General features: G+C 50.6%; 1 protein-coding gene, 1 long non-coding RNA gene and 1 pseudogene across 5 annotated transcripts; 2 read left to right on the top strand and 1 right to left on the bottom strand.

Annotated features, from left to right (window-relative positions):
• Positions 1-34055: 34055 nt before the first annotated feature.
• On the top strand, positions 34056-47510 carry LOC130707093 (uncharacterized). 4 transcript variants are annotated; one of them, XR_009007081.1, is made up of 3 exons: positions 34056-38756; positions 38901-41531; positions 47161-47510. It is a non-coding gene; the product is annotated as an uncharacterized LOC130707093 (long non-coding RNA). The 4 variants fall into 4 exon arrangements; XR_009007083.1 differs by lacking the exon at positions 47161-47510 and having other exon boundaries at positions 38901-39020; positions 39099-42458; XR_009007082.1 differs by lacking the exon at positions 47161-47510 and adding an exon at positions 42198-42458.
• A 4241-nt stretch (positions 47511-51751) lies between these two features.
• On the bottom strand, positions 51752-64180 carry LOC130707092 (myosin-13-like). Its single transcript, XM_057539983.1, has 9 exons — positions 63977-64180; positions 59375-59518; positions 59133-59289; positions 57280-57307; positions 56373-56484; positions 53757-53820; positions 53567-53665; positions 53359-53462; positions 51752-52130 (listed from the first exon to the last, which is right to left on the bottom strand). Exons 1-9 carry the CDS (start codon positions 64178-64180, stop codon positions 52011-52013), a joined length of 1032 nt encoding a protein of 343 aa, XP_057395966.1. The 3' UTR covers positions 51752-52010.
• LOC130707091 (UBX domain-containing protein 4-like) lies at positions 60781-62805 on the top strand (annotated as a pseudogene).
• Positions 64181-70266: the final 6086 nt, after the last annotated feature.

Here is a 70266-nt window from a genome sequence, read left to right as displayed (position 1 = left end):
GCTGGAGGAGAAAGTCAGCATCCTCCCATGCTGTGGCGCTAACGGGACCCTCAGCGAGAGCACTTGCCTCGCGGTAAGGCCCTGAATTGCCATGCAGAAGCGGAGGCGTGCAGCAGTTTCCATGAGGCCGTAGCCACTGCTCTGCATCATTTTAACGTCAGTACGCTCTGCAGGACATCTAGGAGCCTGGCGTGGGCACCCTATTCCCTGCAAGGACACTGAGTACCCTCAGGCCCCCATGGGCCTGCTAAGCCACATCCAGGCCCGTAGCCCTTCGGAGCCACTCTGTGTATGCCGAGTGTAGGGCAACAGACTGCACTCTTTCTTGGGACAGCTTGACTTCCCCAGCATTCCCACAGGTCCACGAACACCGTTCTAGCAGGGCCAACGTGCCGTGCAAGTCTGACTCATTGCCCTAGTCTGCGCTGCACTGAGAAAACACTCGGCTTCGTATTCCATCTGGGACCCCCTGTCTGAAGTCACCCTGCCTCCAGGAGAATGTGGGCTTGCGTTCCGACTGCAACTAAAGCCCAGTTCCTCGGATAACACTGCAGGCTTTTGAAGAGCCACGGGCCCGGAGGCCTAGCTGGGGCTTTCCTTGGATGAGGCAGTTCGCTAGATGCAGAACACCCTGCTTCGAGGAGTTGATTCAACGAAGTAACCACTGGGTAACCTGTGTCTCTTTGGACTTGTTAGAAAGCACAGGGATGTATGCTGCGTGTGCAAGCGGAAATGGGGGCCTGATGGAACTAGCCTTGCTTTCCCATTCTGAAAGCTCCATTCATGCTGCCTTGAAGCTACTTGAAATTGACTGCTGTTGACAGGCCACTGGCCACTGTATACATGGCTCTGGGAAGACAATGAGTTTTGTCTAGCTAGCCGGATGCTTCGATGGCCGGGGTGGAGCTCATCGTGCCAAGCTCTGGAGCTAAAGGGAAACTCAACGTGAGTACTGACCTCGAGGTAAGTCCCTGAGTAACCGCGCAGAAAGGGCGGCATGCAGCTGTTTCCATGAGGTATTAGTCGCTGTTCTGCTGTATTTTATTTTAGTTTTTATATTTTTTATTGTTGTTTTAAGATTGATTGATGGATTGATTGATTGATTGCTATATTGGGTCTTCGTTTCTGTGCTAGGGCTCTCTCCAGTTACGGTAAGTGGGGGCCACTCTTCATCGCGGTGCGTAGGCCTCTCAGTATCTCAGCCTCTCTTGTTGCGGAGCACAGGCTCCAGAGGCGCAGGCTCAGTTGTTGTGGCTCACGGGCCCAGTTGCCCCGTGGCATGTGGATTCCTCCCAGACCAGAGCTCGAACCCGTGTCCCCTGCATTGGCAGGCAGATTGTCAACCAGTGCACCACCAGGGAAGCCTCTGTTCTGCTCTATTTTAAAGGAAGTACCCTTTCCAGGACTCTTAGGCCCCTCGGGTGTGCATCATTTTCCCTCCAGGATCCCTGAGTGCCTCCAGACCCCTGTGGGCCTGTGAGCAACATGGAGGCCCAAAGGTAGGTCCCTCAGAGGCCCTCTGTGCATGCCGAGTGATGGGCAACACCCTACACGTTCCTTAAGGAGAGCTACATTTCCAGAGCCCTGGAGCAGCCTCAGGACCACATTGCTAGGCAGTGCGACCTGCCATGGAAGTGTTCGTCACGGCCCCCGTCTGAGCTGCCGTGAGAAAACACTCTGCTTAGAATTCTTCGAGGACCTCGTACCTGAAGTCACTCTGCTGGAGGAGAAAGTCAGCATCCTCCCATGCTGTGGCGCTAACGGGACCCTCAGCGAGAGCACTTGCCTCGCGGTAAGGCCCTGAATTGCCATGCAGAAGTGGAGGCGTGCAGCAGTTTCCATGAGGCCGTAGCCACTGCTCTGCATTATTTTAACGTCAGTACGCTCTGCAGGACATCTAGGAGCCTGGCGTGGGCACCCTATTCCCTGCAAGGACACTGAGTACCCTCAGGCCCCCATGGGCCTGCTAAGCCACATCCAGGCCCGTAGCCCTTCGGAGCCACTCTGTGTATGCCGAGTGTAGGGCAACAGACTGCACTCTTTCTTGGGACAGCTTGACTTCCCCAGCATTCCCACAGGTCCACGAACACCGTTCTAGCAGGGCCAACATGCCGTGCAAGTCTGACTCATTGCCCTAGTCTGCGCTGCACTGAGAAAACACTCGGCTTCGTATTCCATCTGGGACCCCCTGTCTGAAGTCACCCTGCCTCCAGGAGAATGTGGGCTTGCGTTCCGACTGCAACTAAAGCCCAGTTCCTCGGATAACACTGCAGGCTTTTGAAGAGCCACGGGCCCGGAGGCCTAGCTGGGGCTTTCCTTGGATGAGGCAGTTCGCTAGATGCAGAACACCCTGCTTCGAGGAGTTGATTCAACGAAGTAACCACTGGGTAACCTGTGTCTCTTTGGACTTGTTAGAAAGCACAGGGATGTATGCTGCGTGTGCAAGCGGAAATGGGGGCCTGATGGAACTAGCCTTGCTTTCCCATTCTGAAAGCTCCATTCATGCTGCCTTGAAGCTACTTGAAATTGACTGCTGTTGACAGGCCACTGGCCACTGTATACATGGCTCTGGGAAGACAATGAGTTTTGTCTAGCTAGCCGGATGCTTCGATGGCCGGGGTGGAGCTCATCGTGCCACGCTCTGGAGCTAAAGGGAAACTCAACGTGAGTACTGACCTCGAGGTAAGTCCCTGAGTAACCGCGCAGAAAGGGCGGCATGCAGCTGTTTCCATGAGGTATTAGTCGCTGTTCTGCTGTATTTTATTTTAGTTTTTATATTTTTTATTGTTGTTTTAAGATTGATTGATGGATTGATTGATTGATTGCTATATTGGGTCTTCGTTTCTGTGCTAGGGCTCTCTCCAGTTACGGTAAGTGGGGGCCACTCTTCATCGCGGTGCGTAGGCCTCTCAGTATCTCAGCCTCTCTTGTTGCGGAGCACAGGCTCCAGAGGCGCAGGCTCAGTAGTTGTGGCTCACGGGCCCAGTTGCCCCGTGGCATGTGGATTCCTCCCAGACCAGAGCTCGAACCCGTGTCCCCTGCATTGGCAGGCAGATTGTCAACCAGTGCACCACCAGGGAAGCCTCTGTTCTGCTCTATTTTAAAGGAAGTACCCTTTCCAGGACTCTTAGGCCCCTCGGGTGTGCATCATTTTCCCTCCAGGATCCCTGAGTGCCTCCAGACCCCTGTGGGCCTGTGAGCAACATGGAGGCCCAAAGGTAGGTCCCTCAGAGGCCCTCTGTGCATGCCGAGTGATGGGCAACACCCTGCACGTTCCTTAAGGAGAGCTACATTTCCAGAGCCCTGGAGCAGCCTCAGGACCACATTTCTAGGCAGTGCGACCTGCCATGGAAGTGTTCGTCACGGCCCCCGTCTGAGCTGCCGTGAGAAAACACTCTGCTTAGAATTCTTCGAGGACCTCGTACCTGAAGTCACTCTGCTGGAGGAGAAAGTCAGCATCCTCCCATGCTGTGGCGCTAACGGGACCCTCAGCGAGAGCACTTGCCTCGCGGTAAGGCCCTGAATTGCCATGCAGAAGCGGAGGCGTGCAGCAGTTTCCAGGAGGCCGTAGCCACTGCTCTGCATCATTTTAACGTCAGTACGCTCTGCAGGACATCTAGGAGCCTGGCGTGGGCACCCTATTCCCTGCAAGGACACTGAGTACCCTCAGGCCCCCATGGGCCTGCTAAGCCACATCCAGGCCCGTAGCCCTTCGGAGCCACTCTGTGTATGCCGAGTGTAGGGCAACAGACTGCACTCTTTCTTGGGACAGCTTGATTTCCCCAGCATTCCCACAGGTCCACGAACACCGTTCTAGCAGGGCCAACATGCCGTGCAAGTCTGACTCATTGCCCTAGTCTGCGCTGCACTGAGAAAACACTCGGCTTCGTATTCCATCTGGGACCCCCTGTCTGAAGTCACCCTGCCTCCAGAAGAATGTGGGCTTGCGTTCCGACTGCAACTAAAGCCCAGTTCCTCGGATAACACTGCAGGCTTTTGAAGAGCCACGGGCCCGGAGGCCTAGCTGGGGCTTTCCTTGGTTGAGGCAGTTCGCTAGATGCAGAACACCCTGCTTCGAGGAGTTGATTCAACGAAGTAACCACTGGGTAACCTGTGTCTCTTTGGACTTGTTAGAAAGCACAGGGATGTATGCTGCGTGTGCAAGTGGAAATGGGGGCCTGATGGAACTAGCCTTGCTTTCCCATTCTGAAAGCTCCATTCATGCTGCCTTGAAGCTACTTGAAATTGACTGCTGTTGACAGGCCACTGGCCACTGTATACATGGCTCTGGGAAGACAATGAGTTTTGTCTAGCTAGCCGGATGCTTCGATGGCCGGGGTGGAGCTCATCGTGCCACGCTCTGGAGCTAAAGGGAAACTCAACGTGAGTACTGACCTCGAGGTAAGTCCCTGAGTAACCGCGCAGAAAGGGCGGCATGCAGCTGTTTCCATGAGGTATTAGTCGCTGTTCTGCTGTATTTTATTTTAGTTTTTATATTTTTTATTGTTGTTTTAAGATTGATTGATGGATTGATTGATTGATTGCTATATTGGGTCTTCGTTTCTGTGCTAGGGCTCTCTCCAGTTACGGTAAGTGGGGGCCACTCTTCATCGCGGTGCGTAGGCCTCTCAGTATCTCAGCCTCTCTTGTTGCGGAGCACAGGCTCCAGAGGCGCAGGCTCAGTAGTTGTGGCTCACGGGCCCAGTTGCCCCGTGGCATGTGGATTCCTCCCAGACCAGAGCTCGAACCCGTGTCCCCTGCATTGGCAGGCAGATCGTCAACCAGTGCACCACCAGGGAAGCCTCTGTTCTGCTCTATTTTAAAGGAAGTACCCTTTCCAGGACTCTTAGGCCCCTCGGGTGTGCATCATTTTCCCTCCAGGATCCCTGAGTGCCTCCAGACCCCTGTGGGCCTGTGAGCAACATGGAGGCCCAAAGGTAGGTCCCTCAGAGGTCCTCTGTGCATGCCGAGTGATGGGCAACACCTTGCACGTAACATAAGGAGAGCTACATTTCCAGAGCCCTGGAGCAGCCTCAGGACCACATTTCTAGGCAGTGCGACCTGCCATGGAAGTGTTCGTCACGGCCCCCGTCTGAGCTGCCATGAGAAAACACTCTGCTTAGAATTCTTCGAGGACCTCGTACCTGAAGTCACTCTGCTGGAGGAGAAAGTCAGCATCCTCCCATGCTGTGGCGCTAACGGGACCCTCAGCGAGAGCACTTGCCTCGCGGTAAGGCCCTGAATTGCCATGCAGAAGCGGAGGCGTGCAGCAGTTTCCATGAGGCCGTAGCCACTGCCCTGCATTATTTTAACGTCAGTACGCTCTGCAGGACATCTAGGAGCCTGGCGTGGGCACCCTATTCCCTGCAAGGACACTGAGTACCCTCAGGCCCCCATGGGCCTGCTAAGCCACATCCAGGCCCGTAGCCCTTCGGAGCCACTCTGTGTATGCCGAGTGTAGGGCAACAGACTGCACTCTTTCTTGGGACAGCTTGACTTCTCCAGCATTCCCAGAGGTCCACGAACACCGTTCTAGCAGGGCCAACATGCCGTGCAAGTCTGACTCATTGCCCTAGTCTGCGCTGCACTGAGAAAACACTCGGCTTCGTATTCCATCTGGGACCCCCTGTCTGAAGTCACCCTGCCTCCAGGAGAATGTGGGCTTGCTTTCCGACTGCAACTAAAGCCCAGTTCCTCGGATAACACTGCAGGCTTTTGAAGAGCCACGGGCCCGGAGGCCTAGCTGGGGCTTTCCTTGGTTGAGGCAGTTCGCTAGATGCAGAACACCCTGCTTCGAGGAGTTGATTCAACGAAGTAACCACTGGGTAACCTGTGTCTCTTTGGACTTGTTAGAAAGCACAGGGATGTATGCTGCGTGTGCAAGTGGAAATGGGGGCCTGATGGAACTAGCCTTGCTTTCCCATTCTGAAAGCTCCATTCATGCTGCCTTGAAGCTACTTGAAATTGACTGCTGTTGACAGGCCACTGGCCACTGTATACATGGCTCTGGGAAGACAATGAGTTTTGTCTAGCTAGCCGGATGCTTCGATGGCCGGGGTGGAGCTCATCGTGCCACGCTCTGGAGCTAAAGGGAAACTCAACGTGAGTACTGACCTCGAGGTAAGTCCCTGAGTAACCGCGCAGAAAGGGCGGCATGCAGCTGTTTCCATGAGGTATTAGTCGCTGTTCTGCTGTATTTTATTTTATTTTTTATATTTTTTATTGTTGTTTTAAGATTGATTGATGGATTGATTGATTGATTGCTATATTGGGTCTTTGTTTCTGTGCTAGGGCTCTCTCCAGTTACGGTAAGTGGGGGCCACTCTTCATCGCGGTGCGTAGGCCTCTCAGTATCTCAGCCTCTCTTGTTGCGGAGCACAGGCTCCAGAGGCGCAGGCTCAGTAGTTGTGGCTCACGGGCCCAGTTGCCCCGTGGCATGTGGATTCCTCCCAGACCAGAGCTCGAACCCGTGTCCCCTGCATTGGCAGGCAGATCGTCAACCAGTGCACCACCAGGGAAGCCTCTGTTCTGCTCTATTTTAAAGGAAGTACCCTTTCCAGGACTCTTAGGCCCCTCGGGTGTGCATCATTTTCCCTCCAGGATCCCTGAGTGCCTCCAGACCCCTGTGGGCCTGTGAGCAACATGGAGGCCCAAAGGTAGGTCCCTCAGAGGTCCTCTGTGCATGCCGAGTGATGGGCAACACCTTGCACGTAACATAAGGAGAGCTACATTTCCAGAGCCCTGGAGCAGCCTCAGGACCACATTTCTAGGCAGTGCGACCTGCCATGGAAGTGTTCGTCACGGCCCCCGTCTGAGCTGCCATGAGAAAACACTCTGCTTAGAATTCTTCGAGGACCTCGTACCTGAAGTCACTCTGCTGGAGGAGAAAGTCAGCATCCTCCCATGCTGTGGCGCTAACGGGACCCTCAGCGAGAGCACTTGCCTCGCGGTAAGGCCCTGAATTGCCATGCAGAAGCGGAGGCGTGCAGCAGTTTCCATGAGGCCGTAGCCACTGCCCTGCATTATTTTAACGTCAGTACGCTCTGCAGGACATCTAGGAGCCTGGCGTGGGCACCCTATTCCCTGCAAGGACACTGAGTACCCTCAGGCCCCCATGGGCCTGCTAAGCCACATCCAGGCCCGTAGCCCTTCGGAGCCACTCTGTGTATGCCGAGTGTAGGGCAACAGACTGCACTCTTTCTTGGGACAGCTTGACTTCTCCAGCATTCCCAGAGGTCCACGAACACCGTTCTAGCAGGGCCAACATGCCGTGCAAGTCTGACTCATTGCCCTAGTCTGCGCTGCACTGAGAAAACACTCGGCTTCGTATTCCATCTGGGACCCCCTGTCTGAAGTCACCCTGCCTCCAGGAGAATGTGGGCTTGCTTTCCGACTGCAACTAAAGCCCAGTTCCTCGGATAACACTGCAGGCTTTTGAAGAGCCACGGGCCCGGAGGCCTAGCTGGGGCTTTCCTTGGTTGAGGCAGTTCGCTAGATGCAGAACACCCTGCTTCGAGGAGTTGATTCAACGAAGTAACCACTGGGTAACCTGTGTCTCTTTGGACTTGTTAGAAAGCACAGGGATGTATGCTGCGTGTGCAAGTGGAAATGGGGGCCTGATGGAACTAGCCTTGCTTTCCCATTCTGAAAGCTCCATTCATGCTGCCTTGAAGCTACTTGAAATTGACTGCTGTTGACAGGCCACTGGCCACTGTATACATGGCTCTGGGAAGACAATGAGTTTTGTCTAGCTAGCCGGATGCTTCGATGGCCGGGGTGGAGCTCATCGTGCCACGCTCTGGAGCTAAAGGGAAACTCAACGTGAGTACTGATCTCGAGGTAAGTCCCTGAGTAACCGCGCAGAAAGGGCGGCATGCAGCTGTTTCCATGAGGTATTAGTCGCTGTTCTGCTGTATTTTATTTTATTTTTTATATTTTTTATTGTTGTTTTAAGATTGATTGATGGATTGATTGATTGATTGCTATATTGGGTCTTTGTTTCTGTGCTAGGGCTCTCTCCAGTTACGGTAAGTGGGGGCCACTCTTCATCGCGGTGCGTAGGCCTCTCAGTATCTCAGCCTCTCTTGTTGTGGAGCACAGGCTCCAGAGGCGCAGGCTCAGTAGTTGTGGCTCACGGGCCCAGTTGCCCCGTGGCATGTGGATTCCTCCCAGACCAGAGCTCGAACCCGTGTCCCCTGCATTGGCAGGCAGATTGTCAACCAGTGCACCACCAGGGAAGCCTCTGTTCTGCTCTATTTTAAAGGAAGTACCCTTTCCAGGACTCTTAGGCCCCTCGGGTGTGCATCATTTTCCCTCCAGGATCCCTGAGTGCCTCCAGACCCCTGTGGGCCTGTGAGCAACATGGAGGCCCAAAGGTAGGTCCCTCAGAGGCCCTCTGTGCATGCCGAGTGATGGGCAACACCCTGCACGTTCCTTAAGGAGAGCTACATTTCCAGAGCCCTGGAGCAGCCTCAGGACCACATTTCTAGGCAGTGCGACCTGCCATGGAAGTGTTCGTCACGGCCCCCGTCTGAGCTGCCGTGAGAAAACACTCTGCTTAGAATTCTTCGAGGACCTCGTACCTGAAGTCACTCTGCTGGAGGAGAAAGTCAGCATCCTCCCATGCTGTGGCGCTAACGGGACCCTCAGCGAGAGCACTTGCCTCGCGGTAAGGCCCTGAATTGCCATGCAGAAGCGGAGGCGTGCAGCAGTTTCCATGAGGCCGTAGCCACTGCCCTGCATTATTTTAACGTCAGTACGCTCTGCAGGACATCTAGGAGCCTGGCATGGGCACCCTATTCCCTGCAAGGACACTGAGTACCCTCAGTCCCCCATGGGCCTGCTAAGCCACATCCAGGCCCGTAGCCCTTCGGAGCCACTCTGTGTATGCCGAGTGTAGGGCAACAGACTGCACTCTTTCTTGGGACAGCTTGACTTCTCCAGCATTCCCACAGGTCCACGAACACCGTTCTAGCAGGGCCAACGTGCCGTGCAAGTCTGACTCATTGCCCTAGTCTGCGCTGCACTGAGAAAACACTCGGCTTCGTATTCCATCTGGGACCCCCTGTCTGAAGTCACCCTGCCTCCAGGAGAATGTGGGCTTGCGTTCCGACTGCAACTAAAGCCCAGTTCCTCGGATAACACTGCAGGCTTTTGAAGAGCCACGGGCCCGGAGGCCTAGCTGGGGCTTTCCTTGGTTGAGGCAGTTCGCTAGATGCAGAACACCCTGCTTCGAGGAGTTGATTCAACGAAGTAACCACTGGGTAACCTGTGTCTCTTTGGACTTGTTAGAAAGCACAGGGATGTATGCTGCGTGTGCAAGCGGAAATGGGGGCCTGATGGAACTAGCCTTGCTTTCCCATTCTGAAAGCTCCATTCATGCTGCCTTGAAGCTACTTGAAATTGACTGCTGTTGACAGGCCACTGGCCACTGTATACATGGCTCTGGGAAGACAATGAGTTTTGTCTAGCTAGCCGGATGCTTCGATGGCCGGGGTGGAGCTCATCGTGCCACGCTCTGGAGCTAAAGGGAAACTCAACGTGAGTACTGACCTCGAGGTAAGTCCCTGAGTAACCGCGCAGAAAGGGCGGCATGCAGCTGTTTCCATGAGGTATTAGTCGCTGTTCTGCTGTATTTTATTTTAGTTTTTATATTTTTTATTGTTGTTTTAAGATTGATTGATGGATTGATTGATTGATTGCTATATTGGGTCTTTGTTTCTGTGCTAGGGCTCTCTCCAGTTACGGTAAGTGGGGGCCACTCTTCATCGCGGTGCGTAGGCCTCTCAGTATCTCAGCCTCTCTTGTTGCGGAGCACAGGCTCCAGAGGCGCAGGCTCAGTAGTTGTGGCTCACGGGCCCAGTTGCCCCGTGGCATGTGGATTCCTCCCAGACCAGAGCTCGAACCCGTGTCCCCTGCATTGGCAGGCAGATTGTCAACCAGTGCACCACCAGGGAAGCCTCTGTTCTGCTCTATTTTAAAGGAAGTACCCTTTCCAGGACTCTTAGGCCCCTCGGGTGTGCATCATTTTCCCTCCAGGATCCCTGAGTGCCTCCAGACCCCTGTGGGCCTGTGAGCAACATGGAGGCCCAAAGGTAGGTCCCTCAGAGGCCCTCTGTGCATGCCGAGTGATGGGCAACACCCTGCACGTTCCTTAAGGAGAGCTACATTTCCAGAGCCCTGGAGCAGCCTCAGGACCACATTTGTAGGCAGTGCGACCTGCCATGGAAGTGTTCGTCACGGCCCCCGTCTGAGCTGCCGTGAGAAAACACTCTGCTTAGAATTCTTCGAGGACCTCGTACCTGAAGTCACTCTGCTGGAGGAGAAAGTCAGCATCCTCCCATGCTGTGGCGCTAACGGGACCCTCAGCGAGAGCACTTGCCTCGCGGTAAGGCCCTGAATTGCCATGCAGAAGCGGAGGCGTGCAGCAGTTTCCATGAGGCCGTAGCCACTGCCCTGCATTATTTTAACGTCAGTACGCTCTGCAGGACATCTAGGAGCCTGGCGTGGGCACCCTATTCCCTTCAAGGACACTGAGTACCCTCAGGCCCCCATGGGCCTGCTAAGCCACATCCAGGCCCGTAGCCCTTCGGAGCCACTCTGTGTATGCCGAGTGTAGGGCAACAGACTGCACTCTTTCTTGGGACAGCTTGACTTCTCCAGCATTCCCACAGGTCCACGAACACCGTTCTAGCAGGGCCAACATGCCGTGCAAGTCTGACTCATTGCCCTAGTCTGCGCTGCACTGAGAAAACACTCGGCTTCGTATTCCATCTGGGACCCCCTGTCTGAAGTCACCCTGCCTCCAGGAGAATGTGGGCTTGCGTTCCGACTGCAACTAAAGCCCAGTTCCTCGGATAACACTGCAGGCTTTTGAAGAGCCACGGGCCCGGAGGCCTAGCTGGGGCTTTCCTTGGTTGAGGCAGTTCGCTAGATGCAGAACACCCTGCTTCGAGGAGTTGATTCAACGAAGTAACCACTGGGTAACCTGTGTCTCTTTGGACTTGTTAGAAAGCACAGGGATGTATGCTGCGTGTGCAAGCGGAAATGGGGGCCTGATGGAACTAGCCTTGCTTTCCCATTCTGAAAGCTCCATTCATGCTGCCTTGAAGCTACTTGAAATTGACTGCTGTTGACAGGCCACTAGCCACTGTATGCATGGCTCTGGGAAGAGAGTGAGTTTTGTCTAGCTAGCCGGATGCTTCGATGGCCGGGGTGGAGCTCATCCTGCCACGCTCTGGAGCTAAAGGGAAACTCAACGTGAGTACTGACCTCGAGGTAAGTCCCTGAGTAACCGCGCAGAAAGGGCGGCATGCAGCTGTTTCCATGAGGTATTAGTCGCTGTTCTGCTGTATTTTATTTTATTTTTTATATTTTTTATTGTTGTTTTAAGATTGATTGATGGATTGATTGATTGATTGCTATATTGGGTCTTTGTTTCTGTGCTAGGGCTCTCTCCAGTTACGGTAAGTGGGGGCCACTCTTCATCGCGGTGCGTAGGCCTCTCCGTATCTCAGCCTCTCTTGTTGTGGAGCACAGGCTCCAGAGGCGCAGGCTCAGTAGTTGTGGCTCACGAGCCCAGTTGCCCCGTGGCATGTGGATTCCTCCCAGACCAGAGCTCGAACCCGTGTCCCCTGCATTGGCAGGCAGATTGTCAACCAGTGCACCACCAGGGAAGCCTCTGTTCTGCTCTATTTTAAAGGAAGTACCCTTTCCAGGACTCTTAGGCCCCTCGGGTGTGCATCATTTTCCCTCCAGGATCCCTGAGTGCCTCCAGACCCCTGTGGGCCTGTGAGCAACATGGAGGCCCAAAGGTAGGTCCCTCAGAGGCCCTCTGTGCATGCCGAGTGATGGGCAACACCCTGCACGTTCCTTAAGGAGAGCTACATTTCCAGAGCCCTGGAGCAGCCTCAGGACCACATTTCTAGGCAGTGCGACCTGCCATGGAAGTGTTCGTCACGGCCCCCGTCTGAGCTGCCGTGAGAAAACACTCTGCTTAGAATTCTTCGAGGACCTCGTACCTGAAGTCACTCTGCTGGAGGAGAAAGTCAGCATCCTCCCATGCTGTGGCGCTAACGGGACCCTCAGCGAGAGCACTTGCCTCGCGGTAAGGCCCTGAATTGCCATGCAGAAGCGGAGGCGTGCAGCAGTTTCCATGAGGCCGTAGCCACTGCTCTGCATTATTTTAACGTCAGTACGCTCTGCAGGACATCTAGGAGCCTGGCGTGGGCACCCTATTCCCTGCAAGGACACTGAGTACCCTCAGGCCCCCATGGGCCTGCTAAGCCACATCCAGGCCCGTAGCCCTTCGGAGCCACTCTGTGTATGCCGAGTGTAGGGCAACAGACTGCACTCTTTCTTGGGACAGCTTGACTTCTCCAGCATTCCCACAGGTCCACGAACACCGTTCTAGCAGGGCCAACGTGCCGTGCAAGTCTGACTCATTGCCCTAGTCTGCGCTGCACTGAGAAAACACTCGGCTTCGTATTCCATCTGGGACCCCCTGTCTGAAGTCACCCTGCCTCCAGGAGAATGTGGGCTTGCGTTCCGACTGCAACTAAAGCCCAGTTCCTCGGATAACACTGCAGGCTTTTGAAGAGCCACGGGCCCGGAGGCCTAGCTGGGGCTTTCCTTGGTTGAGGCAGTTCGCTAGATGCAGAACACCCTGCTTCGAGGAGTTGATTCAACGAAGTAACCACTGGGTAACCTGTGTCTCTTTGGACTTGTTAGAAAGCACAGGGATGTATGCTGCGTGTGCAAGCGGAAATGGGGGCCTGATGGAACTAGCCTTGCTTTCCCATTCTGAAAGCTCCATTCATGCTGCCTTGAAGCTACTTGAAATTGACTGCTGTTGACAGGCCACTAGCCACTGTATGCATGGCTCTGGGAAGAGAGTGAGTTTTGTCTAGCTAGCCGGATGCTTCGATGGCCGGGGTGGAGCTCATCCTGCCACGCTCTGGAGCTAAAGGGAAACTCAACGTGAGTACTGACCTCGAGGTAAGTCCCTGAGTAACCGCGCAGAAAGGGCGGCATGCAGCTGTTTCCATGAGGTATTAGTCGCTGTTCTGCTGTATTTTATTTTATTTTTTATATTTTTTATTGTTGTTTTAAGATTGATTGATGGATTGATTGATTGATTGCTATATTGGGTCTTTGTTTCTGTGCTAGGGCTCTCTCCAGTTACGGTAAGTGGGGGCCACTCTTCATCGCGGTGCGTAGGCCTCTCAGTATCTCAGCCTCTCTTGTTGTGGAGCACAGGCTCCAGAGGCGCAGGCTCAGTAGTTGTGGCTCACGGGCCCAGTTGCCCCGTGGCATGTGGATTCCTCCCAGACCAGAGCTCGAACCCGTGTCCCCTGCATTGGCAGGCAGATTGTCAACCAGTGCACCACCAGGGAAGCCTCTGTTCTGCTCTATTTTAAAGGAAGTACCCTTTCCAGGACTCTTAGGCCCCTCGGGTGTGCATCATTTTCCCTCCAGGATCCCTGAGTGCCTCCAGACCCCTGTGGGCCTGTGAGCAACATGGAGGCCCAAAGGTAGGTCCCTCAGAGGCCCTCTGTGCATGCCGAGTGATGGGCAACACCCTGCACGTTCCTTAAGGAGAGCTACATTTCCAGAGCCCTGGAGCAGCCTCAGGACCACATTTCTAGGCAGTGCGACCTGCCATGGAAGTGTTCGTCACGGCCCCCGTCTGAGCTGCCGTGAGAAAACACTCTGCTTAGAATTCTTCGAGGACCTCGTACCTGAAGTCACTCTGCTGGAGGAGAAAGTCAGCATCCTCCCATGCTGTGGCGCTAACGGGACCCTCAGCGAGAGCACTTGCCTCGCGGTAAGGCCCTGAATTGCCATGCAGAAGCGGAGGCGTGCAGCAGTTTCCATGAGGCCGTAGCCACTGCTCTGCATTATTTTAACGTCAGTACGCTCTGCAGGACATCTAGGAGCCTGGCGTGGGCACCCTATTCCCTGCAAGGACACTGAGTACCCTCAGGCCCCCATGGGCCTGCTAAGCCACATCCAGGCCCGTAGCCCTTCGGAGCCACTCTGTGTATGCCGAGTGTAGGGCAACAGACTGCACTCTTTCTTGGGACAGCTTGACTTCTCCAGCATTCCCACAGGTCCACGAACACCGTTCTAGCAGGGCCAACGTGCCGTGCAAGTCTGACTCATTGCCCTAGTCTGCGCTGCACTGAGAAAACACTCGGCTTCGTATTCCATCTGGGACCCCCTGTCTGAAGTCACCCTGCCTCCAGGAGAATGTGGGCTTGCGTTCCGACTGCAACTAAAGCCCAGTTCCTCGGATAACACTGCAGGCTTTTGAAGAGCCACGGGCCCGGAGGCCTAGCTGGGGCTTTCCTTGGTTGAGGCAGTTCGCTAGATGCAGAACACCCTGCTTCGAGGAGTTGATTCAACGAAGTAACCACTGGGTAACCTGTGTCTCTTTGGACTTGTTAGAAAGCACAGGGATGTATGCTGCGTGTGCAAGCGGAAATGGGGGCCTGATGGAACTAGCCTTGCTTTCCCATTCTGAAAGCTCCATTCATGCTGCCTTGAAGCTACTTGAAATTGACTGCTGTTGACAGGCCACTAGCCACTGTATGCATGGCTCTGGGAAGAGAGTGAGTTTTGTCTAGCTAGCCGGATGCTTCGATGGCCGGGGTGGAGCTCATCCTGCCACGCTCTGGAGCTAAAGGGAAACTCAACGTGAGTACTGACCTCGAGGTAAGTCCCTGAGTAACCGCGCAGAAAGGGCGGCATGCAGCTGTTTCCATGAGGTATTAGTCGCTGTTCTGCTGTATTTTATTTTAGTTTTTATATTTTTTATTGTTGTTTTAAGATTGATTGATGGATTGATTGATTGATTGCTATATTGGGTCTTCGTTTCTGTGCTAGGGCTCTCTCCAGTTACGGTAAGTGGGGGCCACTCTTCATCGCGGTGCGTAGGCCTCTCAGTATCTCAGCCTCTCTTGTTGCGGAGCACAGGCTCCAGAGGCGCAGGCTCAGTAGTTGTGGCTCACGGGCCCAGTTGCCCCGTGGCATGTGGATTCCTCCCAGACCAGAGCTCGAACCCGTGTCCCCTGCATTGGCAGGCAGATTGTCAACCAGTGCACCACCAGGGAAGCCTCTGTTCTGCTCTATTTTAAAGGAAGTACCCTTTCCAGGACTCTTAGGCCCCTCGGGTGTGCATCATTTTCCCTCCAGGATCCCTGAGTGCCTCCAGACCCCTGTGGGCCTGTGAGCAACATGGAGGCCCAAAGGTAGGTCCCTCAGAGGCCCTCTGTGCATGCCGAGTGATGGGCAACACCCTGCACGTTCCTTAAGGAGAGCTACATTTCCAGAGCCCTGGAGCAGCCTCAGGACCACATTTCTAGGCAGTGCGACCTGCCATGGAAGTGTTCGTCACGGCCCCCGTCTGAGCTGCCGTGAGAAGACACTCTGCTTAGAATTCTTCGAGGACCTCGTACCTGAAGTCACTCTGCTGGAGGAGAAAGTCAGCATCCTCCCATGCTGTGGCGCTAACGGGACCCTCAGCGAGAGCACTTGCCTCGCGGTAAGGCCCTGAATTGCCATGCAGAAGCGGAGGCGTGCAGCAGTTTCCATGAGGCCGTAGCCACTGCTCTGCATTATTTTAACGTCAGTACGCTCTGCAGGACCTCTAGGAGCCTGGCGTGGGCACCCTATTCCCTGCAAGGACACTGAGTACCCTCAGGCCCCCATGGGCCTGCTAAGCCACATCCAGGCCCGTAGCCCTTCGGAGCCACTCTGTGTATGCCGAGTGTAGGGCAACAGACTGCACTCTTTCTTGGGACAGCTTGACTTCTCCAGCATTCCCACAGGTCCACGAACACCGTTCTAGCAGGGCCAACGTGCCGTGCAAGTCTGACTCATTGCCCTAGTCTGCGCTGCACTGAGAAAACACTCGGCTTCGTATTCCATCTGGGACCCCCTGTCTGAAGTCACCCTGCCTCCAGGAGAATGTGGGCTTGCGTTCCGACTGCAACTAAAGCCCAGTTCCTCGGATAACACTGCAGGCTTTTGAAGAGCCACGGGCCCGGAGGCCTAGCTGGGGCTTTCCTTGGTTGAGGCAGTTCGCTAGATGCAGAACACCCTGCTTCGAGGAGTTGATTCAACGAAGTAACCACTGGGTAACCTGTGTCTCTTTGGACTTGTTAGAAAGCACAGGGATGTATGCTGCGTGTGCAAGCGGAAATGGGGGCCTGATGGAACTAGCCTTGCTTTCCCATTCTGAAAGCTCCATTCATGCTGCCTTGAAGCTACTTGAAATTGACTGCTGTTGACAGGCCACTGGCCACTGTATACATGGCTCTGGGAAGACAATGAGTTTTGTCTAGCTAGCCGGATGCTTCGATGGCCGGGGTGGAGCTCATCGTGCCACGCTCTGGAGCTAAAGGGAAACTCAACGTGAGTACTGACCTCGAGGTAAGTCCCTGAGTAACCGCGCAGAAAGGGCGGCATGCAGCTGTTTCCATGAGGTATTAGTCGCTGTTCTGCTGTATTTTATTTTAGTTTTTATATTTTTTATTGTTGTTTTAAGATTGATTGATGGATTGATTGATTGATTGCTATATTGGGTCTTTGTTTCTGTGCTAGGGCTCTCTCCAGTTACGGTAAGTGGGGGCCACTCTTCATCGCGGTGCGTAGGCCTCTCAGTATCTCAGCCTCTCTTGTTGCGGAGCACAGGCTCCAGAGGCGCAGGCTCAGTAGTTGTGGCTCACGGGCCCAGTTGCCCCGTGGCATGTGGATTCCTCCCAGACCAGAGCTCGAACCCGTGTCCCCTGCATTGGCAGGCAGATTGTCAACCAGTGCACCACCAGGGAAGCCTCTGTTCTGCTCTATTTTAAAGGAAGTACCCTTTCCAGGACTCTTAGGCCCCTCGGGTGTGCATCATTTTCCCTCCAGGATCCCTGAGTGCCTCCAGACCCCTGTGGGCCTGTGAGCAACATGGAGGCCCAAAGGTAGGTCCCTCAGAGGCCCTCTGTGCATGCCGAGTGATGGGCAACACCCTGCACGTTCCTTAAGGAGAGCTACATTTCCAGAGCCCTGGAGCAGCCTCAGGACCACATTTGTAGGCAGTGCGACCTGCCATGGAAGTGTTCGTCACGGCCCCCGTCTGAGCTGCCGTGAGAAAACACTCTGCTTAGAATTCTTCGAGGACCTCGTACCTGAAGTCACTCTGCTGGAGGAGAAAGTCAGCATCCTCCCATGCTGTGGCGCTAACGGGACCCTCAGCGAGAGCACTTGCCTCGCGGTAAGGCCCTGAATTGCCATGCAGAAGCGGAGGCGTGCAGCAGTTTCCATGAGGCCGTAGCCACTGCCCTGCATTATTTTAACGTCAGTACGCTCTGCAGGACATCTAGGAGCCTGGCGTGGGCACCCTATTCCCTTCAAGGACACTGAGTACCCTCAGGCCCCCATGGGCCTGCTAAGCCACATCCAGGCCCGTAGCCCTTCGGAGCCACTCTGTGTATGCCGAGTGTAGGGCAACAGACTGCACTCTTTCTTGGGACAGCTTGACTTCTCCAGCATTCCCACAGGTCCACGAACACCGTTCTAGCAGGGCCAACATGCCGTGCAAGTCTGACTCATTGCCCTAGTCTGCGCTGCACTGAGAAAACACTCGGCTTCGTATTCCATCTGGGACCCCCTGTCTGAAGTCACCCTGCCTCCAGGAGAATGTGGGCTTGCGTTCCGACTGCAACTAAAGCCCAGTTCCTCGGATAACACTGCAGGCTTTTGAAGAGCCACGGGCCCGGAGGCCTAGCTGGGGCTTTCCTTGGTTGAGGCAGTTCGCTAGATGCAGAACACCCTGCTTCGAGGAGTTGATTCAACGAAGTAACCACTGGGTAACCTGTGTCTCTTTGGACTTGTTAGAAAGCACAGGGATGTATGCTGCGTGTGCAAGCGGAAATGGGGGCCTGATGGAACTAGCCTTGCTTTCCCATTCTGAAAGCTCCATTCATGCTGCCTTGAAGCTACTTGAAATTGACTGCTGTTGACAGGCCACTAGCCACTGTATGCATGGCTCTGGGAAGAGAGTGAGTTTTGTCTAGCTAGCCGGATGCTTCGATGGCCGGGGTGGAGCTCATCCTGCCACGCTCTGGAGCTAAAGGGAAACTCAACGTGAGTACTGACCTCGAGGTAAGTCCCTGAGTAACCGCGCAGAAAGGGCGGCATGCAGCTGTTTCCATGAGGTATTAGTCGCTGTTCTGCTGTATTTTATTTTATTTTTTATATTTTTTATTGTTGTTTTAAGATTGATTGATGGATTGATTGATTGATTGCTATATTGGGTCTTTGTTTCTGTGCTAGGGCTCTCTCCAGTTACGGTAAGTGGGGGCCACTCTTCATCGCGGTGCGTAGGCCTCTCCGTATCTCAGCCTCTCTTGTTGTGGAGCACAGGCTCCAGAGGCGCAGGCTCAGTAGTTGTGGCTCACGAGCCCAGTTGCCCCGTGGCATGTGGATTCCTCCCAGACCAGAGCTCGAACCCGTGTCCCCTGCATTGGCAGGCAGATTGTCAACCAGTGCACCACCAGGGAAGCCTCTGTTCTGCTCTATTTTAAAGGAAGTACCCTTTCCAGGACTCTTAGGCCCCTCGGGTGTGCATCATTTTCCCTCCAGGATCCCTGAGTGCCTCCAGACCCCTGTGGGCCTGTGAGCAACATGGAGGCCCAAAGGTAGGTCCCTCAGAGGCCCTCTGTGCATGCCGAGTGATGGGCAACACCCTGCACGTTCCTTAAGGAGAGCTACATTTCCAGAGCCCTGGAGCAGCCTCAGGACCACATTTCTAGGCAGTGCGACCTGCCATGGAAGTGTTCGTCACGGCCCCCGTCTGAGCTGCCGTGAGAAAACACTCTGCTTAGAATTCTTCGAGGACCTCGTACCTGAAGTCACTCTGCTGGAGGAGAAAGTCAGCATCCTCCCATGCTGTGGCGCTAACGGGACCCTCAGCGAGAGCACTTGCCTCGCGGTAAGGCCCTGAATTGCCATGCAGAAGCGGAGGCGTGCAGCAGTTTCCATGAGGCCGTAGCCACTGCTCTGCATTATTTTAACGTCAGTACGCTCTGCAGGACATCTAGGAGCCTGGCGTGGGCACCCTATTCCCTGCAAGGACACTGAGTACCCTCAGGCCCCCATGGGCCTGCTAAGCCACATCCAGGCCCGTAGCCCTTCGGAGCCACTCTGTGTATGCCGAGTGTAGGGCAACAGACTGCACTCTTTCTTGGGACAGCTTGACTTCTCCAGCATTCCCACAGGTCCACGAACACCGTTCTAGCAGGGCCAACGTGCCGTGCAAGTCTGACTCATTGCCCTAGTCTGCGCTGCACTGAGAAAACACTCGGCTTCGTATTCCATCTGGGACCCCCTGTCTGAAGTCACCCTGCCTCCAGGAGAATGTGGGCTTGCGTTCCGACTGCAACTAAAGCCCAGTTCCTCGGATAACACTGCAGGCTTTTGAAGAGCCACGGGCCCGGAGGCCTAGCTGGGGCTTTCCTTGGTTGAGGCAGTTCGCTAGATGCAGAACACCCTGCTTCGAGGAGTTGATTCAACGAAGTAACCACTGGGTAACCTGTGTCTCTTTGGACTTGTTAGAAAGCACAGGGATGTATGCTGCGTGTGCAAGCGGAAATGGGGGCCTGATGGAACTAGCCTTGCTTTCCCATTCTGAAAGCTCCATTCATGCTGCCTTGAAGCTACTTGAAATTGACTGCTGTTGACAGGCCACTAGCCACTGTATGCATGGCTCTGGGAAGAGAGTGAGTTTTGTCTAGCTAGCCGGATGCTTCGATGGCCGGGGTGGAGCTCATCCTGCCACGCTCTGGAGCTAAAGGGAAACTCAACGTGAGTACTGACCTCGAGGTAAGTCCCTGAGTAACCGCGCAGAAAGGGCGGCATGCAGCTGTTTCCATGAGGTATTAGTCGCTGTTCTGCTGTATTTTATTTTATTTTTTATATTTTTTATTGTTGTTTTAAGATTGATTGATGGATTGATTGATTGATTGCTATATTGGGTCTTTGTTTCTGTGCTAGGGCTCTCTCCAGTTACGGTAAGTGGGGGCCACTCTTCATCGCGGTGCGTAGGCCTCTCAGTATCTCAGCCTCTCTTGTTGTGGAGCACAGGCTCCAGAGGCGCAGGCTCAGTAGTTGTGGCTCACGGGCCCAGTTGCCCCGTGGCATGTGGATTCCTCCCAGACCAGAGCTCGAACCCGTGTCCCCTGCATTGGCAGGCAGATTGTCAACCAGTGCACCACCAGGGAAGCCTCTGTTCTGCTCTATTTTAAAGGAAGTACCCTTTCCAGGACTCTTAGGCCCCTCGGGTGTGCATCATTTTCCCTCCAGGATCCCTGAGTGCCTCCAGACCCCTGTGGGCCTGTGAGCAACATGGAGGCCCAAAGGTAGGTCCCTCAGAGGCCCTCTGTGCATGCCGAGTGATGGGCAACACCCTGCACGTTCCTTAAGGAGAGCTACATTTCCAGAGCCCTGGAGCAGCCTCAGGACCACATTTCTAGGCAGTGCGACCTGCCATGGAAGTGTTCGTCACGGCCCCCGTCTGAGCTGCCGTGAGAAAACACTCTGCTTAGAATTCTTCGAGGACCTCGTACCTGAAGTCACTCTGCTGGAGGAGAAAGTCAGCATCCTCCCATGCTGTGGCGCTAACGGGACCCTCAGCGAGAGCACTTGCCTCGCGGTAAGGCCCTGAATTGCCATGCAGAAGCGGAGGCGTGCAGCAGTTTCCATGAGGCCGTAGCCACTGCTCTGCATTATTTTAACGTCAGTACGCTCTGCAGGACATCTAGGAGCCTGGCGTGGGCACCCTATTCCCTGCAAGGACACTGAGTACCCTCAGGCCCCCATGGGCCTGCTAAGCCACATCCAGGCCCGTAGCCCTTCGGAGCCACTCTGTGTATGCCGAGTGTAGGGCAACAGACTGCACTCTTTCTTGGGACAGCTTGACTTCTCCAGCATTCCCACAGGTCCACGAACACCGTTCTAGCAGGGCCAACGTGCCGTGCAAGTCTGACTCATTGCCCTAGTCTGCGCTGCACTGAGAAAACACTCGGCTTCGTATTCCATCTGGGACCCCCTGTCTGAAGTCACCCTGCCTCCAGGAGAATGTGGGCTTGCGTTCCGACTGCAACTAAAGCCCAGTTCCTCGGATAACACTGCAGGCTTTTGAAGAGCCACGGGCCCGGAGGCCTAGCTGGGGCTTTCCTTGGTTGAGGCAGTTCGCTAGATGCAGAACACCCTGCTTCGAGGAGTTGATTCAACGAAGTAACCACTGGGTAACCTGTGTCTCTTTGGACTTGTTAGAAAGCACAGGGATGTATGCTGCGTGTGCAAGCGGAAATGGGGGCCTGATGGAACTAGCCTTGCTTTCCCATTCTGAAAGCTCCATTCATGCTGCCTTGAAGCTACTTGAAATTGACTGCTGTTGACAGGCCACTAGCCACTGTATGCATGGCTCTGGGAAGAGAGTGAGTTTTGTCTAGCTAGCCGGATGCTTCGATGGCCGGGGTGGAGCTCATCCTGCCACGCTCTGGAGCTAAAGGGAAACTCAACGTGAGTACTGACCTCGAGGTAAGTCCCTGAGTAACCGCGCAGAAAGGGCGGCATGCAGCTGTTTCCATGAGGTATTAGTCGCTGTTCTGCTGTATTTTATTTTAGTTTTTATATTTTTTATTGTTGTTTTAAGATTGATTGATGGATTGATTGATTGATTGCTATATTGGGTCTTCGTTTCTGTGCTAGGGCTCTCTCCAGTTACGGTAAGTGGGGGCCACTCTTCATCGCGGTGCGTAGGCCTCTCAGTATCTCAGCCTCTCTTGTTGCGGAGCACAGGCTCCAGAGGCGCAGGCTCAGTAGTTGTGGCTCACGGGCCCAGTTGCCCCGTGGCATGTGGATTCCTCCCAGACCAGAGCTCGAACCCGTGTCCCCTGCATTGGCAGGCAGATTGTCAACCAGTGCACCACCAGGGAAGCCTCTGTTCTGCTCTATTTTAAAGGAAGTACCCTTTCCAGGACTCTTAGGCCCCTCGGGTGTGCATCATTTTCCCTCCAGGATCCCTGAGTGCCTCCAGACCCCTGTGGGCCTGTGAGCAACATGGAGGCCCAAAGGTAGGTCCCTCAGAGGCCCTCTGTGCATGCCGAGTGATGGGCAACACCCTGCACGTTCCTTAAGGAGAGCTACATTTCCAGAGCCCTGGAGCAGCCTCAGGACCACATTTCTAGGCAGTGCGACCTGCCATGGAAGTGTTCGTCACGGCCCCCGTCTGAGCTGCCGTGAGAAGACACTCTGCTTAGAATTCTTCGAGGACCTCGTACCTGAAGTCACTCTGCTGGAGGAGAAAGTCAGCATCCTCCCATGCTGTGGCGCTAACGGGACCCTCAGCGAGAGCACTTGCCTCGCGGTAAGGCCCTGAATTGCCATGCAGAAGCGGAGGCGTGCAGCAGTTTCCATGAGGCCGTAGCCACTGCTCTGCATTATTTTAACGTCAGTACGCTCTGCAGGACCTCTAGGAGCCTGGCGTGGGCACCCTATTCCCTGCAAGGACACTGAGTACCCTCAGGCCCCCATGGGCCTGCTAAGCCACATCCAGGCCCGTAGCCCTTCGGAGCCACTCTGTGTATGCCGAGTGTAGGGCAACAGACTGCACTCTTTCTTGGGACAGCTTGACTTCTCCAGCATTCCCACAGGTCCACGAACACCGTTCTAGCAGGGCCAACGTGCCGTGCAAGTCTGACTCATTGCCCTAGTCTGCGCTGCACTGAGAAAACACTCGGCTTCGTATTCCATCTGGGACCCCCTGTCTGAAGTCACCCTGCCTCCAGGAGAATGTGGGCTTGCGTTCCGACTGCAACTAAAGCCCAGTTCCTCGGATAACACTGCAGGCTTTTGAAGAGCCACGGGCCCGGAGGCCTAGCTGGGGCTTTCCTTGGTTGAGGCAGTTCGCTAGATGCAGAACACCCTGCTTCGAGGAGTTGATTCAACGAAGTAACCACTGGGTAACCTGTGTCTCTTTGGACTTGTTAGAAAGCACAGGGATGTATGCTGCGTGTGCAAGCGGAAATGGGGGCCTGATGGAACTAGCCTTCCTTTCCCATTCTGAAAGCTCCATTCATGCTGCCTTGAAGCTACTTGAAATTGACTGCTGTTGACAGGCCACTGGCCACTGTATACATGGCTCTGGGAAGACAATGAGTTTTGTCTAGCTAGCCGGATGCTTCGATGGCCGGGGTGGAGCTCATCGTGCCACGCTCTGGAGCTAAAGGGAAACTCAACGTGAGTACTGACCTCGAGGTAAGTCCCTGAGTAACCGCGCAGAAAGGGCGGCATGCAGCTGTTTCCATGAGGTATTAGTCGCTGTTCTGCTGTATTTTATTTTAGTTTTTATATTTTTTATTGTTGTTTTAAGATTGATTGATGGATTGATTGATTGATTGCTATATTGGGTCTTCGTTTCTGTGCTAGAGCTCTCTCCAGTTACGGTAAGTGGGGGCCACTCTTCATCGCGGTGCGTAGGCCTCTCAGTATCTCAGCCTCTCTTGTTGCGGAGCACAGGCTCCAGAGGCGCAGGCTCAGTAGTTGTGGCTCACGGGCCCAGTTGCCCCGTGGCATGTGGATTCCTCCCAGACCAGAGCTCGAACCCGTGTCCCCTGCATTGGCAGGCAGATCGTCAACCAGTGCACCACCAGGGAAACCTCTGTTCTGCTCTATTTTAAAGGAAGTACCCTTTCCAGGACTCTTAGGCCCCTCGGGTGTGCATCATTTCCCCTCCAGGATCCCTGAGTGCCTCCAGACCCCTGTGGGCCTGTGAGCAACATGGAGGCCCAAAGGTAGGTCCCTCAGAGGCCCTCTGTGCATGCCGAGTGATGGGCAACACCTTGCACGTTACATAAGGAGAGCTACATTTCCAGAGCCCTGGAGCAGCCTCAGGACCACATTTCTAGGCAGTGCGACCTGCCATGGAAGTGTTCGTCACGGCCCCCGTCTGAGCTGCCATGAGAAAACACTCTGCTTAGGATACTTCGAGGACCTCGTACCTGAAGTCACTCTGCTGGAGGAGAAAGTCAGCATCCTCCCATGCTGTGGCGCTAACGGGACCCTCAGCGAGAGCACTTGCCTCGCGGTAAGGCCCTGAATTGCCATGCAGAAGCGGAGGCGTGCAGCAGTTTCCATGAGGCCGTAGCCACTGCCCTGCGTTATTTTAACGTCAGTACGCTCTGCAGGACATCTAGGAGCCTGGCGTGGGCACCCTATTCCCTGCAAGGACACTGAGTACCCTCAGGCCCCCATGGGCCTGCTAAGCCACATCCAGGCCCGTAGCCCTTCGGAGCCACTCTGTGTATGCCGAGTGTAGGGCAACAGACTGCACTCTTTCTTGGGACAGCTTGACTTCCCCAGCATTCCCACAGGTCCACGAACACCGTTCTAGCAGGGCCAACATGCCGTGCAAGTCTGACTCATTGCCCTAGTCTGCGCTGCACTGAGAAAACACTCGGCTTCGTATTCCATCTGGGACCCCCTGTCTGAAGTCACCCTGCCTCCAGGAGAATGTGGGCTTGCGTTCCGACTGCAACTAAAGCCCAGTTCCTCAGATAACACTGCAGGCTTTTGAAGAGCCACGGGCCCGGAGGCCTAGCTGGGGCTTTCCTTGGTTGAGGCAGTTCGCTAGATGCAGAACACCCTGCTTCGAGGAGTTGATTCAACGAAGTAACCACTGGGTAACCTGTGTCTCTTTGGACTTGTTAGAAAGCACAGGGATGTATGCTGCGTGTGCAAGCGGAAATGGGGGCCTGATCGAACTAGCCTTGCTTGCCCATTCTGAAAGCTCCATTCATGCTGCCTTGAAGCTACTTGAAATTGACTGCTGTTGACAGGCCACTGGCCACTGTATGCATGGCTCTGGGAAGACAATGAGTTTTGTCTAGCTAGCCGGATGCTTCGATGGCCGGGGTGGAGCTCATCGTGTCTCGCTCTGGAGCTAAAGGGAAACTCAACGTGAGTACTGACCTCGAGGTAAGTCCCTGAGTAACCGCGCAGAAAGGGCGGCATGCAGCTGATTCCATGAGGTATTAGTCGCTGTACTGCTGTATTTTATTTTATTTTTTATATTTTTTATTGTTGTTTTAAGATTGATTGATGGATTGATTGATTGCTATGTTGGGTCTTCGTTTCTGTGCTAGGGCTCTCTCCAGTTACGGTAAGTGGGGGCCACTCTTCATCGCGGTGCGTAGGCCTCTCAGTATCTCAGCCTCTCTTGTTGCGGAGCACAGGCTCCAGAGGCGCAGGCTCAGTAGTTGTGGCTCACGGGCCCAGTTGCCCCGTGGCATGTGGATTCCTCCCAGACCAGGGCTCGAACCCGTGTCCCCTGCATTGGCAGGCAGATTGTCAACCAGTGCACCACCAGGGAAGCCTCTGTTCTGCTCTATTTTAAAGGAAGTACCCTTTCCAGGACTCTTAGGCCCCTCGGGTGTGCAACATTTTCCCTCCAGGATCCCTGAGTGCCTCCAGACCCCTGTGGGCCTGTGAGCAACATGGAGGCCCAAAGGTAGGTCCCTCAGAGGCCCTCTGTGCATGCCGAGTGATGGGCAACCCCCTGCACGTTCCTTAAGGAGAGCTACATTTCCAGAGCCCTGGAGCAGCCTCAGGACCACATTTCTAGGCAGTGCGACCTGCCATGGAAGTGTTCGTCACGGCCCCCGTCTGAGCTGCCATGAGAAAACACTCTGCTTAGGATTCTTCGAGGACCTCGTACCTGAAGTCACTCTGCTGGAGGAGAAAGTCAGCATCCTCCCATGCTGTGGCACTAACGGGACCCTCAGCGAGAGCACTTGCCTCGAGGTAAGGCCCTGAATTGCCATGCAGAAGCGGAGGCCTGCAGCAGTTTCCATCAGGCCGTAGCCGCTGTTCTGCGTTATTTTAACGTCAGTACGCTCTGCAGGACATCTAGGAGCCTGGCGTGGGCACCCTATTCCCTGCAAGGACACTGAGTACCCTCAGGCCCCCATGGGCCTGCTAAGCCACATCCAGGCTCGTAGGCCTTCGGAGCCAGTCTGTGTATGCCGAGTGTAGGGCAACACACTGCACTTTCTCTTGGGATAACTTGGTTTCCTCAATACTCCCACAGGTCGACGAACACCATTTTAGCCGATCCAACGTGCCGTGCAAGTCTGACACATTGCCGTAGTCTGCGCTGCACTGAGAAAAACCCTCGGCTTTGCATTCCATCTGGGACCCCCTGTCTGAAGTCACCCTGCCTCCAGGAGAATGTGGGCTTGCGTTCCGACTGCAACTAAAGCCCAGTTCCTCGGATAACACTGCAGGCTTTTGAAGAGCCACGGGCCCGGAGGCCTAGCTGGGGCTTTCCTTGGTTGAGGCAGTTCGCTAGATGCAGAACACCCTGCTTCGAGGAGTTGATTCAACGAAGTAACCACTGGGTAACCTGTGTCTCTTTGGACTTGTTAGAAAGCACAGGGATGTATGCTGCGTGTGCAAGCGGAAATGGGGGCCTGATGGAACTAGCCTTGCTTTCCCATTCTGAAAGCTCCATTCATGCTGCCTTGAAGCTACTTGAAATTGACTGCTGTTGACAGGCCACTGGCCACTGTATACATGGCTCTGGGAAGACAATGAGTTTTGTCTAGCTAGCCGGATGCTTCGATGGCCGGGGTGGAGCTCATCGTGCCACGCTCTGGAGCTAAAGGGAAACTCAACGTGAGTACTGACCTCGAGGTAAGTCCCTGAGTAACCGCGCAGAAAGGGCGGCATGCAGCTGTTTCCATGAGGTATTAGTCGCTGTTCTGCTGTATTTTATTTTAGTTTTTATATTTTTTATTGTTGTTTTAAGATTGATTGATGGATTGATTGATTGATTGCTATATTGGGTCTTCGTTTCTGTGCTAGGGCTCTCTCCAGTTACGGTAAGTGGGGGCCACTCTTCATCGCAGTGCGTAGGCCTCTCAGTATCTCAGCCTCTCTTGTTGCGGAGCACAGGCTCCAGAGGCGCAGGCTCAGTAGTTGTGGCTCACGGGCCCAGTTGCCCCGTGGCATGTGGATTCCTCCCAGACCAGAGCTCGAACCCGTGTCCCCTGCATTGGCAGGCAGATTGTCAACCAGTGCACCACCAGGGAAGCCTCTGTTCTGCTCTATTTTAAAGGAAGTACCCTTTCCAGGACTCTTAGGCCCCTCGGGTGTGCATCATTTTCCCTCCAGGATCCCTGAGTGCCTCCAGACCCCTGTGGGCCTGTGAGCAACATGGAGGCCCAAAGGTAGGTCCCTCAGAGGCCCTCTGTGCATGCCGAGTGATGGGCAACACCCTGCACGTTCCTTAAGGAGAGCTACATTTCCAGAGCCCTGGAGCAGCCTCAGGACCACATTGCTAGGCAGTGCGACCTGCCATGGAAGTGTTCGTCACGGCCCCCGTCTGAGCTGCCGTGAGAAAACACTCTGCTTAGAATTCTTCGAGGACCTCGTACCTGAAGTCACTCTGCTGGAGGAGAAAGTCAGCATCCTCCCATGCTGTGGCGCTAACGGGACCCTCAGCGAGAGCACTTGCCTCGCGGTAAGGCCCTGAATTGCCATGCAGAAGCGGAGGCGTGCAGCAGTTTCCATGAGGCCGTAGCCACTGCCCTGCATTATTTTAACGTCAGTACGCTCTGCAGGACATCTAGGAGCCTGGCGTGGGCACCCTATTCCCTGCAAGGACACTGAGTACCCTCAGGCCCCCATGGGCCTGCTAAGCCACATCCAGGCCCGTAGCCCTTCGGAGCCACTCTGTGTATGCCGAGTGTAGGGCAACAGACTGCACTCTTTCTTGGGACAGCTTGACTTCTCCAGCATTCCCACAGGTCCACGAACACCATTCTAGCAGGGCCAACATGCCGTGCAAGTCTGACTCATTGCCCTAGTCTGCGCTGCACTGAGAAAACACTCGGCTTCGTATTCCATCTGGGACCCCCTGTCTGAAGTCACCCTGCCTCCAGGAGAATGTGGGCTTGCGTTCCGACTGCAACTAAAGCCCAGTTCCTCGGATAACACTGCAGGCTTTTGAAGAGCCACGGGCCCGGAGGCCTAGCTGGGGCTTTCCTTGGTTGAGGCAGTTCGCTAGATGCAGAACACCCTGCTTCGAGGAGTTGATTCAACGAAGTAACCACTGGGTAACCTGTGTCTCTTTGGACTTGTTAGAAAGCACAGGGATGTATGCTGCGTGTGCAAGCGGAAATGGGGGCCTGATGGAACTAGCCTTGCTTTCCCATTCTGAAAGCTCCATTCATGCTGCCTTGAAGCTACTTGAAATTGACTGCTGTTGACAGGCCACTACCCACTGTATGCATGGCTCTGGGAAGACAGTGAGTTTTGTCTAGCTAGCCGGATGCTTCGATGGCCGGGGTGGAGCTCATCCTGCCACGCTCTGGAGCTAAAGGGAAACTCAACGTGAGTACTGACCTCGAGGTAAGTCCCTGAGTAACCGCGCAGAAAGGGCGGCATGCAGCTGTTTCCATGAGGTATTAGTCGCTGTTCTGCTTTATTTTAGTTTTTATATTTTTTATTGTTGTTTTAAGATTGATTGATGGATTGATTGATTGCTATATTGGGACTTCGTTTCTGTGCTAGGGCTCTCTCCAGTTACGGTAAGTGGGGGCCACTCTTCATCGCGGTGCGTAGGCCTCTCAGTATCTCAGCCTCTCTTGTTGCGGAGCACAGGCTCCAGAGGCGCAGGCTCAGTAGTTGTGGCTCACGGACCCAGTTGCCCCGTGGCATGTGGATTCCTCCCAGACCAGAGCTCGAACCCGTGTCCCCTGCATTGGCAGGCAGATTGTCAACCAGTGCACCACCAGGGAAGCCTCTGTTCTGCTCTATTTTAAAGGAAGTACCCTTTCCAGGACTCTTAGGCCCCTCGGGTGTGCATCATTTTCCCTCCAGGATCCCTGAGTGCCTCCAGACCCCTGTGGGCCTGTGAGCAACATGGAGGCCCAAAGGTAGGTCCCTCAGAGGCCCTCTGTGCATGCCGAGTGATGGGCAACACCCTGCACGTTCCTTAAGGAGAGCTACATTTCCAGAGCCCTGGAGCAGCCTCAGGACCACATTTCTAGGCAGTGCGACCTGCCATGGAAGTGTTCGTCACGGCCCCCGTCTGAGCTGCCGTGAGAAAACACTCTGCTTAGAATTCTTCGAGGACCTCGTACCTGAAGTCACTCTGCTGGAGGAGAAAGTCAGCATCCTCCCATGCTGTGGCGCTAACGGGACCCTCAGCGAGAGCACTTGCCTCGCGGTAAGGCCCTGAATTGCCATGCAGAAGCGGAGGCGTGCAGCAGTTTCCATGAGGCCGTAGCCACTGCTCTGCATTATTTTAACGTCAGTACGGTCTGCAGGACCTCTAGGAGCCTGGCGTGGGCACCCTATTCCCTGCAAGGACACTGAGTACCCTCAGGCCCCCATGGGCCTGCTAAGCCACATCCAGGCCCGTAGCCCTTCGGAGCCACTCTGTGTATGCCGAGTGTAGGGCAACAGACTGCACTCTTTCTTGGGACAGCTTGACTTCTCCAGCATTCCCACAGGTCCACGAACACCGTTCTAGCAGGGCCAACGTGCCGTGCAAGTCTGACTCATTGCCCTAGTCTGCGCTGCACTGAGAAAACACTCGGCTTCGTATTCCATCTGGGACCCCCTGTCTGAAGTCACCCTGCCTCCAGGAGAATGTGGGCTTGCGTTCCGACTGCAACTAAAGCCCAGTTCCTCGGATAACACTGCAGGCTTTTGAAGAGCCACGGGCCCGGAGGCCTAGCTGGGGCTTTCCTTGGTTGAGGCAGTTCGCTAGATGCAGAACACCCTGCTTCGAGGAGTTGATTCAACGAAGTAACCACTGGGTAACCTGTGTCTCTTTGGACTTGTTAGAAAGCACAGGGATGTATGCTGCGTGTGCAAGCGGAAATGGGGGCCTGATGGAACTAGCCTTGCTTTCCCATTCTGAAAGCTCCATTCATGCTGCCTTGAAGCTACTTGAAATTGACTGCTGTTGACAGGCCACTGGCCACTGTATACATGGCTCTGGGAAGACAATGAGTTTTGTCTAGCTAGCCGGATGCTTCGATGGCCGGGGTGGAGCTCATCGTGCCACGCTCTGGAGCTAAAGGGAAACTCAACGTGAGTACTGACCTCGAGGTAAGTCCCTGAGTAACCGCGCAGAAAGGGCGGCATGCAGCTGTTTCCATGAGGTATTAGTCGCTGTTCTGCTGTATTTTATTTTAGTTTTTATATTTTTTATTGTTGTTTTAAGATTGATTGATGGATTGATTGATTGATTGCTATATTGGGTCTTCGTTTCTGTGCTAGGGCTCTCTCCAGTTACGGTAAGTGGGGGCCACTCTTCATCGCGGTGCGTAGGCCTCTCAGTATCTCAGCCTCTCTTGTTGCGGAGCACAGGCTCCAGAGGCGCAGGCTCAGTAGTTGTGGCTCACGGGCCCAGTTGCCCCGTGGCATGTGGATTCCTCCCAGACCAGAGCTCGAACCCGTGTCCCCTGCATTGGCAGGCAGATTGTCAACCAGTGCACCACCAGGGAAGCCTCTGTTCTGCTCTATTTTAAAGGAAGTACCCTTTCCAGGACTCTTAGGCCCCTCGGGTGTGCATCATTTTCCCTCCAGGATCCCTGAGTGCCTCCAGACCCCTGTGGGCCTGCTGAGCAACATCGAGGCCCAAAGGTAGGTCCCTCAGAGGCCCTCTGTGCATGCCGAGTGATGGGCAACACCTTGCACGTTACATAAGGAGAGCTACATTTCCAGAGCCCTGGAGCAGCCTCAGGACCACATTTCTAGGCAGTGCGACCTGCCATGGAAGTGTTCGTCACGGCCCCCGTCTGAGCTGCCATGAGAAAACACTCTGCTTAGGATACTTCGAGGACCTCGTACCTGAAGTCACTCTGCTGGAGGAGAAAGTCAGCATCCTCCCATGCTGTGGCGCTAACGGGACCCTCAGCGAGAGCACTTGCCTCGAGGTAAGGCCCTGAATTGCCATGCAGAAGCGGAGGCGTGCAGCAGTTTCCATGAGGCCGTAGCCACTGCCCTGCGTTATTTTAACGTCAGTACGCTCTGCAGGACATCTAGGAGCCTGGCGTGGGCACCCTATTCCCTGCAAGGACACTGAGTACCCTCAGGCCCCCATGGGCCTGCTAAGCCACATCCAGGCCCGTAGCCCTTCGGAGCCACTCTGTGTATGCCGAGTGTAGGGCAACAGACTGCACTCTTTCTTGGGACAGCTTGACTTCCCCAGCATTCCCACAGGTCCACGAACACCGTTCTAGCAGGGCCAACATGCCGTGCAAGTCTGACTCATTGCCCTAGTCTGCGCTGCACTGAGAAAACACTCGGCTTCGTATTCCATCTGGGACCCCCTGTCTGAAGTCACCCTGCCTCCAGGAGAATGTGGGCTTGCGTTCCGACTGCAACTAAAGCCCAGTTCCTCAGATAACACTGCAGGCTTTTGAAGAGCCACGGGCCCGGAGGCCTAGCTGGGGCTTTCCTTGGTTGAGGCAGTTCGCTAGATGCAGAACACCCTGCTTCGAGGAGTTGATTCAACGAAGTAACCACTGGGTAACCTGTGTCTCTTTGGACTTGTTAGAAAGCACAGGGATGTATGCTGCGTGTGCAAGCGGAAATGGGGGCCTGATGGAACTAGCCTTGCTTTCCCATTCTGAAAGCTCCATTCATGCTGCCTTGAAGCTACTTGAAATTGACTGCTGTTGACAGGCCACTGGCCACTGTATGCATGGCTCTGGGAAGACAATGAGTTTTGTCTAGCTAGCCGGATGCTTCGATGGCCGGGGTGGAGCTCATCGTGTCTCGCTCTGGAGCTAAAGGGAAACTCAACGTGAGTACTGACCTCGAGGTAAGTCCCTGAGTAACCGCGCAGAAAGGGCGGCATGCAGCTGATTCCATGAGGTATTAGTCGCTGTACTGCTGTATTTTATTTTATTTTTTATATTTTTTATTGTTGTTTTAAGATTGATTGATGGATTGATTGATTGCTATGTTGGGTCTTCGTTTCTGTGCTAGGGCTCTCTCCAGTTACGGTAAGTGGGGGCCACTCTTCATCGCGGTGCGTAGGCCTCTCAGTATCTCAGCCTCTCTTGTTGCGGAGCACAGGCTCCAGAGGCGCAGGCTCAGTAGTTGTGGCTCACGGGCCCAGTTGCCCCGTGGCATGTGGATTCCTCCCAGACCAGGGCTCGAACCCGTGTCCCCTGCATTGGCAGGCAGATTGTCAACCAGTGCACCACCAGGGAAGCCTCTGTTCTGCTCTATTTTAAAGGAAGTACCCTTTCCAGGACTCTTAGGCCCCTCGGGTGTGCATCATTTTCCCTCCAGGATCCCTGAGTGCCTCCAGACCCCTGTGGGCCTGCTGAGCAACATCGAGGCCCAAAGGTAGGTCCCTCAGAGGTCCTCTGTGCATGCCGAGTGATGGGCAACCCCCTGCACGTTCCTTAAGGAGAGCTACATTTCCAGAGCCCTGGAGCAGCCTCAGGACCACATTTCTAGGCAGTGCGACCTGCCATGGAAGTGTTCGTCACGGCCCCCGTCTGAGCTGCCATGAGAAAACACTCTGCTTAGGATTCTTCGAGGACCTCGTACCTGAAGTCACTCTGCTGGAGGAGAAAGTCAGCATCCTCCCATGCTGTGGCACTAACGGGACCCTCAGCGAGAGCACTTGCCTCGAGGTAAGGCCCTGAATTGCCATGCAGAAGCGGAGGCCTGCAGCAGTTTCCATGAGGCCGTAGCCGCTGTTCTGCGTTATTTTAACGTCAGTACGCTCTGCAGGACATCTAGGAGCCTGGCGTGGGCACCCTATTCCCTGCAAGGACACTGAGTACCCTCAGGCCCCCATGGGCCTGCTAAGCCACATCCAGGCCCGTAGCCCTTCGGAGCCACTCTGTGTATGCCGAGTGTAGGGCAACAGACTGCACTCTTTCTTGGGACAGCTTGACTTCCCCAGCATTCCCACAGGTCCACGAACACCGTTCTAGCAGGGCCAACATGCCGTGCAAGTCTGACTCATTGCCCTAGTCTGCGCTGCACTGAGAAAACACTCGGCTTCGTATTCCATCTGGGACCCCCTGTCTGAAGTCACCCTGCCTGCAGGAGAATGTGGGCTTGCGTTCCGACTGCAACTAAAGCCCAGTTCCTCGGATAACACTGCAGGCTTTTGAAGAGCCCCGGGCCCGGAGGCCTAGCTGGGGCTTTCCTTGGTTGAGGCAGTTCGCTAGATGCAGAACACCCTGCTTCGAGGAGTTGATTCAACGAAGTAACCACTGGGTAACCTGTGTCTCTTTGGACTTGTTAGAAAGCACAGGGATGTATGCTGCGTGTGCAAGTGGAAATGGGGGCCTGATGGAACTAGCCTTGCTTGCCCATCCTGAAAGCTCCATTCATGCTGCCTTGAAGCTACTTGAAATTGACTGCTGTTGACAGGCCACTAGCCTCTGTATACATGGCTCTGGGAAGATAATGAGTTTTGTCTAGCTAGCCGGGTGCTTCGATGGCCGGGGTGGAGCTCATCGTGCCACGCTCTGGAGCTAAAGGGAAACTCAACGTGAGTACTGACCTCGAGGTAAGTCCCTGAGTAACCGCGCAGAAAGGGCAGCATGCAGCTGGTTCCATGAGGTATTAGTCACTCTTCTGCTTTATTTTAGAGGGAGTACCCTTTTCAGGACTCCTAAGCCCCCTGGTTGGCACCCTTTTCCCTACAGATCACTGAGTACCCCCAGAACCCTCTATGTTTGCTGAGCAACAGCCAGGTCAGTTGGCCCTTCACATGCCCTCTGTGTAGGCCGAGCAAAGGGCAACATGCTACACTCTTACTTGAGAGAACTAGATTTCCTCAGCACTCCAACAGCTTTAGGAAAACGTTTCTACCCCGTCTAACATGCCATGGAATTGTGCCTCATTGCCCTATTGTGAGCTCTACTGAAAAAGCACTCTGCTAAGCATTCCTTCTAGGACTTCCTACCTGAAGTTACCCTGCCTCCAAGAGAAAGTTGGCTGGCGTTCCAACTGTGAGTAAAGCACATTTCTTCGTGTTACAGTGCAGGCTTTTGGAGCAAGCACAGGCCCAGAGGCCTAACTCAGGCATTCCTTAGTTGAGGCTGTTCACTACACACAGAACACCCCGTGTAGAAACGCTGATTCAGGGAAGTGCCCAGTGTGTAGCTCGTGTCTGTTTTCACTTGTTAGAAAGCACGTGTAAGTGTGCCGCTTGTCCACCTGGAAATGGGGGCCTGACGGCAGAAGCCATCTCGTCAGAGGTGTTGGGAGTGTGTAGAGGCCTTATATTCCTGTTGTGTGTCCTGCAGGCATCCCATGAAAGACCAGAATCTAGGTCAACTTGGGCAAGCCACTTAAGTGAGCCTCAGCTTTCTTTATTTGTAAGGTGGGCACCACAGCGCTTCCCTCCCGTATGCATGGCGAAATCCTGGCAACAAACGTACACCATGTGGCCCCACTTTGAAATCTTTAAAGAGGTCTGCCAATAAAAGTGTCTGTAGGTTGTACCTTCCCTGCAATGCGACACCTGGTCCAAGGTGGAGAGGTTCAGGAGTGAGCAGTTTGCCCTTCACATGAATGGACAGAGCTCAGCCAGCGGCGTCCCTTCACTGAGATCCTGGCTGCCGAGGTCCACACTTTCCATGTATCCAGGCTAGTTTCAGATGGAGACTGAGAGGGAAAATAGGCAGGTGTAAGGATGCAATCCTCAAATCTTTGGCTTCAAATAATCCATCCCAAACTGCTACCCGAGCCCCCCAGTATCAAAAAGGAAACATGTTATAGACCCAGAAAAATGTGTTTCCCAAAAGGCCTAGGTTTGCCCTCATAGTCATCAGTATCTAAAATAGAAGTAGCACTACACTTAAAATCTTAAACTTCTATGTATATAGGGACCAAAGGCATTTTCATCAGAAAGAAAAGGGATTTAATAATGAAACCACAGACAGATAAATTGTTTTCAAGCCCCTGATAAGAGAGGGGAGAAATGTCAACTTCATGGGAGTTGCAGAATCAGCAGTTAGGATTTTTGGATGCCAACACTGGGGGAGAAGAGACTCCAGCCTGTACCCTCCCCGCCCACCCTCCGCAGTATGCCTGGTTAGGAGGTGAGTCCTGCAGGCGCGGTGGCCCCTGGGCTGGCCGGAGCGGCAGGGTGAGTGCAGGGGTCCCTGAACAGAACAGTTTACCCTCCCTTCCCAGAGACACCTGGCAATGTCTGGAGGGTGGGCTAGCGGCAGGTGGCCAGGGACGCTGCTAAACACACTGCAATGCCCAGGACAAAGCCCACCACAGGGAACAATTCAGCCCAGAATGTCAGCAGTGCTGAGGGTGAGAAACCTATGCACGTGGCAATGCTGGCCTCCAGGAGGAGCTCAGGAGACAGCGCAACCCCTTTCCTGCCCACAAGGGGGCGATGGTCCTCTCCTGTAGCTTGCTCCAATTTAAGGGCCTTTTGCTGTCCGCTGCTGGTGAGTGACCCGGTGCCCTGGCTTTAGGAGTCGGGGCCTGAGGGCCTCGTTAGCTCCCCGAATTCTGTGCACTCAGAGTGCGCTTTACCCCCACGCTCCCCGCTGTTGTAGAGCAGGGTCTGCAAAGCCAGGAGGAGGGATTGCTGGATTTGGCGCTAGCAGGCGTGGTCTTGGCGTCACTGGTAATGCACAGGGTGGTATCTGGGGTAGAAAGAGACGAATCAGGCCGATTAGCAGCGAGGTGGCGGCTGCTGTGCGGAGCGCCCCTGAGTCGCGAGGCTCCGGGACCCGCTGGTCAGCAGCAGAGGCGTGACGACGACGAAGCCTCACCCCGTGCCCCGCGGCCTGGGCCTTTCGGAGCTGCCCTCTTCAGAAGGCTCTCCCAGGCGCAGACCACCCCATCCCCAAGCCCCAGCACGCTGGCCACTCCGCACTGGGCACCTAGGGGTAGTGCGGGGTGTGGTGTCCACGCCAGACTGACGTCCAGGTCAGAGGGGCTCAGCCTGAGGCTGAAAGGAGATGGATGGCTCAGTAGGTTAGTGGCGGTATCTCTTGGGAGGGAAGCACAGGGAATTTTTACTTCTCAGTTATCTTCTGCATTTTAAAAACTTCTGCCATGAGTATGCATTTCTGTAACCAAAACCTTATTAGAGTGGAAGCTTAGCGAGGCAGCTTTGCAAAAGGACCCTGCCTGACTCTTGACCCGCCTGTGTGCCTAAATGCGCATGCAGCTGCGGCTTGGTCAGCAGTGGTGACCTCCTGAAGCTATTTACAACCTGTAAACGGTGTGTGCTCCTCCACGGGATATCTCAGTTCTCTGACTCTCAGGTTCTTCTTCTGTGGAGAAGAAGGGCAGATATGTTCTACAAATGTCCACAGTTCCCCGTGGAGAAGGTACCTCTGGGCATGAACATGTGCTGGAGTGGCATGATGCTGGGGTCTGCCCCTCGCAGCTCAATCTCAAAGACTCCAAGCAGAGCCACCTACTTTATATTTTTCTTCCCTTCTGAAGACATTGGCTGGCACTTGGCCTTGGTCCAGGGTGTACGCCTTCTTCAACCTGTTGACTGCAGAGTCCTCACATTGCTTTGGGCTTGGTCCAAGTCTGTGCTTGAGTGGAGGACGGGGCTTTGAGAGGGTCCACACGCCCCTCCTTCCCAGCCACGCACCTTCTTTTCCTTGCCAAGCTCTCCCTTCTCCTACTGTGACAACGAAGCAGCTGCTTCAACCTCTTCTGTAACCTGGGCTCTCTCATCTGTCTTCAGTTTTTCCCGTGCTCATAGCTGGATAGAAACCTGCTGGGGGGTGTTTTTCAGACGAACTTGAGTAACTTGCCCTCGTAGATTAGTTAAGAGCCTGTAGGTCTCGAAGGGATTTGTGGAAAAGACCCAGCAGAGTCTGCGAGAACCCGAGGCGGCTGTGGCTGGAGCCAGGTGAGCCACAGGTTAGGGGCGTCTGGGCCTCATCCTGTGTGAGGGTGGATGCGCTACTGCTGTCCTCTGCCTCGGGCCCTCATCTGTGAAATGGGGGAACAGTGAGGACTGCCCTCCCGAGGTCGTCATGAGGCTTAATGTGTGAATGCACTGACCACTCAGAGCAGCCCTCACCGCAGGGAGAGGTGTGTGTGTGTGTGTGTGTGTGTGTGTGTGTGTGTGATTGCAGCCACCGGGCTTCGCTTTTCTCCACCAGCTCCTTCTTCACGGGGAAGCAAGGAGAGGCATGGGAGGGAGGGAAGGAGAAGACTAGAAAAAGGAGGCAGAGGGAGGTCCCTGGGGAAGGGTTTCTGCCACTCATGCATGGGTGGCCTGGGCTCCAAACTTGGGGTTTTACACCAGGGCGTGTGAGCAAGGGGCGGCGGCCAGGGGCAGAGCATTTGCAGACCGTGCGTAGGTCTGGACAGAGCAGGAAGACGCCAAGGCTCTGCCTCCTCCCAGCTGTCAAGGCCCGAGGCAACAGGTCACCCCTTCTGAGTCCCTGAGAAATTGGGAGGTGCTAGTCCAAGGGCACAAAGTTTCAGTTATGCCAGATGAAAACAAGTTCTGGAGCTCTGCTGTATAATATGGTGCTTGTAGTTAACAATACTGTATTGTGTGCTTAAAATTTACTGAGGATGGCTCCTATCTTAAGTGTTCTTACCATACACACAAAGAATGATGATAATAGGAATAATAATAAATAAAGGAATGAATAGGTCGGGAGGACACCTTTGGAGTGACACATATGTTTACGGTGTAGATTGTGGTGATGGTTTCATGGGTGTAATCTGTCTCCATACTCACAAAGTTGCATGTATTAATCATGTACAGCTTTCTGTATGTCAATGATACCTTCATAACGTGGTTTAAAACAATAAAATGGGGGGGAATATAGTCACTCCAAGTACTGAGCACGTTGCCTGTCACAGTAAATAAGGAAATAAATGTAATTATGGTTTAACCTTAGCTCAGGACTGAGAGTGGGTCCCACAGGTACTTGGCAGGTGGTGTCTGTGGCCAGCTCCTCCACCCTGGCTCAGCACTGCTTCTGTGAAGCACAAGGGCTCCCCAAACACAGAGACCAACTCCAGGTGCACACTCGTGACAGAGAAGGTGGGTTGGTCGCAGACACCTTGTTTTGGTTACTTGCTATTCCTTCCTCCACACACCCTTTCATTGTCCTGGTCCTTAACCTTTAACTCCTGTAAGAAGCAGGGTTTGCAGATTTCTGAAGACATTTTGCAGTGTGCAGACCTGTTTCACCTTTGTTCCCCATCCTTGGGTCTGGAGATAAAGGCGGGAAGACAGTACTCCATGAAAGCAACAATCACAAACCTCAGGTATGCTCACCCTCAGGTGCCTCAGACTTCAAAGAAATGGCAAACTAGGCATCTCATTTTATACATGGCCCTCTTTAAGTACACTTGTATGTACATAAAATGAAATTGTACTGAAATAAATCTTATTGCTGAACGTTTGCTTTTCGGAAGACACTTTGGTGTAAAAGTTCCTAAGAAAATTTGTTTTTTTAAAGGACCAAAAGTGGGGTGAGTGTTTCATGGGTAAAGACCTTTTTCGTAACGAGTGAAGGTGAAATGAGCAGACTGTGCAACTCAGATTCCAGCTGCGTCCCCGTCACTACCCTCGGGAGTGTGCCGGAAGGACCCCAGAGAGCTGGCCCACTGCGATGAGCTTACAGCCTTGGGGCCCCAAACTGGAAGGATGGTCAGCATTCCTGGTGCTCTGGGTTCAGCAAGACCTGACTGAGGTGGGTGGGAGGTGAGTGGGAACACAGTTTTGCCCAGAGCTATCTCGTTGGCCTGTGTTAGAGGGGGAACAGAAGGTCAGAGCAGGCCTGGGTGAACCCCAGGTGCTGGCTGAATGTAATTTTTTTTTTTTTTTTTTAATAAAGGGACTCTCTTTTCTGGTTGTTGGCTGAGTATGTAATGTCCACTCTGGGTCATCTAAGGGCCGAGACCAAGTACTCTGTTCCTGCTGTGACCCGTGCTTCTGCTACCACGTGCTGCACAAGGTAGGTACCTCAGAGTCCTAGCTGAATAGCTCATAGAGAGACAGGTCTCAGCCTTGCTTCTCCACCTGCATCTTACAGAGGTGGAAAGTAGGAACTGCAGCCCAGCAAGCCACGGACCCAGGCAATGCTAAAACTGCAAAGTCACCTGTGTTGATTCCAGCCAGCTTTTAGTAAGTAAATCCGTGACTCTTGTAAGAAGAGATTTCAGAAGATGTGTACCTTCTACAGAATTCACATTTAGTGAGGGGCGTGTGAAAAGGTATACACAATTTTAATCTTTTTATTTTACTAATAGCGTATCTTAATGATTGAAAAATAGAAATTCCTGTAAATAAAAAGAAAACCAGAAAGTACTCATACTTTACACACCTAGTGTTCACGATCTAATGGGCCTGCTTCCCCTTCCCCTCTCTCTTCTATCTGAGCCTCCACGATGGACGGGACTCACCTGGTACAAGTGACGCGGGGTCGAGCTGGACTGTTGGTTTTCTGCTCCGCCTCTGCTTCCTCTCCGCATCCTGGACTCTAAAGAAGATGAATGAAATGTCTGCTCTGGTTGCTGGCTGTTTCATCTCCAACTTAACCTCAGTCTGTGGTTGTGGAGGGCCTCAGAAGTCAGGAAGGTCCCCCGCCGCCAACATGGGGAGGGTGGGGCCGGACCCAGGTTCCAGCCCAGCCCTGACACGCAGTGCGCTCAGTGGGACATGTTGGCATGCATGCAAGGCTGTAGCGCTGCCAGCCCCCATATGCTGCCTTCTTGAGGGCTGGCGGTGCCCTTCAGGACTGGCTGCATCTTTCGTCCCATTTGAGTGGGCAGTAGTAGATAATAAAATCTCAGAATATCCCTTGACCCGTGACCATCCAGGCAGGCATCTGTGGTCCTCCAGCTCAGGCCTGCCTGGGCCCTGTCAAGCCCCTGTGGCCAATCACTGAGCTGACCTTGCTGCTGGGCAATTGAACAGCTACCTGGGCAGCGTAGACGGCCCCTTGGGAAGTTTCAGTTCCCTACATCCATGTGATTGAGAAAAGGGCTTCCTCCCTCATAGCCTCTCAGCCTTCTGAGAGGAAATAACCCTGCAGACATTGAGTGTGGCCCTGGCCACAAGCAGCATACAGCAGACCGTGGCCCTGCAATCCTCTGGCCTTCGGGTTGTTGCAAACCTTTGACATTCATACTCATTGAAAATCAAAGGTATGGGAGCAAGTGGCTTCCCAGCTGGTGTTCGCACTCTGAGGCCACGTGGTCTCCAGGAGCCACGTGCATCCGGGCCCAGTCCCTGCGGCCTCCGGAAAGCCAGCCGACTGTGGATTCCACGGTACAGGATCATCCTCGAGACACTGCTCCGCTGAGTAACAGTTCCCTTACCACCTACCGTTTGGTTTCTGTTCTCTGTAAAGGAGAGAGCAGAGACTGGGAAATGAGCAAATGTGTTCTGTGGAGATGGGTAATTAATATAGTCAGAGGGCAGGTGTGACTCCTGGGCTCCCACCTCCCAGGGACACAAATGAAGTCTGTGTGCCTTTTGAGGTATACTGGCAATCAGGGCCAGCCTCTGATATGAGGCCCCGATGCCCAAAGCAAGAGTCTTGAGTTTACCACCAACAGCGAAGTTGCTATTTTAGCTAGTGGAAGAGCTTCCTGCCATCAAGGGAGGACAACAAGAGCCCTGGATGGGTGACCACAGTCACTGACCTTAACTGAACCTCTTCTTTTCTGTTAAAATGGACATTGAGTGGGTGTCGCCTGCAGTTTCTGGAAGCCCTGGATGCAGTGAGAGAGACTTTTCCTGTGAATGGGGCCACCCAAAGGCATTTAGCAGGACAAAGGATTGGAGGGAGACCAGATCACACTGCAAGAGAGTGAGCCACCAGAACTGCCAGGTCCAAATCCACTCTTAAACCTGTCTCTTGCAGTTATTAATTTATTTCTATCGTTTAAAAATAATGTTTTATTTTACTTTAGTAAGTGTGTCCAGTCCATTGGAATCAAAAAAGTCATAGCTGATACATCAGAACGAATAATCCCTGAGACTCCCTTGGGTGCCCTACTGGATGGGGCATGGCTGGGCGAGATGAAGACACTGAGTAGGGTCCGAACTTAGGGGAACTGCCAGACTGCTGTGTCTCTGTTCCTTCCCTGTCCCAGGAGAGCGAAATCCCGGAACAATGGAAGGACAAGCAAAATGGGGAAGAGGTCTTTTGGTGGCTTAACTGTTCTGTTTGTATTTTCCTTTGTTATGTTCCGTTTTGTTAATGTGTGTTTTTACTAGGAAGTTACCCATTTTCTCTAGATTTCTAGTGTGACACAATAGGTTTCTCATTCTAGTTTTCAACCGAATTGTCACTTATTAACTGACATCCATATTTCATTTGGGTTTCCTTCATTCTAACTTTTTGTCTTCCAGGATGCCATCCAGTGTATCATGTGACATTTAGTCATCATGTCTGTTTAGACTCTTCTGGGCTTTCACAGTTTCTGAGACTGTCCTTGTTTCTATGACCTTGACATTGGTGAGTAGTACTGGTCAGATATTTTGTTGACTGTCCCGCTTTGGAATTTACTTGGTGTTTTTCTCAGGATTAGGCTTGAGTTATGGGTTTTAAGTAAGCAGATCACAGAGGTAAAGTGCTTTCTCATCACTTTATATCAAGGGAACAGGCTCTCAAGGCAACTTATCACTGTTACTATTAACTTTGGTCACCTGGCTGAGGTAGTTTGTCAGATTTCCCCACAATAAAGTTAAGTTTTTCCCATTTCCGTGCTGTGTGTCTTCTTTAGGAGGAAGCTACTTTGGGAACCAGCACTTATGGAGACAGGAGTTATCTCCACCTCCACAATCCATGGATGGCTGAGTGTCCACATCAATTATTTAGACTTCCACATAGGAGATTTCTATTCAACCTTATTGATCAAAACAAACAAACAAACAAACAAACAAACAAAACCCTATGCAGTTACTTATTTTTACCAGCATGGACACCTGTGGACAGTTTTTGTTTGTTTGTTTTTCTTTGTTTTTTTAACTTTTTGTTATAATCCAGCAGTCCAGATTTTGTTGCTAAGTTCATTCCTACTTTGGCTATTGAGAGCTCTTTCCATTGGCTCCTGTTTTCCTTTGACATCATTCCACCCTGTGGACTTTTTTTTCTTGATACTTCCTTATTTTCTGATATAAGATTCAAGATTGGGGCTTCCCTGGTGGCGCAGTGGTTGAGAATCCGCCTGCCAATGCAGGGGACACAGGTTCGAGCCCTGGTCTAGGAAGATCCCATATGCCGCGGAGCAACTAGGCCCGTGAGCCACAATTACTGAGCCTGTGCGTCTGGAGCCTGCGCTCCACAACAGGAAAGGCTGCGATGGTGAGAGGCCCGCGCACCGCGATGAAGAGTGGCCCCCGCTCGCTGCAACTAGAGAAAGCCCTCGCACAGAAACGAAGACCCAACACAGCCAAAAATAAATAAATTTAAAAAATTAAAAAAAAAGATTCAAGATTGTCCTGGCTCATATATTTACTGTGTCAGTCCTAGTGTCAGCCATTATTTCAAAGAGCTCTGGTTCCTTTTACTAGAGAATGTTATGAAAAAGTTACATATAGGAGCTGAAAGTGCTCAGCTGATAATGCAAGGAAATATATGCATGTATTCCCACCTTTGTGTATTGTTGGGTCTCAGGGAGGGGTGCTCCACAATGGCATATCAATTATTTTGAATGACAGTTCCTTAATAAATGGCTGATGCAAGAGGGACACTCTATCTCCTTGAAAGCAGGAAATAAGTCTCTCATGTGAAAGGTGCAGAAGCCTATATGAACAACCCTTGGTACTTCTTTAATTTACTACCCCAAGCCCAAACTCTGTTTAGATTCTTCACTAATTGAGTATCCCAAACCTAAGTTTCTTTGGCCAGTAAATTCCCCATAACTTTATTCTGTGATGAAATTAAGCCTCACTTTCTGTTACAGTTGGGGAGGGATCTGTAAAGCACCTTGGTTTTTAAAGCAAAGGTTTGTCACTGGAACAAAGTGTCCCCCCAAAATAGTCTGATGCTCAAGATGTCTGTGTTCCCTTCATGTGATAGTTCAGGGCAGGTGGGGGTCGGGGCCCGGGCTCTGTCCTCCTTGTTTCTCTTCCCGGCTTTCAGGTGGAGGGCTCCCACCAGCAGGAGATGGGGTGACCACGTGGCACCGTGCCCTCCATCCTAGGACACAGGCTGGCCCAGGCCCTCACCACCTCCAGCACTTCCATTTGGAGCTGCAGTGGGTGGGAAAGCTGGGAGGTGCAGGCTGGCTGTGAACAGGAAAAAGGGACGTGGGTTCTGGTGGACAGCTGGGCGGCTCTGCTGTGGCAGGGTCACCCGGAAGCTGGCGCACAGCCTCTGGGTCCTGTGAAACACGATTACACAGCAGCATGCAGTCTTTGATGCTTTGTGGTTCTGGAAATCCTATAGGAGGTGGTTCAGAGCAGATTAAGGTAATGCTCTCAGTGGAGGTGGTGAAGCCAAAGGTCTGCCCTTGAGACTGAAGGTGCTAATGTGGGTGTATATACAGGACAAAACCATCTCGTGTGAATGTAGATTGGGCTCGTTTAAGATCAGTGCAGTTGTGGGGCTTCCCTGGTGGTGTAGTGGTTGATAATCTGCCTGCTGATGCAGGGCACACGGGTTCGAGACCTGGTCCGGGAAAATCCCACATGCTGCAGAGCAGCTATGCCCCTGTGCCACAACTACTGAGCCCCCATGCCTAGAGCCCGTGCTCCGCAACAAGAGAAGCCACTGCAATGAGAAGCCCGCGCACCACAGTGAAGAGAAGCTCCCCTCGCCGCAACTAGAGAAATCCCTTGTGCAACGAAGACCCAACGCAGCCAAAAATAAATTAATTAAATAAATAAAGATTTAAAAAATCTTTAAAAAAGGAAAAAAAAAATCAGTGCAGTCGTGTTATGCCTAAAATCTCATATCTTGTGCCTTTCCTCGGGCACACCTTCCTCAGTTCCTGAGGCTACTGTAACTCACATACAGGGGAATGGAGAGTGGGCTATCTAGTGTGAGACCTTCTTTACCCTGTGTGTGAGTCTGCTCGGGGCCGCCATAACAAATACCACAGACCGGGGAGCTTGAACAACAGACCTACCTCCTAGTCCTGGATGCTGCCTGAGATCAAGGTGTCTGCAGGCTGGTTTTTCCTTGAGGCTTCTCTCCTTGGTGTGTAGACAGCCATCTTCTCTTCACATGATCTTCTGTGTCGTAATCTCTTGTGGTAGGACATCAGTCTTATTGGATTAGGATCCACCCTAGTGACCTCATTTTAACTTGATCACCTCTTTAAAAACTGCATCTCCAAATACCGCCACATCCTGCGGTCTTGGGGGTTAGGGATTCAGCATGTGAATTTTCGGGGGGCACAACTGAGCCCACAGCATCCTGCTTAGGAACTAACGTGCCTGGGTCCTTCCTTCCCTCAAGTCCCATGGGGATCATGCGATAGCTAAGGGAGAGGCCACTCGTGCAGTGTTTGTGTCCCAGTTGGGGAACCCTTCTCTGCTCTCTTTGATCAGGCAGCAGCAGTGCCAGCCCCATCCTGAGGTGAGCAGTTCTGGGGTTTCCTGCCGTGTCGCCTGGCCGGCTGAGGTGCTCATTGTCAGGGAACCAAGAGCCACCAGCCTCGTGGGGATGCCGGGGACTCTCAGGGCCTTGGCAGATGTCTCTCCCAGCAGATACTCTAGCGAAAGTGGGGAAACATTTGGGGATTACATGTGGCAGAGAGTCACAGTCTCGTTCATGCTTCAGAAAGACCATGTTGGGGTGGGATGTGAGACGCACCGTGGGGACAGGGAACTTTGTCAGGGCCTGATGGAGGAACCAGGCAGTAGATCGGGCTTGGGCCAGGGCTGTGGGTGTAGAGGGGAATTAGTGTGAATTTGGAGGAGGGGGTCGCAGGGTATGAGATCAGCTGGTGCACAATTCTCTGGTTGGTTGATGGTGAGGTAACAGGGGGGTGAACAGTATCAATTCTTAGGTGCCAGTAGGTCTGGGGGCTCTTGATCATCAAGTGCAGTAGTTAATGTCTTCCATCTGGTAGAAGTCTGTAAAACAACTCAGGAAGCGTGCATCAGATGCTGTTATCCAGGTATTTCATAAAATACCATAAAAGCCCTCAAACTCCATAAAATAAAGTCCACTGTTTGTGTACATTTTGCATTTAGTCTAGAGATTGCGTTCATTTCCACAGTTAACTTAGGTCAGCACCTTTTATCCCATCTCCTACAGTGAGTTTTTTCCATGCATTTCTAATACAGTTAGAGTCTGTCACATTGAGTATTCCATCCTGTAATACTCCTACACCGTGAATAACTAAATTTGAATAGAGTTTGATTGGACCCTTGGGCTATACACATCTGTGGGTTTAGACAAATGCATAGTGACAGGTATCCATCCTAAAGTATCACATGGAACACTTCAAACCCCCCACCCCATGATCTGCTTATCATCTATGTAGCTTTGCCTTTTCCAGAATGTCACCAATGGGGTCATACTGTGTGCAGCCTCCTCAGCCTGGATGCTTTCATTTAACAATATATACTGAGGATTTATCCATGTCTTTCCATAGGCTGATGGTGCATTCCTTTCTGCTGCTCAGTAGTATTCCATTGCATGTGTATGGGAGGAAAAACAATTTTCACTCTGTCCTTCTAGGTTCTTGGTTGAGCCCCACCCCCGCCCTGTAATAAAAGCCAGATTAACAGGAGAAAAACAGATGTTTAACAGCATGTATACCTCCTGTATACAGGGGAGCTACCCAGAAAAATTGAGTCAGTCCCTGAAATGGCCAAAGCCATCACCTTAAATACCAAATACCATGTTCAGATAAAAACAAAAGACCTTGGGGAAGGGGGGAAGACAATAGTGGCAGGTTATCATGCAAAGCACAGTAAACAAAGGTATTGTATGCAGATTTAAGTCGGGACTTCTCCGTTGATAAGAGTGACTTGAGATTTAATCATCCTTCTATTTCTGGTGCAAAGAGGGACACTCCGTTACAAATGGAGATTTCCTTATAAATGTCCTTCATAAAAGGTCGGTCTCTACTCAGTTTTTTCTATCTTTCTTTTTTTGAATGAGATTGAAATAATCCTTATGCCAGAGAGACATATATTGGCGTGGTGTATTCTGCTCACCTTGATATGGATGTACTCCACTTTGCTTGTGCAGTCATCTAGTGAAGGATATCCTGATTTCTTCAGGTTTTTAGCCATTATGAATAGTGCTGCTGTGCATAATTGCATCCTTGTCTGCTTTTGGACATAGATTTTCAAAGCAGTTGCCTATATACTGGACGCATAATTGTTGGACCCCGAGGGGAGACTTGATTAGTTGTTGAAAAAAGCTGTGGAACTGTCTTGCCTCGTGGCTGTACATGCACCCCAGCTATGAGGAGGGGTTGCTCCTCACCCTCCAGCAGTCAGTGTTGCCATAGTTTTGGAGTTCAGCCATCCTAGTAGGTGTGCTGTGATGGCTGACGATTTTAATTTGGAAATCCCTAATAGTATATGATTTTTTGTATAATTTTTGTATGATTTTTATCATCTGTATATCTTTTTTGGCCAGGTGTGTGTTCAAATCCTTACCCATTTAAAAAATGGGGTTGTTTTAGAGGTCTTTGTCCATTTTGAGTCCAAGTCCTTTACTGGATATGTGGTTTACAAGTATTTTTCTCCCAGTTTGTGGCTTGTCTTTTTTATCTTGGAGAGGCAGCAGTGAGTGGTGGCATGAAGTGAGATCTTCATTCCCTGCCCAGGAATTGAACCTGGGGAGCCTGGATGAAAACTAGGAATCCTAGCCACCACCCCTGCTAGCTCTTGCCCCCAGTGAAAAATGCATTTGTCATAGAGGTAAAAACTGTAAAAACAGGTACAAAGTTTATTATTAGAGACATAGCACAGCAACAAGTGGGAGAGCACACAGAGAAACCGTTTGTTTAGTTAAGACAGAAGCAAGGCAGAGATGCACACCCGGAGAGAAAGGGTGTGGACACCCTGCCTAATGAGGAGGAGTGCAGTAAAGAGGTGGTTAAGTCACTTATATAGGGCAGTTCTTCCGGGTCTCTGTTCACCTCTGGCCAATTATCTGCTTTCTTTTTCCACAGCTGCCCTGCCCTAGGACCCTCCCCAACATGCGTGCGCAACTTTTTTCCAAGATGGATTACAGACCAGAGGCCTATGGGACGACCTTAGCATCACCTATTTTGGGGTGGTGCCCCTTCCTTTTTGACCCCCAAGGAACCTTTCTGCACATGTGCAATGTTTCCGTTGCCCCAAGGATGAGAAATGTATGATCTCTTGATCTTTTAACAGGGTTTAGTCCCACTCTGTCCCTCCCATAAAAATGTCCAATGTCTGGTTATTTACCCTATTTCTGTTGCTGGTTTTCATATCGAGGTGCAGACCTCGAAATGTAGATAGGAGTCCGGTCATAAATATGTAGTCCTAGAGCCCGTTTGTCTCTTGCTTCAGGAAATGTAAACAGGGGGCTGGTTATGAATGTCCAGCCTGGAGCCCATTTTTTTCTCACCCCAGGAAGTGTGAACCGGAGGCCAGTTGTAAATGTGTAGGCTGGAGACTATTTATCTCCTGACTCATTTTGACTTTCTGAATAAGGTCTTTGAGAGTAGAAATCTTTAATTTTATAAAGTCCACCATATTTTTTTCTTTTGTGGTTGGCCTTGTATGTTAAAACTCAAAGCTCGTGATCTATAGACGAAACCCAAGGTCATGTAGATTTTCTTCTATGTTTCTCTGTAATTTTCCTAGCCTTGCATTTGAAATGTCTGTGAATAAATTTGTGTGAATTTGGCATAAGTTTTAAAGTTCGTGTCTAGGGACTTCCCTGGTGGTCCTGTGGCTAAGGCTCTGTGCTCCCAGTGCAGGGGGCCTGGGTTCCATCCCTGGTCAGGGAACTACATCCCACGTGCCTCAACTAAGAGTTCGCATGCTGCAGCTTAAAAAAGAAAAAGGTCCAATGTGACACAGCTGAGACCCAGCGAAGCTAAATAAATAAATATTAAAAAAGAATAAGTAAAGTCTGTGTCTATAATCATTTCATTTCTTACGGTTTCTAGTTAATTGCTCCTTAACTATTTTGGAGAATTCATGGGTCATTTGGCTCTATTTCAATTTGAATTTCCACAGCAGAACGGATGTAGCAGAAGCCGGGTCTCCTCAGGACCCACTGGGGCTTTGGGACACTGTGGGGTCCGGTTCACGCTGACAGGAGCCAGGTGTCCTCTGGACCTGCTGGGAGGTGATGCTGCTAAAGGAAAAGGTGAGGAAAAGTGGGGGAGAAGGTTTTTGTGTCTGGTTGACTGCTGAGGGTGTCTGTCCTCAGACGACCCAGGAGAGGAAGGGCTTCATGTGGAACACTGGGTTTTTAGCCAGTTTTTGTGTGGTGTAGACAGAGTGCAGTGTTCTTTGGTGTGTGGTGTCCAGTTTTGCCAGCACCATTTATTGAGGGGACTGTTGTTTCCCCAGTGTATGTTCTTGGCTCTTTTCTTGTGAATTAACTTACCGCATAACCGTAGGTTTATTTTTTGGGTCTCTGTCCTGTTCCTCTGGTGTGCGTGCCTGTTTTTGTGCCAATTGCACACTTTTTGGTGACTGTAGCTTCGTAATGTAGTGTGAAGTCAGGGAGGGAGATGCCTCCAACCTGTTCTCTTTTCTCAGACTCCCTTTGGCTATTCAGGGGCCTTTGCGTTTCCACACAAATGATAGGAACGATTGCTATATTTCTGTGAAGAATGCCGTTGGAGTTCTGACCAGGCGTGCTTTGCACGTGAACATTGCTTTTGGTAGAATGGACATTTTGACAGTGTTCTTTGCATCCGTGAGCACGGGCTAGCTTTCCATTCATTTGTGTCTGTTCAGTTTCTCTCATCAGCGTTTTACAGTGTTCGGTGTGCTTTCGCACCCTCGGTTCAGTTTGTTCCCAGGTATTGTTAGATGCAGTTGTAAACGGGGTTGTTTTCTCCATTTCTCGTTCTGATGGCGCATCACTAGTGTCTAGAAAGACAAGTGGTTTTTAGGGCTTCCCTGGTGGCTCAGCGGTTAAGAATCCGCCTGCCAATGCAGGGAACACGGGTTCGAGCCCTGGTCCGGGAAGATCCCACATGCGACGGAACAACTAAGGCCGTGCGCCACACCTACTGAGCCTGTGCTCTGGAGCCCGCGAGCGACAACTGCTGAGGTCGTGTGCCACAACTAGTGAAGCCTGCTCTCTTACAGCCTGTGCTCCGCAACAAGAGAAGCCACCGCAATGAAAAGCCTGTGCAGCGCAACGAAGAGTAGCCCCTGCTTGCCGCAGCTAGAGAAAGGCCGTGCACAGCAACGAAGACCCAATGCAGCCAAAGATAAATAAATAAATAAATAAACATTTTAAAAAATTTATTAAAAAAAAGAAAAGAAAGAGAAGTGATTTTCGTGTACTGATTTTCACGCTGCAGCTTTACTGAATTCGTTTATTCTAACAGGGTTTTGGTGGTTTGATGTGGGAAACTAGAATTCAGAAATCCCACTGTTTCTACTACAGCCAGGTCATCCACAGCACCCAAGACACAGTGGCTCCTAATATAACCTTCCCATGGTGCCTGTTAATAACGCGTGGACCCTACAAGAATGATGAGCCTCACCACTTTAGGTGAACCGCATGTGGTTAAGGCTTGGCCTCTATTATGAAGTTTGATGTCTTCTCTGCTTTTTTTGGGCATGGTTTTGACATGGTTCTTTTGAAAAGTAATGTACTCCCCAATAATTTCAAGTGTATAAAAAAACTATAAGTAGCAGTACAAAATACACCACCTCACATAAACTACTCCAGTGTGTTTTATGCAATACTGGGGTCCTCTCCCAGGGAACCAGCACATAAAGACCCAAAGACGAAATTTTATGGTTCCACCTTATAATCCTATCCACGGGCCCACTTCAACATTCACCATCTCCGCAACTCTATGGAAATGTCTTTTCCCATTCTGATCCACTTTTCGTTTTCTGAAACCATTATTGAGACTTTCCCTCATTTTCAAAACCTTTATGGATTTAAAACACACGAGCTAAGTATGATCTGGGTGACCTTTTCTGCATGAGCTCTTTGACTTAGAATGTTTTCAGTGTTCATCCATGTTCTAACATGTATCATCAGTGCTTCATTCATTTTTTTCATTGTGATTAAAAGTAACATTTACCATTTAAACCATTTTGAGTATACAGTTCTGTGACATTAACTACATTCACATTGTTGTACAAATATTCTCACCATCCATCTCCTGGACCGATTCATTTTCCCCATGGGAAACTCTGTATCAATGTCTCTACATTTTTGCCAAAATTTATTTTTAATTCTCTTGATTATAGGCATTCTAGTGTTTGTGGAGGGGTATGGCGTTGTGGTATTAATGTGCATTTCCATCGTGACTAACGATGTTTAACATCTCTTCGGGTGTTTGTTGACCATTTGTATGTCTTATCTGGAGAAGGGTCTTTTCAAGTCCTTTTTCCATTTAAAAAACTGGATTGTTTGCGGGGGCCTGCAGCTCCCCCGCCCGAGCCGGGTCCCGGCAAGCGCTCCTGCTGTCGGCGTTGGCCTCGGTGAGTGCAGCCTGGAGCGGTCTCCGCGCCGCAGGGGCCCGCGCGCCGGGGCATCGCTAGCGGCCTCGCAGGGGCGCCGCTTCCTGCCTCGCGCTGGCAGGAGAGGGGACGCCCAGACCCAGGCGCCCGTGCCCGGAGCGCCGAGACCGTGCTGTGCCGCGCAGACGCGGCGCCGGCGGGGCGGGTCTCGCTCGGCATTGGCTGCGGCTCCCCTGAGCGCGCCGGCGGTCCGCGCGCCTCTCCCGGAAGTGGGCGTCCCGGCCGGAGCGCACGTGGCGCGGGGCGTCCTCGGGGCTTCTCGCCGTCGGCTCCCGGCGAGCCGGCGCGGGTCCGGGGAGCCAGCGCGCGGCGGCCGGGAACGACCGCTCCCGTGGGTCCCTGGCACCCTAGCGGCATCCGAGCGCGGAGCGGAGGACCGCGGGCCGCAGGTAAGGGGACGGGGGCTCGTGGGGGTGGGTGGAGGAGGGAACCACGACTCACACCAGAGCCGTTCGGCACAGTCGCGGAGCCCCCTAACCTGGCGGCCGCAGGAAGGGCTCGCCTTTGAGTAGAGGCTTTGAGGACAGGCCCGAGCCTACCCCGTCCAATTTTACAAAACATCTGCTGGTGTAAAGCTCGCTCCCGCGCGGTTTTCCCAAGTAGCCAAGTGCCCCACGCGAGGTCTCTGCAAGGAGAACCTGAGAGGGCCCGTAGCCCTGAGAGACTTGCCCTTGGCTTACGGCAAGGCCAAGGGATTTATCCTGCATGGTGATTTCTCCTGCTGAGAACCCCCAAACCCCACTCTGGTCAGCTGGCCCAGCTCTGCTTCCTGCACGTCTCCAGCCCGGGCCGGCCCTTGGCCACCTGCTGGGATGGGAAAGGGAAGGGTCTCAGAACTGCACCTTAGAAACTTGCCAGGGGGCATGGATTGAAAAACATGGGGGCCATCCAGGCAGCAGAGAAGGGAGAAGGGCACTTTGCTGCCCTTTCATTGTGGAATTGGTGGAGCTTCTGCTGAGAGGGGCCTTTCCCTGGGGACCGCATGCAGTGTGTTTGGTGTCTTGGAACTGAAGAATTAGAACCTGTACAATTTTCAAATTATGTGGTCCTTTAATTTAAAAACAAAACCCCTAGAACCTTTGCTTTATAAATTGAGGTCTGAAAATTGAAGGTCTGTTTTGCTTCCACTGTGACACTCTATTAAGAAATGTGGATTTATTGAGAAAAGAGTCATAATAGAGAAGGAAACAGAGAACTCAGAGGTACCACTGTAGTTTGGCAAAGGCTGGGGGGAGTTAATTTGTCAATGCTGCTGGCTTTCAGTAGCCTGCAGCCATTCTCCTCCTGCGGCTGAGGGGGTATAAAGCTGTACTGGGTTGCTCTACTCTTCTTTTGTAGAATTCCAGCTCAGAGCCATCTCTTGATGTATAAGTATTTCGCAGACTAGGTTCCCAGGCAACTCCTGGAGGGCCAGAGGGGTTCCTTCCTTCATTATACCTGTCTGTTTGAATGAAAACCAGCAATGACATATTTTTCTTTAAATCTGGTGTATGGTTTATCATCCAAAAACCAGATTAGCTATTTCCTCACTCTCTCAATAGGCTCGAGTTCCTGGAAACTGAAACCTAGAGAGGGTGGAAGAGTGCCCGAGGGAGAATGGGAGAGCCTGCCGGGAACCGTGACTCCTGGGTTTTTAATGAGCTTCCTAAACAGCATGGTCATTAATTGGCAAGTGATGACCTTACCGAGAAACTACTGGTGAAAATGTAAAAGCCTTTTGTTAACAATGTGCCCACCAGGTGCGCATCTTATGGAGTATTTTCATTGCATTTCCAACACCTGGGAGGGTGTTGGGCAGAGGGCAGATGTTTAATAGATTTGTTGAATACGTTCAATTACATACAATTATATCAATGGAAGGGTCAGCAACACTATGAGGTTAGGGTTAGGGTTAGGGTTAGGGTTAGGGCCAGGGCCAGGGTCAGGGTCAGGGTCAGGGTCTTAGGGTTAGGGTTAAAAATGCAAGTTCTGGGGTTGGGCAGATCTGGGTTCAGACCGTCGTTTACAAACTGTCTTCGTGCAAATCGTGTGTTTTTTTCCTAAGACTCAGCTTCTACCTTTATGAAACGGGGGTAGCAGTGGTGCTGATCCCAGAGGTTTTGTTGAGGCAAAGCTCTTTTCTCAGTTCCTAGCATGCGTGAGTGCTCAATGCACTCAGTTAATATTATGGTTATTGACCCTGGAGATACTCCCCAAAGCTAAAGGCCAGAGGCCTGACAGGTGTGTTGAGGAGGTGGGTGCCTACTGTGAGCCCGAGGTGGCAGGTAGCCAGAGGAATGGAACGGCTGCTGCAGAGCGGGACTGTTTTCTCCTGCTTTAGACTTTTCTGTATTTTCTAGATTTTCTTAAAAGAACCATGTAGATGGTTTTGTACCCTGAAAACTTCCAACAAAAACTTTAAAGACCTTATCCATGCAAACATTTACTCTAAAAAGCTGGAGAATGGAACTGAAGGCCTATTTTGGAGAACTTTCTGTATTCCCATTTCCTGGAATCTTCTGAAATGGAACCAAGTGGGGGAGGGGTGTGATCTGTACTAATTCTCTGAGCTCTTGGGTCTAATCACTGAGCATCCCTGCATCCCAGCTTCCTCCTGAGATCATGGGTACCTCTCAGTTCATAAGTTCAACAATTCCTTACTTAAGTAAATAAACACACAAAATACTTACATCAGTGGCCAACAGTTCCTCACTGTCATCAATACTGGCCACGGTGACCTCTCCTTGGCTCACAAAGGGGAAGTCAAAGGGGTTGGTTGAAATGAGAAGCAGGTCTGTGAAGCAGAAGGATCCCTTTAGCATCTTATGCACAGCTGACTCTGAGTTTTTTTCCAATGTGATCGATTTGGAAGATGAGAATGATAACCAAGGAACTTACCCATAAGTTCCGGCTTCTTGTTTGACATGATTTGGTAACAAATATGATAGCCTCTCTCATGGGATAACTGAAATGCCACCCTGGATTTTTCTAAGAGATCTAAGATAACAAAAAACGATGTGATTTTAGGGTCCCCAGGAGATGCCTCTGTGGCCAAAGCCAAGGTGCCAGATAGAGTGTTTGGACTCACAGGTTTCACTGTCCGCTGACACCAGCTTTCCTGTGGCTGCAAAATGAATGCGAAGGAACGTCCCCTGTCCAAAGACAGATGGAAAAACACAGTTATTTTCTTTCTATGGTGCTGTAGCCGGCTTCTGTTAGGTGCTACTGAGGATGGGTGGGCTGTGTAGGCTCATGGAGGAGGCGATGCCAGAAGCATGAGGACCTTCCTCCTCTCTGTTTGCTGGGCATCTGGTCCCCACGCCGGCTCAGTCAAGACTCAGGTAGCTCTGCCCAGAGCACCTGGCCCTGTTCCCACAGCTCTGGGGATGCCTGCAGGCTCCCTCTCGAGTCTCTGTTTGGGACCACCTCACACCTGACTGTCTCCTTGGTCTTTATCCTGCTCAAACTCTTTGTAACACCTTTGAACGGATAACCTGGTTGGACTATCTGACTTCTTTTTTGCCTCTGGATGTTACTTCTGAGATGTCTTGCCTCAGTTTTCCTTACTACTTACTACATGCAAACCTAGCCCCCAGGCCAGGCCTCCTGGCTCCCCAAAGATCCACTCAGCACTTGGGTTCCCCCAATCTTGGGGAGTGAGGGGTGGAATTATATATAGTATATATGTGTGTGTGTATACTCCCTTCTTACATCATCTGCTTAATTGGTCGCTACCACTCTGTGAGCCAATTGGAGGGCAAAAATATTGCCTTGCTTGTTCACCCACAGACCCTGGAATGTAGTACATCCTCAGTAGTATTCTCAGTATTCTCTGAATGAAGCCTAAGAAGAGTTAATGAAGGACCAGTGTAGGTTTATGTGAATTATGTGTTCGCTCTTCAGGAGTTCAAGCTGCTGAATGCAAGTGCCTCTGGGTACTTGCTCTACTGGCCAGTGAAATTAGATAGGAGACTGGACACTTGTTTATTTGCCAGTGTCGGAAGTAAATGCCTCTTTGGTTGAGCTAATCCTAAGTGAAACATTGAAGGATGGAACATATCCTTCAGTATCTTCAGTTTCAACTTCTTCCCAATTTTTGAGCTCTGCTGCCTCCACCAGGTTTTCCCTCCTCCCAGCACCTCCTGACTTGGAGAAGGTCAGATCTGCTAACTAACTTCACACTAAGGTTTTCATGGCTAATAAGTCAGTGGATACTGTTCAATGGACTTATGTATTTTAAAATGCTTCCACCTGAAGAGACGAATTTTAGCATAGAGAAGTCATTTTGTATTTGTGGAATTTGAATCTTGAATCCTTGTGACTTCAGGAGGCTCTGAGGTGATGCTGATTAGTTAGGGAAGGACAGCTAAATCTTCCTTCGGCTGGGAATAAGACAAAATGTTCTTTGAAGGGTTATCAGAATATCCCGGTTGGGCAGCTTGATCTGAAGCACTTGGGGGTAGACTAAGGCCAGGTATATCCTAGTTTATGTGGCCATTTTTCATATTCAGCATTGGAGGAGAGGGTTTTCTTTCTGGGGGTCATTGACAATTGGACTGAGTCTTAAGGAATCTCAAAGAGTTGTCATTCCTCACGGTCTTGGCATTTCCAAAGGCCTCCAGGAGGGGGTTGGCCTGGATGATCTGGTCTTCCAGGGTTCCCTAATAATAAGTGAGAAGAGGAAAAGAGAGGACTTTGGACGTCTTCCGAAGTAACTTCCCAGTGACTCAAAAGTGTGGATGCTCTGGGAAGGTCCCAGGGAGAGATGTCGCCCAGCTCAGGCTGGTGGCAGGTACAGTTGTGCTGAGTACCCACAGGCCCATCCCCACCCCACCCAAGGAGGCTTCAAGGTCCCATCGTAGAAGGAGTCTTAGCACAGCATCAAAGTGGCTTCTGGCCACACCAGATTCCAGGTTGGAGCCCTACCCGCTACCTCTCAATCTCCCAGATGGCCTTTCTTCTCTGATAACATTTTATTATAAATTATGGATTTGTAAAATATAGACCTCTGTTTCTGCATGCACCAGGACCCATTTATACAGATATTCGGGTTCAGAAGTAGAAACAGACTGTGAGCAATGAAAGTGACCCATATGATAGAAACAGTGGTTCTCAAAAAAATGTTTAAGTTGCATAAAATATTTTGTGAGAATTATTACGTAGAAATCCACTTATAGAAAGCAGAGTTTTCACCTTTTCCCCTTCCCCACATGATTGCTTGCCTTTCTGACTTCAGAGCTGTTTGGAAACTACTGCCCAGCCCAGTGGTTCTCAAAGTGTGATCCCTGGACAGGGCATGAACAATGGGAACATGACAGAAATGCAACATGCCAGGATTTTGAATGTGAGACAGGAATTTCAGTCAGAAATTCTGGGCCTGGGGACCAGCAATCCGTTGTTAACGAACCCTCCTGGTGATTCTGACGTGCACTCCAGTTTGAGAACCACTGGCCTAAATCATTCCTTCGCCAAAGGAGGATGTGGAGTTGTTCAAGGTCACTCGGCTGTTGCTGATGGAGCTGGTGCTAGAGCCAGAGTCCACAAGGTGGAGCCATTTCCTGCCTTGCCCCGTAAACACCCCCTGGGGCAGGACCTCGTGCTGTGCATCTCTGCTGAGCACAAAGCCCTGCGGACACTTGGGGCTCACCTGGGGTTTCAGTTATACTCATTCCAGCAAGCCTTCCAGGTGCAGGAAGCTGCTCACCTGCATCTTGCCGGGCCGCTGCGCCTTCCTCTTCTCCCCAGTGACCGCAACTGCTGCAAAGTACTGGATCACACGCTTGGTGTTCACTGTCTTCCCAGCCCCGGATTCTCCGCTGTTGATTTAAAAGTAAGTGAGAGGGACTTCCCTGGTGGTCCAGTGGTAAAGAACCCGCCTTGCAATGCAAGGGACGCGGGTTCAATCCCTGGTCAGGGAACTAAGATCCCACATGCCGCGGGGCAACCGAGCCCGCACGCCATAACTACTGAGCTTGCGCGCCTCAATTAGAGCCCACGTGCCACAAACTACAGAGCCCACGTGCTCTGGTGCCCGCGTGCCACAACTACAGAGCCCACGCACTCTGGAGCCTGTGTGCCACAACTAGAGAAGAGAAAACCCGCCTGCCACAACTAGAGAGAAGCCTGTACACCACAGCGAAGAGCCCGCGTGCCCCAACAAAAGATCCCGAGTGCTGCAACTAAGACCCGACGCACCCAAAAATAAATAAAATATAATAAAATAAAATAAAGTGAGATACACAGACATAGAGAACAGACTTGTAATTGCCAAGGGGACCAAGGAAAGGGGGAATGGAGGACAAATGGATTGAGAGTTTGGGATGAGTAGATGCAAACTATTAGATATAGAATGCATAACCAACAAGGTCCTACTGCATTGCACAGGGAACTATATTCAATACCTTGTGATAAAACAAAATGGAAAAGAATATGCAAAGGAATATATATGTATAACTGAATCACTTTGCTGTACAGCAGACATTAATACAACATTGTAAATCAAGTATACTTCAATAAAATAATTTTTTTTAAAAAAGTAAGTGAGCTAAAGGAGAGCAGAAGGAATGGACAACCCCTTCCAAGTCATCATGGCAACAACACAGGTTACTCACGCGATGAGGACGGACTGGTTGTCTCGATCTAGAAATGCAGAAGGAAGCAGGACAGAATAAATAAACAACATACAGGCAGGATATACAAATCAGGCAACATTGGGGGTAGACAGAGCCCATGAGTTCTAGTTCTGGCTTTGCCATTAACTAGTGGTGTGATGATTTGGGCATGTCGAATCTTCTTTGAGACAATTTGTGCAGATTTCCCAAATGCTGGATGTGTAACGTGGGCAGCATGGGAAGTGAACGGTGAGTCCCACAGTGTGGAAGTTATTCGTGTTCACAGATCTTTACCTCCTCAACAGCACTTTCTTATCTCCCTTTTCAACAAAGAAAGCAAGTCTCAGACTTAGAACTTGTAAGAAGCCACCGCTTCTAATTAGAATTTATGGACACTGATTTGTTGTCATTGCCTTTTTCTTTCACCTTTACTTTCTACTTGTGGACAGTGACCGTGATTTTCCATTTACAAGAGTGTTATAGGTTGAATTGTGTTCCCCCCAACAAACTAATATGTTGAGGCCCTAACTAACCCCCAGTACCTCAAAATGTGACCTTATTTGGAAATAGGGTCATTGCAGATGTAATTAGTGAAGATGAGGTCATACTGGAGTAGGTGGGCCCCTAATCCAATATGACTGGTGTCCTTATAAAAAGAGAAATTTGGAGACAGATGAGAACACAATGTGAAGATGAAAGTGCAGATCAAGGTGATGATTCTATAAGCCAAGGGATGGCAAGGATGGCCAGCAAACCACCGGAAGCTGGGAGAGTGACCTGGACCACATTCTCCCTCTCGGCCCTCAGAGGGAACCAACCCTGCTGACACCTTGATCTCAGACTTCCAGGCTCCAGAGCTGTGACACAATGCATTTCTGTTGCTTAGGCCACCCAGTGTGTAGTACTTGGTTACGGCAGTCCTAAGAAACTAATACTAATAGTGATATTATTCTTCCTTTTTTAAAAAAATAGTTTTCCTCCAGATCAAAGGGCAGATTTGTTCGGTTCCTATTTTATTTTTATTTTTGGCCACGCCACGTGGCATGTGGGATCTTAGTTCCCTGACCAGGTATCGAATCCATGTCCCCTGCAGTGGAAGCACAGAGTCTTAACCATTGGACCGCCAGGGAATTCCCTATTCTTCCTTTTTGAAATGGACGGAACTTCAGTCACTATAAGGAAAGATTTTAAATATGCAGAAATGGCCAGGATTGCGAATGTGACATTGGAATGGCTGAAGTTTGGGCAACATTGTCCTGGATGACTTTTAAGCATCTTCAGATCTCAGATGCTTGCTTCTACTTCTTCTCTCTGCACCAAGTCAAATCAGGTGAAAGCTGAACAGACCGAAGTGATGTTAGGCATGACAAGGGTGACAGTATTACCACATCTCTGCTATTTCATCTGCTATTCTGGAAATTTAAGGAGGAGAAAGAGGGAGCCTGAGAAAACAGGTGAAGGGAAGTTGCTGTGCCCATTTCTCCAACTTTGCATTCCTAAGTGGCTACTAATATAGTCTCTCTTCCAAGTGTGCTCCTGTTGGGGGTTTCTTTGGAGGTGGGGGCAGCGCATCTCCTTGTGCTTCACATCCACCCCCAGAGAAGCATGTACTTAGTGTGGCTTCAGTCCCAAGCTCTGGCTTAAGAACCGTGACTGGTAATGGAAGATACTGCGCCCCTGGCTTTCCATCCTGACATCCTCTGAATCTACTGAGGTCACTTTGGTCATTGCACCGTTTGGATGAGCAAAGCCTGTGAAGGGCTCGAGTAATTAACTAAGAACCAGTGCAGTTAAAGGACTTGAATACTTCACTAAAACTATTTTTTAAAATATGGATTAAAGAAATTACTCACCAGTCAACATGAACTGATAGGCGTTGTCAGAGATGGAGAAGATGTGGGGCGGGGCCTCCTGGTGCTTTTTGCCTCTGTAGGCCGTCACCACCTCAGGGTTGTACACCGGCAGCCACTGGTAGGGGTTGACGGTGACACAGAAGAGGCCTGAGTAGGTCTGAGAAAATCAGAAAATTCAACCTATGGATCTTGACTTTACTAAGAGAAGGAAATGGAATAAAGAGAGGTTGAAGGGTACTCACGTAGATCATCCAGGCTGCGTAACGCTCTTTGAGGTTGTACAGCACTCCTGGCTCGTGTAGGTGGGTCATCATGGCCATGTCCTCGATCTTGTCAAATTTGGGAGGGTTCATGGGGAAGACTTGGTCACTGTTCGGAGTGAGTGTCTGGATATTGAGAGGAAAAATCACATGATGAGTGGGAGAGCCGATGTGGTGACCTACCAGTGGGGTGAACATGGTGAGATATTGTGGTGAGATTACCCCATTACCGTGGTTAACTTTATGGATCATTTCTGTGCCCAGAGATGATCCGTAAATAACTGTTCTTGATAAATCTAAGACTGGTCAAACTGTATAACCAATTCTGGTCTGATGCCCCCAAGTCAGCATGCCATTCTGTGTGCCAGAAGAGGGTTACAGGTGTGCAAAGCTATAGAGCCCTTCAGCCTCAGGGTGGCCAGGTGGAACTCAGGCTGGCCAAGGCCACAGCAGCTTGCCTGTTTACCCCATTTGCTATGAGTGCTGCAATGAGATCACGCTTGGAAGATCGGGAAAAACTCTTCCAGTGTATTCTGTAAATCTCCACCTCAACACCTCTGCTCACGTGGGTCCCTTTGTCTGGAATATATCTACATTGGAATTACATCCAGCAAGCTTCAAAGCTCTTCTGAAGTACCACCTCTTCCATGACCTGTTTCTGCTCTCCCCTGTCTTTTCAAGGCTTCCAGAAGTCCCTGCACCGCTGCCCTAATAGTTAAAACATTTGGACTTGAAGCATGGTCCATGCCTGAACAGTATTTTGAGACTATTACCTAATTTTCCCCTCTCTGTTTTCCCTCCCCTTGAAGCATACAACTGGCACTCCATTACTCAGGAAAGGTAGAAAATAGGGCATAAAAGCGAGAGAGCCTGTAAGCCTTTCTAGCGTTTGTTTTCCAAAAGGCCGAATCCTCAGAAGAGCTTTGAGGGTTTTACTGAAAAGATAAAAGGGAGGAGATGTGTTGATATAGACCAAATCTCTTGAGGAAAGGAAGCCCTTCTGCCCCACCGCCCTAAACTAGAGAGAGAGGGACATCCAAAATAGCATAAGGAAGATGGAAAAATCTGTGTGTCCTGAAGGTTCAGAAACTGGGGCGCTCCTTCCACTTCTGGGACTGCAGGGCCTGCGGTCTCCCGGGCTCCCGCACGCACCGACTTGCCAACGAGACAAAGGACGGGGCGCGCTGCCAACGGCGACGCGTGGCGTCATGCGTCGCGGGGCGCGCCTCGGCCTGCGCGCTTGCACGCATCCTGGGAGCCGCTGACGGGCCTGCGCGCCGGTGCGGAGCCGGAGGCGGGCCGCGGGGGCCCAACGACGGAGAGGGCGGGGCCGGCTCCGGGACCGAGGCGGCAACACGCCGAGCGAGCGCCTGTGCCCGAGGGCAGCGATGCTGGGGTTCCAGGGCGCCATTCCGGCCGCCACCGCGTCGGCCGAGAGGAGCGGCGCGGTCTTCGTGGTGTTTGTGGCAGGTGATGATGAACAGGCTACACAGACGGCTGCAAGTTGGGAAGATGAGCAAGTGACAGAAGCATCTTCAAACGGTTTTGTTGCTGTGAAAATCGATACCAAAAGTGAAGCCTGCCTACAGTTTTCACAGATCTATCCTGTAGTGTGTGTTCCATCCAGTTTCTTTATTGGAGACAGTGGAATTCCCTTGGAAGTAATAGCAGGAAGTGTTCCTGCAGATGAACTTGTTACCAGAATCCACAGAGTCCGGCAGATGCACTCGTTAAAAGGTGAAATATCAGTGGCAAATAGTGGCCAGTGAGAAAGTTCAGTCTCTACTCCATCCACCTCATTTGATCAGAACAACACTTCTGAAAACTGTCAGTCCAGAAATGTAGAGCTCTGTGAGACACCACCCACTTCTGACACAAAGTCAGATTCTGCAACAGGAGGAGAAATTTCAGGCCAGGCCACTGTGTCTCCAGAGCCTGGTGGATGTTCAAATCAGAGACCTACAGAGGAGCTCACCGTCAGAGTGGAAAGACTAACCAAAAAACTTGAAGAAAAGAGAAGAGAAAAGGAAAGAGGAAGAACAGAGAGAGATTAAGGAGGAAATTGAGAGGAGGAAAACTGGAAAAGAAATGTTGGATTATAAAAGAAAGCAAGAAGAAGAATTAACAAAAAGAATGTTAGAGGAAAGGAACAGAGAAAAGGCAGAAGATAGGGCAGCTCGAGAGCCTATAAAACAGAAGATTGCACTGGACCGTGCAGAGAGAGCTGCTCGTTTTGCAAAGACAAAGGAAGAAGTAGAAGCTGCTAAAGCTGCTGCCTTGCCGGCCAAACAGGCAGAAATGGAAGTCAAGAGAGACTCTTCCACAAAAGAAAGAAACAATGTTGCGAGAATTCAATTCCGTCTTCCTGATGGTTCTTCCTTCACAAATCAGTTCCCTTCTGATGCTCCTCTAGAAGAAGCAAGGCAGTTTGCTGCACAGACTGTTGGCAACACTTACGGTAATTTTTCATTAGCAACAATGTTTCCCAGGAGGGAATTTACCAAAGAAGATTATAAAAAGAAATTACTGGATTTGGAACTTGCCCCAAGTGCTTCAATGGTACTGTTGCCAGCAGGAAGACCAACTACATCCATGGTACATTCTTCCAGTGGCAACTTTTGGACATTCTTGGGGACAGTCCTTTACCCATTCTTTGCCATCTGGAGATTGATCAGCAACTTCTTATTTAGTAATCCTCCTCCTGCACAGACCTCGGTGAGAGCAGCATCATTGGAATCCTCAAACCTTGCATCCTCTAGCAACTCAGAAAAAAGGGAACCAGTCAGAAAAAGAGTGCTGGAGAAACGGGGGGAAGACTTGAAAAAGGAGGGCAAGATATACAGATTGAGGACTCAAGACGATGGTGAAGATGAAAACAACACTTGGAATGGAAATTCTACTCAACAGATGCAGTGTGACAAGGACAATATGTGCAGTAATCATTGTTTCTCTTATGATTTAATTTAACTAAAATTCTACTGGAGAAGTGGGACTGCTTTATGTTTTCCAACTCATCTACAAAGTGTCTCTTTATTCCTGCTTAGTGGGTTAAAGTTGTTTAACCTCAGATAAGTCAAGAGATAAAATAACTGGCTGCTAGGTCCTTGTATATGGTAACCAACTGCTAGAAGCCTAAAATAGCAAAAGGTCTGTGACAGCCTCCCTTTATCAGCTTTCTTGTTTAGTATTTCATATGCCCATTAGCCCTGTGCTCTCAGATGATATGTTTTGTTTAGGGCTGTTTTGCTCCAGAACTCCTCAGCCCACACAAAGTAACTGGTGTGTCACTGAATAATTTGATCTTGAGTCAGAGCGTTTTAACTAGCCAATCAGATGATAATTTGGGTTTAACTTTTCTCTTCTTGCTCATCAGCTGCAAGCAAAATCTTGTAGTTTTTAATCTTACTTAAACACTGAATAAAAAAATCTTTTCCAAAAAAAAAAAAAAAGAAAAGAAACTGGGGCTTGTTTCTTAGCAATCCTTCAGGGGGGCAGTGACACCCCATGTGGTATTACTGAAAATGTGGCATGGCTCTGGGGAGGGGACCCCAATAGTAACTCCAGAAAATTTATTTCCGGCCCTGTGAAAAGAGGCTGACACCAGAGGTTAAGTTTAATAATAACAATCATCATCATCATCATCGTCATCGTCATCTGTCTTGTATGCTTGAATTTGTGAACTGCGATTCATACCTACCATGTACTCTTTTTTTAAAAAATTATTTTATTTATTTATTTTTGGCTGCGTTGGGTCTTCCTTACTGCGCACGGGCTTTTCTCTAGTTGTGGCGAGTGGGGGCTACTCTTCGTTGCGGTGTGTCATGGCTTCTCTTGTTGCAGAGCACAGGCTCTAGGCACACGGGCTTCAGTAGTTGTGGCGCACGGGCTGAGTAGTTGTGGCTCGCAGGCTCTAGAGTGCAGGCTCAGTAGTTGTGGCGCACGGGCTTAGTTGCTCCGCGGCATGTGGGATCTTCTGGGACCGGGGATTGACCCCGTGTCCCCTGCATCGGCAGGCGGATTCTTAACCTCTGTGCCACCAGGGAAGTCCCCATACCCACCATGTACTCTTGATTCCTACACTAGATGATAAACTTTGGGGAAGCGGGACTGAGATTTGCTCATATTTGCAGAGTGATAGACACTGTGACCTAGACATGGTGCGTGTCCAGTAAGGATTGAATTGAATGGTGCTCTGTAATTCTCTGCATTAAATTAGGCATTGCCTCTGGAGCTCCCTCTGTAAGTCACTCTGCAGCCTAGAGAGTTCTATTTGGTATATTCGCCCATCCAGCAGCAATCTGTATCAATCTCTCCCTTAAACAGTCCAAACTCTTCCACCACCACCTTCCCCTTTCTCCAAAGCAAACATCATACAAACTCTCAAAGGCCAAGTCCTCGAAGGAAAGAGCCAGAGGAACGGTGTGCGCCATGGCAGTGTTTCCCTGCGGCGTCACTCAGCGTAGATCAATGTGAGTCTTGTTCTAGCTTCAGACTCCTATGGGCCAGCATGCAATTTCCACCATTCTACTCCAAAGGCAAAGGGGGACGCCCGTGTTAGCAAGGACATCTGAGGTCAACACTTACCCGGTTGTCGAGGGTCTCGACTGTGACTTTGTCATTTTCCTTGCTCTGGATCATACCTTTCACATAAAATTCCTTATCATCCACTGCAAAGCAAGCTTTCTTAGAATCAAATGGGCGATTTTGAGCCTCGATTCTCTCCTTCTCTGATTTCCACAGGTAGGGAGCTGCTTCTCCAAAAATGGCCATCTCTGCATCAGAGCTCATGACTGCAGGGGCTGGGAAGACCAGGGCTGCTGAGTCTGGAGCTTTGGGGAGCTCCATCCTGTTATTTCCATTCAGACAGGGTGCCAGATTCAAAAGTTCCTGGGATTAACCTACGTTCTGAGGAATCCAGGACCTGGTATAGGGGCCTAGAGTGGGCAAGTGGGGGTGAGCTAAAGGAGATATTTTACTCCAAGAAAAAAGTTTGAGGGGACATCTCTTAGTCCAGCTCCAGGTGTGGAAGTCTAAACCAGTTAGAGGAAGCCAAGCTGAGCCTAATAAAGGAGGCCTCAGAAAATACTTCCTTAATTACACATCACATTTGAGCCTCATGATCTCGGTGTCATTCCCAAATCTTAAGGGTGTCTGAAAAGAATTATTGGAATGTTGATAATTCCTAGTAGAAAGTTCAGATAGCCCAGTGAAAAGTTATGAGTTGAACATAAAGTACTGCCACACTTGTTTAGCCAATTACAGGCAACAAGGTGATAGGAGACATTATGGCCTAGTGCAATGGTTCCAAACTTTAACATGCACCAGAATTACCTGGAGAGCTTGTTAAAACACAGATTTCTGGGCCTCACCCCCAGAGCTTCTGATTCAGTAGGTATGGGATTGGGCCTGAGAATATGCATTTCTAGCAAGTTCTTAGGCAATGCTGGTGGTGCATTCATCAGCTGATGGTGAATTCATCATTGTGGTCCAGGGACCACACTCTGAGAACTGCTGGTGTAGGGCCTTCTGACTCCAAGAGTGGTCCTTGAACACGTTGCATCAGCATCACCGAGGAGTTGTTAGACATTCAGAATCTCAGAACCACCCCGCATTACAAAACCAGAATCTGGGGGCTTCCCTGGTGGCGCAGTGGCTGAGAATCTGCCTGCCAATGCAGGGGACACGGGTTCGAGCCCTGGTCTGGGAAGATCCCACATGCCGGGGAGCAACTGGGCCCGTGAGCCACAACTACTGAGCCTGCGCGTCTGGAGCCTGTGCCCCGCAACGGGAGGGGCCGCGATAGTGAAAAGGCCCGCGCACCGCGATGAAGAGCGGCCCCCGCACCGCGATGAAGAGTGGCCCCCACTTGCCGCAACTAGAGAAAGCCCACACACGAAAACTAAGAGACCCAACACAGTCATAAATAAATAAATAAATAAAAATAAATAAAGTATTAAAAACTATTAAAAAAAAAAAAAAAACCAGAATCTGCACTTTAACAAGATCTCCAGGTGATTTCTAGGCATAGTAGGGTTGAGAAGTACTGGGCTTAAGGCAGGGGTCTCCAAACTTTAGTTATGTGTAGCAGTGTCGGGGTGTGACAAACAGTGTTTAATTAAATACCTGCTTTAGAACTCACTGCTTAGCGTGTGTGTGTGTGTGCATGTGCGTGTATGGTGTGTTTATGTATCTTTCTGCCTCTCTCTCTCTGTCCACCCTCCCGCTCATCCCCCCCGTCACTTCTTTCCAAACCATCCCCTTTCACAGACCTTCTCTTTATGTGTTTTCCTTGCTTAGAAGCTAGAAAATTTGGCTTAAATTCCCGGCACTGAACTTGGTCAAACCACTTAACTTCTTTGGGCCACTAATTTCACTTAAAATGAAGAAGCAAGCCTAGCTCATTTCTAAGGCCCCTGCAGGTTGTGTGACTTTTCTGGTTCCTTTTCCTCATCTGCATTTGCTTTTCCTGTTCCCTCTGGACCTCCTGACCCTCTACTTCTTTTCCCCACAACTCTTCCCCTTCTCCCTTTCTTTCTCTGCTTTTTCTTTTCCATACATTCTTCTGTAAGTGACCATAAAATGGAGTTCAATTACACACATGTATCCCCATATCTCTCTTAAGAAATAGGTCATATGTTTTGAATAAAGCCTTTTATGTTTCCTATTAAAAGTGGGAAAATTGAACATTTTATGGTTGTCTCTTGGAACTTCCCCCGCCCTCAATCTTACACTTTATGAAATTACTCTTCATTGGTAACTGACTGTTGTTTCAATATCCCTCCTTGAGATTCTGGGGGGATCTAGTCCTACAGAAAGGAGCAACTGCTTCCCTCTGGATCTTATTCAGGATAAGTTGCATTTCGATTTTACTTTGGCCAGCGGCTCTGCTGAACCATCTGTGTGCTCGTGGTTAAGTTTTCATAGTTAAGAGATTGGAACTCAATATAGCACCGCAAAGAGGACCTCTGGCTTGCAGGCTTCATGCGGTTTAAATGTTCTCAGTTACTGCCTGGCGGAGAGGAAGAATTCATCCATATTGTTTCCTCATCTGTGAAGATAGTCCCTACTTTTGTGGCTTAAGTGAGTTTTACGACAGCAGCAGTTCTCAAGCTTTGTTTTCTCAGAACCCCTTCACACTCTTAAAAACCATTGAGAACCCAGTGAGTTTGGTTTATGCAGGTCATATCTACCAATATTTATGGTATTAGAAGTCAAAATTGAGAAAATCTAATTCATTTACAGTTCCTATCAAATCCATTGCATGTTAACATTAATGACATATTTTTATGAAAATGACTGTATTTTCCAAAACAAAAAAAATTAGTGGCAAGAGTACCATTGTTTTTCATTTTTGCAACTCACTTTAATGTCTGCTGAGTAGAAGATGGATGGGTTTTCATGCTTGCTTCTGTATTCTGTCTGTTGCTGTATGGTTTTTTGTTTTTTTGTTTTTTGTTTATTGGTTAAAGTAGATATAGAAAATCTTTCACAGATATATAATTTGGAAAAAGAAAGAGTATTTTAATTGCCCTTTCAAATAATTGCGGAAATTCTTTTTAGATACTATACCAAAACTTGACACGTGGTAGTTTCTGTGGTAGTTCCTTAAAGGCTAGTTGCAATGTGGAATCTGAAACCATATCAACAAACATTATGATCTGTTGGTCTGTGTTGAACTTTGAATGAAACTTTTACCCATGTGTAAACATCATACATTGATCATTTGGAAAATATTGTTCGCTGAATTATACAGAACTTCCAAATATTGGCACGTTTCATTATACAGTATAAAAAATCACAATCATTAATATCAGTACTGATCTCATTAGAAAATTCAAATATTAGGACATTGTCAAGCTAATGATAGTAGATACAAGTCTTCCAAAATTTTAATTTTTGCTTGAAAACTCAACTATAGCATTAGTAAAAAATACTGTCAGTAGTTTTCCTTGAAAGGATAAACACACTTCACTGCTTTCTGAGAAACTGTGTGCCAGATATACAAGTCTGAGAAACAATAGTTTGTCCGCTAGTCATTCTTTCAAGTAAAAATGGTGCTTCATGAATCAAGTGGCTGGTTCATCTTGCTACTCAGACAACTGCACATGTGTTTTTCCTTGAGACAAATGTCAAAGTCCAGTGTGCAAAAGGAGTGCTTTTCATGGACTTCCTGTTTGATCATGTAGAATATTATAAAGATGTGGATAAATTTGAGATGTAGTCAAATTAATACTTTCCATTGCTGCAAATTTTAGGTCATTTTTCAATGAAGCTGGCTTTTTAAAAAATTTATTTATTTATTTATATTTATTTTTGGCTGCGTTGGGTCTTTGTTGCTGCGTGCAGGCTTTCTCTAGTTGCGGCGAGCGCCACTCTTCGTTGCGGTGCGCGGGCTTCTAATTGCGGTGGCTTCTCTTGTTGCGGAGCATGGGCTCTAGGCATGCGGGCTTCGGTAGTTGTGGCACACGGGCTCAGTGGTTGTGGCTCACGGGCTTAGTTGCTCCGCAGCATGTGGGATCTTCCCGGACCAGGGCTCGAACCCGTGTCCCCTGCATTGGCAGGCGGATTCTTAGCCACTGTGCCACCAGGGAAGTCCTGAAGCTGGCTTTTTAAATTTAAAAAAATTCTTTTTCACTGTCAGTGTCTGGCTGTGAAGAATACTATGACTGTTAGTACAGCTTGGTGCCACGTCTTGATTTGTAATAAAGTGTCAGGTCGTCTATCCATCCTTGCTTTTGCATCATTAAGTCAACACAGTGAAGAAAGCACATGGCATCTGGGTATTATGAAAATTGTTTTGACCTCATGTACCTCTTGAAAAGTTCTTAGGAATCTCCAAGGATCCATGGGCCACAGTTTGAGAATGGTTGCACTATAGTGTGAGGGAATCTCATCAGGCTGCAAGTGTATGATCTGATGTCATTTAGCTTGACTTAGTGTTCAGCCTGCTACCCAAAGTGTTGAAAGTTGATCCACATCAAAATCATCTGCAACAGAATCTCTGTAGTTGGGACTGAGGAAACTGAATTGTTCTCAAGGGCCTCAAACACAGTGATGTTTGGGAGCATTATTTTGCTTTTATAAAGCCACTCTTTCCAAAACCATGGCATAGTCCCAATGGTCAAATACAAAATGATTTTAGGCAATTATTTCTTAATTTTAATAGTTATATTAAAGTCTATTACCTTATTTTAGCAAAATGTAAGATGCCATCGATTGTAAGATAACCTATTTTGTGTCCCACTAATAAAGGAAAACACCCTGCTAATTACAGTACTCCTTTCATTGATTATAAGATGCATCCCAAGTTTAGAGATAATATTTTGGGAAAATGTGAAGAAAGTTAGAATAAAGTAGAATAATATGTGCTAACGACTTAGAGACAGTGAAATATCTGTTTATAGTAGTGATATAAAGCAGTGTTTCTCAAACTTTGGTGGGCATAGGAATCCAGCTGGGAATCTTGTTGAAATAGATATTCTGATTCAGCAGAGCTGGAGTAGAGTTTGAGATTCTGAATATCTAAATGTCTCAGCTGATGCTGAGATAGACGGTCCAGACTTTCATAGCAAGCATATAGGGTAACTTTGAAAAACACATCTAAGAAGAAAAAGAATCAAGGTAAATCAAAATATTAAGTGAATTAGCAGTACTGGTCTTAAATGGGTATTGCAAAATTTGTGATAGTAGTATAAGAATGAAGTCTGAAGTTGGGGAAAGACTACAATGACTCATGGTCAAACTATACCTTTAGGTCTCTTAGAAAAACAAGACTTTCCGTCTGGGATTCAAGTCACTGCGTGTGTTGAGGTGAAGGATTTTCTTCTTCCACCCACAGCTCTAACCATGACTCAGAATCCAGTATCTCCTACTTTTACTGCCTAGATGATGCATGAGTTGTCTCAGCGATATTCTTGCAAATGTGTTGTCCAGCCTACTCAAATGCCTTCAAGATGACTTTTTTCCCTTTTGAAAATTTTGGAAAATCATTTGGGGTAGTTTCTGCAGGCCAAAGATACTTCTTGCTTTAAACTGAAATCTGGCTCTCTGTGACTTCAGGATGTTTGATCCTCCTTTCGGCTCTTGGTAACAACAGAAAGAGTTCAAACCTTCTCCCCACAAGACAACCCTTCACCCATTTGATGGCTGCTCTGGGTTCTCCTTAGCTTTTTTTTTTTTTTTTTTAATGTGGACCATTTTTCAAGTCCTTATTGAATTTGTTACAGTATTGCTTCTGTTTTATGTTTTGGTTTTTTGGCTGCAAGGCATGTAGGATCTTAGCTCCCCGACCAGGGATTGAGCCTGGAAGGCGAAGTCTTAACCACTGGACCTCCAGGGAAGTCCCTCCTTAGCTTTTTCTTTTCCAGGCTAAGTAGCCCCAGTGCTGTCTTCATCTGTTTCTTCCGTGATGTGCTTCTGCATCTCCTTTACCATCACAGTGAGCTCACTCCTGTTAATCTCTTAAGTGTGACATCCAGACCACATGTTGTCCTCCATCAGCATGTGCCCTCACCTCTCCTGACCTAGGTGTCATGCCCGAGGTGGTGACTGCCCTCTGGCAGCTTCCTCACACCGATGGCTCACCACTCACTGTCAAGCAAAGCCCCTCAACGCACGCTGTGTGCGTCCGGTTGCTAAGTCAGATCTTGTCCCCATATTTATACAACTGTACTCTGGGACCCAGGGCTAAAACCATGTATTCTTGGCTGATAAAACTTTCCCTTGTTAGGTCTCATCCAACTCTCTTGGCATGACTCATGGTGTCCCTGGAAACTCTACCCCCAGAAAGTCCCGTAATTATCTGCTTCTTGGTTTTGAGAGCTTGACCTGCTTCCAGCCCTACACAGCTGTGTCCCTCCAACCATCCCCTCTGT

This window comes from Balaenoptera acutorostrata, chromosome 2, assembly GCF_949987535.1.
Source record: "Balaenoptera acutorostrata chromosome 2, mBalAcu1.1, whole genome shotgun sequence".
NCBI classification, from domain to species: Eukaryota; Metazoa; Chordata; class Mammalia; order Artiodactyla; family Balaenopteridae; genus Balaenoptera; species Balaenoptera acutorostrata.
Note: the sequence above shows the minus strand (reverse complement) of the source record. Positions and strands in the feature narration are given on the sequence as shown.

Coding starts and splice junctions, on each gene's coding strand:
- LOC130707092 (XM_057539983.1), bottom strand. CDS start 64,180: ATGAGCTCTGATGCAGAGATGGCCATTTTTGGAGAAGCAGCTCCCTAC. Junction 53,666..53,756: donor GTCAGCGGACAGTGAAACCT/GTGAGTCCAAAC, acceptor TTGTTATCTTAG/ATCTCTTAGAAAAATCCAGG. Junction 53,463..53,566: donor CAAGAAGCCGGAACTTATGG/GTAAGTTCCTTG, acceptor TCTGCTTCACAG/ACCTGCTTCTCATTTCAACC.